We start from the raw sequence: 72089 nt of genomic DNA, 5'->3' as shown, positions 1-72089 counted from the left end.
TTGTGTTTTTTGTGTTTCTTTTTATGTTTGAGCCAAGCAAAACCTTTATGACTAGTCTTGGTAATGGTTGTTTGATCCTGCTGGAAAAAGACAAAAACTTTTTTCTCACGAGATGATTTTTCATTTTTATTCAGAAAGAGCTTTTGAGTTAATTATTTTTTCTTCTGGTTGATATGCCTTTTTCCTAGGCAGTCGTAATTTTTCATATTTTTTTAGGTACCAGAAGTATACGAAGTATACAGATTGCTACACACTGGTCTGTTTTTGACAGATTCTGTTTTTGTTGAGTTGGCTGCTTGTTTTGATGAAACTATGCTTAGTATCGGGGGCTACTAGCCATGGAAAAGTGAGAATACAGTAGCCCAACACCAATATAGATAGAATTCAAGTTTGCTACAGTACCAAAAGAAGTGGTAGTTTGTTTTCTTGTGCTAATGTATCACGAGATTCTGTTTAAGTTTTGTGTTGTGAAGTTTTCAAGTTTTGGGTGATGTTCTCATGGACAAAGAGATAAGGAGTGGAAAGAGCTCAAGCTTGGGGATGCCCAAGGCATCCCAAGCCAAATTCAAGGACACCAAAAAGCCTAAGCTTGGGGATGCCCCGGGAAGGCATCCCCTCTTTCGTCTTCAATCCATCGGTAACATTACATGGAGCTATATTTTTATTCACCACATGATATGTTTTTTGCTTGGAGAGTCGTGTATCTAAGGTGTCTTTTCTTTTTGTTGTGTCACAATCATCCTTGCCGCACACCTTTTTGAGAGAGAGAGACATGCAGTCATCGTGATTTTCCTAGAATGCTCATAGTGCTTCACTTATATCTTTTGAGGTAGATACTTTTGCTCTATGTGCTTCACTTATACCTTTTAGAGCACGACGGTGCGTGACTTGGTAGTTGGCTTATGCTAGGAAAGTAGTCCCAAAGGTGATAGGTACCCAAAGAGAATGCAAAAACCTCCATCTTCATGTGCATTGAGTAGAAAGAGAAGTCTTGATTCCTCTCAATTAGTTTTGAGACGTGGATTTGGTAATATTAAGAGCTATATTAGTAGGGTGTTGTGAATCTAGAAATACTTGTGTTGAAGTTACTGATTCCCTTAGCATGCACATATGGTGAACCTCTATGTTAGGAAGTCGGAGCATAATTGATCTATTGATTGTCATCCTTTGTGTTGAGGTCCGGATCGCGCGATGGTTAACACCAACCAACCCTTCCCCTAGGAGTATGCGTTTAACACTTTGTTTCGATTACTAATAAAAACTTTCGCAACAAGTATGTGAGTTCTTCATGACTAATGTGATTCCATGGTATAGATGCACTTTCACCTTCCACCATTGCTAGCCTATCTAGTGCCGCGCAATTCTCGCCGGTACACAAACCCATCATATGCCTTCCTCAAAACAGCCACCATACCTACGCACTATGGCATTTTCATAGCCATTATGAGATATATTGCCATGCAACTCCCACCGTTCCGTCTCATGACTTGTGCCTTCACTCTCATATTGCCATTGCATGATCGTAAGATAGCTAGCGAGATGTTCCAATGGCATACGCCATGCCAGATTGTTGCACATCCCGGTACAGTGCCAGAGGCATTTCCTATAGAGCCATCATCGTTCTAAGCTTTGAGTTGTGAGTAAATAAAAGATTGATGGTCATAATTATTAGAGCATCGTCCCATGTGAGGAAATAAAAAAAAGAGGCCAAAGAGCCCAAATAAAAAAAAAGAGAAAAGAGAAAAAAGAGGCCCAAGTGCCCAAATAAAAAAAAGAGAAAGAGAGAAAAAGAGAGAAGGGACAATGCTACTATCTTTTTCCACACTTGTGCTTCATAATAGCACCATGTTCTTCAGGATTGAGAGCTTCTTGCTTTGTCACTACCATATGCTAGTGGGAATCTTCAGTATATAACTTGGCTTGTATATTCCAATGATGGGCTTCCTCAAAATTTCCCTAGGTCTTCGTGAGCAAGCAAGTTGGATGCACACCCACTAGTTCTCCTTTTGAGCTTTCACATACTTATAGCTCTAGTGCATCTCTTGTATGGCAATCCCTACTCATTCACATTGACATCTATTAATGGGCATCTCCATAGCCTTTTGATACGCCGAGTCAATGTGACCATCTCCTCCTTTTTGTCTCACAACCACCACCGCACTCTATTCCACATATAGTGTTATATCCATGGCTCGCGCTCATGTATTGCGTGATAGTTATAAAAAGTTTGAGAATGTAAGAGTGCGAAAACAATTACTTGGCCAATACCGGGGTTGTGCATGATTTACATTAGTTGTGTGAGGATGATGGAGCATAGCCACACCATATGATTTTGTAGGGATAACTTTCCTTGGCCTTGTTATTTTGAAAATTCATGATTACCTTGCTAGTTTGCTTGAAGTATTACTGTTTTCATGACAATAGCAAACTATTGTTTCAAATCTTATGGATCTGAACATTCAAGTCATGTGAAAGAAGTGGCAAAGGATAACTATTCTAGGTAGCATTCCACATCAAATATTCATTCTTTATCACTTCCCTACTCGAGGACGAGCAGGAGTTAAGCTTGGGGATGCTTGATACGTCTCCAACGTATCAATAATTTTTGATGGTTTCATGCTATTATCTTGTCAAACTTTGGATGTTTTGCATGCCTTTTATATATTTTTTGGGACTAACTTATTAACTCAGTGCCAAGTGCCACTTCCTGTTTTTTCCTTGTTTTTGACCCCTTTCAGAGGAGGATTTTGAAAGGAGTCCAAAACGGAATGAAACTGCCAAAAAGATTTTTTGCGGAACAGAAAAAGATCGGAGATCCGGAGAATCAGGGCAGGTGGCCACCAGGGACCCACAAGCCCTCATGGCGCAGCCAGGGGGGCTGCGGACCCCTGGCTTGTGGGCTCCCTGAGGCCCCTTTGCCCTAGGTTTTGCGCCTATATATCCCCAAAAATTCCACAAAAATTAGGAGATCATCGAAATTACTTTTCCGCCGCCGCAAGATTCTGTCTCCGCAAGATCCCATCTGGGGATTCGGATATGGAGGGCTTCTTCATCAACACCGTGACCTCTACGATGATGCGTGAGTAGTTCACCATAGACGTACGGGTCCATAACTAGTAACTAGATGACTTCTTCTCTCTCTTGGAGCTTCAATACAAAGTTCTCCATGATCTTCATGGAGATATATCCGATGTAATATTCTTTTGCGGTGTGTTTGTCGAGATCCGATGAATTGTGGATTTATGATCAGATTATCTATGAATCTTATTTGAGTTTCTTCTGATCTCTCTTATGCACGATTTCATATCCTTGTAATTCTCTTTGAGTTGTGTGTTTTGTTTGGCCAACTAGAACTATGATTCTTGCAATGGGAGAAGTGCTTGGTTTTGGGTTCATACCGTGTGGTGACCTCACCCAGTGACAGAAGGGGTACCGAGGCACGCATCGTGTCGTTGCCATCAAGGGTAAAAAGATGGGCTTTTCATCATTGGTTTGAGATTATCCCTCTACATCATGTCATCTTTCTTAAGGCGTTACTCTGTTCGTCATGAACTCAATCCACTAGATGAATGCTAGATAGCGGTCGATGTCTGGAGTAATAGTAGTAGATGCAGAAAGTATCTGTCTACTTGTCTCGGACGTGATGCCTATATGTATGATCATTGCCTTAGATATCGTCATGACTTTGCGCGGTTCTATCAATTGCTCGACAGTAATTTGTTCACCCACCGTGATATTTGCTATTTTGAGAGAAGCCTCTAGTGAACACTATGGCCCTAGAGTCTACTCCACAACATATTTTCAGCCTTACACTTTTTACTTCGTTGCACTTTCCGCCTTGAGATGTCACTTTGCAAACAATCTTGAAGGGATTGACAACCCCTTTGAAGCGTTGGGTGCAAGCTCGTTTGTGTTTGTGCAGGTACTCTGGACTTGACGAGACCCTCCTACTGGATCGATACCTTGGTTCTCAAATTGAGGGAAATACTTACTGCTCCTTTGCTGCATCACCCTTTCCTCTTCAAGGGAAAAACCAACGCAAGCAAGTCTCCGTCAACGTGTCAATTTCTGGCGCTGTTGTTTGAGAAGTAGCATCTAGTTGCGGAGCGCCAGAGGTTGGCCACGGGTTGGCGCCCACTCGATTTCACCACCAAGGAAGTCAGAGGCGAGGCCGAGGCCGTCCACGCAGAGGGACGGTGGGAGGCTGCCGATGCAAAGGCTGCATGTGTGAGCGACCTTGCTGAGTAGGAAGCACTCTCCAAGCGCTATGAAGAGACAGAGGCTGGCTTGAAGGTGCTTCGGGGGGCCACCATGGCCTGCGAGGCGAAGCTCACCGATCACAACTCTGAGCTAGGTAGGGCGGCAGCCGAGCAGGTTGCGGAGCGCGGGTGCTTGGAGGTGCTTCAGCGCAAGGTAAGTGGTTGGGAGGCGAAATTATAAGCCCCTATCTTTCTTTGTGTCCAACTGAAACTTTGATATCATGAGTACCACGTGAGTTGTAACAATTGTGGAAAACAAAAGAGATGATTGAGTATGAGGATTTGCCTTGCAAGCTCTTATTTGACTCTTTCCGATGTTATGATAAATTGCAATTGCTTCAATGACTATGGACTGTTGTTGGCTACTTCTCGGTAAGGTTTTTGTTTCATACTTTGCTTTGTGAAGGAATTGTTTCTTTCCCATAAGAATCTCTATGATGTATTGTTGTTCTATGTGCGATCATGATGCCCTCATATCCTTATTATGTTTTATCGACACCTTCATCCCTAAAGATGTGGACATGTTTTGGGTCTTGGTTTTCGCTTGAGGACAAGCGAGATCTAAGCTTGGGGGAGTTGATACGTCCATTTTGCATCATGCTTTCATGTTGATATTTATCGCTTTATGGACTGTTATTATACTTTGTGGAACCTTACTTATGCATGTTCTCTCTTATTTTGCAAGGTTTATTTGAAGAGGGAGAATACCGGCAGCTGGAATTCTGGACTGGAAAAGGAGCAAGTCTGAGTCCTCTATTCTGCACAACTCCAAATGCCCTGAAAATCAACGTGGATTTTTTTTGGAATTTATAAAAAATACTAGGCGAAAGAAGTGTCAAAGGGGAGCAACTAGGGGCCCACAAGCCTGTTTGCCGTGGCCTACCCCCTGGCCGCGGCAACAGGGCTTGTGGGCACCCTGGTGGCCCACTGGCCCACCTCTTTTGCTATATGAAGGGTTTCGTCCAGAAAAAAATCAGGGTGGAGCTTTTTCGTGGATTCTCCGCCGCCATGAGGCGGAACTTGAGCAGATCCAATCTAGAGCTTTGGTAGGACGATCCTGCCGGGGAAACTTCCCTCCCGGAGGGGGAAATCGTCGCCATCGTCATCACCAACACTCCTCTCATCGGAGGGGAGGCATCTCTATCAACATCTTTATCAGCACCATCTCCTCTCCAAACCCTAGTTCATCTCTTGTAACCAATCTCCGTCTCGCGACTCCGATTGGTACTTGTAAGGTTGCTAGTAGTGTTGATTACTCTTTGTAGTTGATACTAGTTGGATTACTTGGTGGAAGAGTTTATGTTCAGATCCTTGATGCTATTCATTACACCTCTAATCATGATTATGATTATGCTTTGTGAGTAGTTACTTTTGTTCCTGAGGACATGGAATAAGTCATGCTAATAATAGTCATGTGAATTTGGTATTCGTTCGGTATTTTGATATGTTGTATGTTGTTTTTCCTCTAGTGATGTTATGTGAACGTCGACTACATAACACTTCACCATATTTGGGCCTAGAGGAAGGCATTGGGGAGTAGTAAGAAGATGATGGGTTGCTGGAGTGACAAAAGCTTAAACCCCAGTCTATCCGTTGCTTCGTAAGGGGCTTATTTGGATCCACTACTTTAATGCTATGGTTAGACGTTGTCTTAATTATTCTTTCGTAGTTGTGGATGCTTGCAAGAGGGGTTAATCATAAGTGGGATGCTTGTCCAAGTAAGGGAAGTACCCAAGCGCCAGTCCACCCACATATGAAACTATCAAAGTAACGAACGTGAATCATATGAACATGATGAAACTAGCATGACAGAAATTCCCGTGTGTCCTCGGGAGCGTTTTTCCTCTTATAAGACTTTGTTCAGGCTTGTACCTTCCTACAAAAGGGATTGGGCCACTTGCTGCACCGTTGCTACTACTTGTTACTTGTTACTTTTCGCTTGCTACGTTTCACCTCACTACACCATCACTTGTTACCGCTACTTTCAGTGCCTGCAGTTATTACCTTGCTGAAAACCGTTTATCAGAGCCTTCTCCTCCTCGTTGGGTTCGACACTATTACTTATCGAAAGGACTACGATTGATCCCCTATACTTGTGGGTCATCGGTACTCAGACCCCCCCCCCCCTTGACGCGCAGGCAACTCCCTCTCTGTGATGAAGGCCTTGAACTCTGCATCGGCATGGCCCAACCCTGCGCGTATCTCAACTGAAACTAGAAAACCAGGGGGTGAGAGGCTGCAGGGCCAGTGAAGGTCCTAAGTCGTGACACTCAGGCACCCCCCCTATATGCGCAAGCGGCTCTCATACAGGCGAGTTGGTCAGAGCTCCGTGCGCCCACTAGCTTGCGCTTGGGTGTCGCGCGGGAACTAGATGGCAAGCACTTCAAGAGGTGACGTGCATGGGGGTGAGCCCACGAGACAGAGCTCGATCGTTTGAATTTTTTGGCGCTACAGGGATAAACCCAAGCACACACACCATGTCCTAGCCCTCCCCCGTGCAAGGTACAAGGGGAAGCTCGTGAGCGTGGAGCTCCAAGGATCCTCCCCAGCGTGATGCATGGGGCTTCCACTTGGGCATGGGCATACTCGTGGTTCGGCAGTAATTCCACCATCACGGACCATGGGGACTTCCACTTGGGCGTGGACGGGGGCCTGCACCACGGCCACGACGCGGCTCATCATGAGGTTACGCTTAGGAAGCCCCTAGGGTGTGTACAACCCCAACACTCATTATTACGTGAGAGGGTCATGGGCGGCGATTTACTAAGGTGTCAGATACCCCAAGCACAAGGCTCAAGATCTCCTAGCCTCGGCCTTCAAGTGGGTTGTGCCTCATTCTTTGCGCATCAGCACACACACCGAACCTGCAACACGAAGGGGGACGATACGCGTCGGGTGACTGTCGTGAGGCCACTGCACGAAGATATTAGGCACCGAGGAGCCCAGAAGGTGACGTATATAGGCATAAGCCCTTCATTCACAGCTCGCTCACTAGGATATAGCGACACTACATGGATGAAACTGAGCACAGACACCGTGCCGGGTTCCTTCAGGGAGTGATCAAGTGAAAATCATTCGTCGCATAGTGCCCGAGGCAAAGAAGCGCCAAACCAGCAGTGATGCATTTCAAGCGAACAACATAAGATTTGAAGGGAAATAACAAAGTTTTACCACACAACCAAAAAAGCAAGAACTTCACGACGGCAGGCCCTCATGCCGGAGGGTAGTATAGCTTGAAGGGCGCCCTCGATCTCGGATGAAATGGAACCTCACCGGGCGACCGCATTGTCGTGGGAGCTCCGGGTCGCTGGATGAAGCACGTCGCGACGGTCGATCTTTTCATGAGTGTGCTACCTCCTGGAGCCCTAGGCACTCGTGGGCCCCTCACACCATGCGAGGCGCCTAACCGATCCACGCCAGCCATTAGAACGCAGCCACGGCGTTCTCCAGGACAAAAGGCATACGAGCGCGGCCAGCACGGGTGCCTCGGGCCAGCCCCGCTCGCTTAGGCCAGAAGTAACTCCGAGAAGCGGGCCCGTTGAGGCCCGCGATGTCAATGCACATGTGTGTTGTCATGGCCCCTCGGGAGTGATGAGCCTCCCAAGGTAGCGCTCCGTGCGGTGCCCATCGTGCATGGCACGCGCCTCGCGCAGCTTGTCGATCTCCTGGGCGATGAACTCCTGAGCCCCCAGCGCCTGATGTTGTACTCCTTGCTCATGAGGGTGCGTGTTGATGTTCTCCTTCAAGTGGTGCCCAAGCACCTCTCTTGGTTTAGCAGTGAGATCGGATTCCTTCGAGTTGGAAGCCCTTGAGCCTGACCCAAATTAGGCACCGGGCATACCTTCCAATGCTGAAAGACAAAAAGCACCTACGGCACGCACGGGCCTTGTGACCTTGGCCTCGGCCTCTGGATCCTTTGCCCTGGCAGAGATAAAGGCGGACAGCGACTGCCTCTTCCTCGGAGGTGCGGCCTTGCGAGCCACATCTCCTTCGGCATCATCTGAGCGCTCTGCGGAAGCGGCCCTATAAGCGCGCTCTAGGGAGCAGACCGCTTCCCTCTCATCACACGCGGCGGTGCTGATGCCACTACAGCCCGACATCTTGAGGATGTTGTAGCCGTGGTGGATCGCGGCCATGAACTTGGCTAGCATGGGGTAGCCCCGGATGGCCTTGTATGGAATCCCAATGTGCACCATGTCAAAGTGGATGTGTTCGGTGTGATAGTTATCCTGCATGCCAAAGGTGATCGGAAAGCAGACCTGCCCCAGCAGGATGGTGCAACCATTTGTCACCCCCGAGAATGGCCTTGTCAGCATCAACTGGTCGTAGGGCACCAGGAGCGTGTCGAAGGTCCTGACAGAGAGCATGTTGAGGCTCGTGCCTCCGTCGATGACGGTCTTGGTGAATGCCACGTTGTTGGTGGTGGGAGTGCACATCATGGGAAGTGTGCATGTGATGAATTCAGACTTGAGAATGTCCTTGGTATCAAAGGTGATGGCATATTGAGACCACTTGAGGGGCTTCGCAGCCCGTGGCTTTGGGAGGATGGCATTCACCTCTTGGGAGAGTTGCGTGAACTCGCAATTCGATGTGGGGGTATGGGCCCCATGAAGGATGCAGCCACTGCGCTAGGCTCCTGGTAGGCCCTGACCTCCCAGTCGTGTTGGTTGACCTCATTCCTCCTTGGAGGCGGCGGAGGCGGTGTAGGGAGCTGTGCGTTGTCTCGAGGGTGCACATCGCAAGGCTGGTCATGCCAACTGTTGTCATGAGGCTGCTCGTACCAGCCCCGATGGGTGTTGCCGTTGCGGTTGTCCCATCTACCGCAGCCACGACTGCTGCCACGACAAGCGCTGCAGTTGTTGTGCTCTGGGCGCCGGGCAACTCGCTCGTCCCGAAGGACCCTGAGCTCGTGGGAGTCTTTGGTGTTGTGGTTGTGCACGTCGTGGTAGATGCACAACGGGGGCACTCCTCGGACATGGTCCACTCACGACCGCACTACTCCTCTGGTTCACCTGCGAGCATGCCGGCTCCCTTGCGCTTGACCTCCTTAGTCTTGGCCTTCGAATCCTCGGGTGCGTCGTCAGGGTTGTCGCTGGCGAACAAGCGGCCTTCTTCAGCCTTGGCGCACTTGTCAGCCAAGTTGAACAACTCCATGGCCATGCTCAGGGTGTCATTGACAGTGAGGTTCTCGCACATCTTGAGGTCCTTGAAGCGGTTGGTGTCGGCGTTCTGGGAATGGGGGTACCCAGACCTGCCTGCATGCAGGCCAGGGTTGTACCACTTCATCGACCAAAACCAACAGGCCCGGCACCCCTCAAGGCAAGGCCCTCGCGAGGGGCCAAGCCTCGCGAGGAAGAGCAGCTTCAAGAGCCGCAAGGGGACTCCTCAAGACCCGTCCGGAGCGGCGGATATTACGAGGCAAGGCCCGGCCTCAGGAGTCAAGGATGACGTGTAGGAAGGACAAGCGAGCAGCAAGCAGCAGGGCAGAGCAGTTTCCCCTTTAGTGCAAAGGTGGCAAGGACGTACCGGGGTTCCCAAGGCATCTTTCAAAGGTTTCCCTTCTGGTGTAACAAAGCCGTCACCGACCGCCAGCAGGATGGGCGTCATCCCTGGACCCGACCCTGCTGCGCTCACAGTCACTTTGCAGGTGAAGACAACCTTTGGGCAGGGGGAGCATGTTCCCCTGTTCCCCTTCAAAATTGGCCATTGTGGGATCTCTTCCTGCCGAAACAATAAGGGAAGAGGACCCGGGCCGCCACTATATATATAGGATAGGATACTTCGTAGAGGAGGACCCGATTCATTGATTGGCCCACCGACACCACACATAGGCCACCTAGCCTCTGGAGGCCCTCGAACACTATACTAGTTCATCCACCAACCTCCACGAGAGACAATCCACCAAAGCAGGAGTAGGGTATTATGCTTCCCAGCGGCCCAAACCTGGGTAAACTGCCGTGTTTTGTGTCTTCCTCACCACCGTGGGAGTTCTTTGCTATCCTTGATGAGTAGCGAGTTAGGTGGGGAGAGCGTACGAGAGATCTTCGTACGCGCCCCTGAATTTGAACCTTAAGGGTTTTGCGGAGCCCGAAATCCGACATTTGGCGTGCCAGGTAGGGGGCGTGTCAAGGTTTCCTCCAAGCTCCGCTTTCACCAAGCCTCGCTGCTCCGATGGCTGACGCTCGTCGGGCTCGCGCCGAGCTCCGCGCCACCCGCGTTGCTTAGACGACGCTCGTGGGTCCCTTCGGCACGCAACGGTCTGCATTACCGGTGGTGAACACCGCCACGGGCCCAGACACCTAGGAATAGCAAGGATCCTCCCTGCGAGCTACCGAGCAGGCCGACGGCCGAATCGCCACTCCGTCACTCGTCCAAGCTTCCGGGTCGGCCTCACGCGCCCGGCCGGAGATACCGCATGGCTGACGCGCGCTTGCCATGGCCACCGAGCTGCTCCATTACTGGGCCGCTCCTGACCGCCACAACGTCTGGCTCCAGCGCATCGAGGAGCTCATCGCCTCTGCCGATGATTCCGCTATGTTCTCCTGCTCGCTATGACCCTAAATGTCCCTCGTGAACGACGAGGAGCAAGACGCGCCAATCCCCCCCCCCCCCCCCGCGCGCGCGGCGTGGCGCGAACCCCGAGCCCTAGAAGGAAGCACGTCCCCGTGACCGGCCTCGCGAACCCAAGGCGGGGCCGGGAGATCAAACAAGCTTCCAGGTGGCTCCTCGGCCGCGCGCCAACGCGCGCCCGCTCCCGGCGCTACAAGTCCCGCGCCACGAGCGTGACCCGCTCGAAGCAGACCCAGTAGAGCACCACGACTAGGTTGCCCCCATGCCCGTTGCACCCGTCCGGTCGGTGGGGTGCCTCGCCATCGCCCCTGAGCTCTATCCAACCGCGTGGACCTGCAAGTTCAAGCCCGATCTACCCGCGTGCTACGACGGCACCCTGGACCCGGCCGAGTTCCTGCAACTCTACACGCCGAGCATCAGGGCGGCATGAGGAGGCGACAAGGTCATGGCGTGCTGGTTCCCCATGGCGCTCAAGAGCCATGCGCTCTCTTGGCTCCTCAACCTCCCAAAGGCATCCATCACCTCCTGGGATGGTCTGCGCGAACGCTTCATCACCAACTTCCAGGGCACCCGCAATTGCGCTCCCACCATGCACAACCTACGGCGCATCAAGCAGTAACAGAGGGAGACCATGCACAAGTTCATACAACGCTTCACGGTCATGCGCCTCAATATCCCCAAGGCGTCAGACAAGGCCGTCATCTCGGCCTTCTCTGACGGAGTCACCGACTTCAAAATGAAGGAGGAGCTCGCCATGAGTGATGAAATGAGCACTACACTGGAGATGGTCAACCTGGCAAACAAGTGCGCCACGACTGAAGAAGGTTGCATGTCACTCCTTGGGCTTCAGGCGACCAAACTAGAAGAGAAGAAGGCCATGGCCAAGGAGGCGAAGCGCAAGGCTTCTGTGGTGCTCGCAGTCGAGCCTGAGACAAAGTACGGCCGAGGAGGAGAGCATCCGTTAGGAGGGTGACAATGTGCATCTTCCATGGCACCAGCGGCCATGATACCTCCGAGTGCCAAGAGCTCCAACTGGCTCGTGTCGAGCACTTCAGCAGGCGCCCTAGACGGGGAGATAGAGGCCCCGCGTGCGGCAGTGGTCGCAGTGAGGACCGTTGGGACGACCGGAGCCGCGTCAGGGGTGGCGTGAACAGCCTCATGAAGATAGCTGGCGCGACCAGCCTTAGGAGGACCGCTGGCATGGCCAGGCTCACGAGGATCGTTGGCGTGATGATCCTCGGGAGGGGCAAAGACATGGTCAGCCTCATGAGGTTTGCCCTCGTGAGGCCGGGCTGCCTCCGCTACCTTCACCACCGAGAAGGAGGGATGAAGACAGGCAGGACGATGGGGCTGAGGGCTTCCAGGAGGTTAGGGCGGTGGCCTCCATCCTGGGCGGCGCCTAGACCCCGGCCTCCAACCGCGCCTTCGAGCAGTTCGCATGGGAGGCGAACGCTGCTCTCCCAAAGCCTGAAGTGATGCGCCCCCTCAACTGGTCCAGACCACCATCACCTTCGACCCAAGTGATCAGCTCAGGTGCTCGTTCATGGCCGACAAGCTCCCCATGGTGTGCACCTCGACCATCAGCAACATCCTCGTCACCAAGACCCTCATCGATAGTGGAGCAGGGCTCAACGTCCTCTCAGTGGAGACCTTTGAGAGACTCCAGCTGTCGTACGAACAACTCATGCCGACCAAGCCCTTCTCAGGAGTTACGGAGGGGTCCACCGTGCCCATTGGGCAGGTGCATATGCCAGTCACCTTCGGCGAGCGCAAGAACCACCGCACTGAGATCATCGACTTCGACATCACGCACATCCACCTGCCATATAACGCGATCCTTCGGTACCCGGCCCTCGCCAAGTTCATGGCAGTGACCCACCATGGCTACAACGTCCTCAAGATGCTAGGGAGCGGCGGCATCATCACCATCGCCTGCGACGAGAAGGATGAAGTTTGTACACTCGAGCGCACCTACCGTGCAGCGACGGCAGAACACTCAGACGACGAAGAAGACGAGCTACCTCGCGAGGACACGCGCAAGAAGAAGAAGCAGCTCCTCCCCATGGAGCACCCCGGGGCTTCGGGCTCTGGGCCCGGGGACGGGGTCGTGCCTCCCATCACACAGGTAGGCACGCTCGGCGCCCCCTTGAGTTAGGGCTGGGGGGCTCCCACCAGGGAGGTCGTCGCCCTGACCAGTGAGGTGAGGGTGGCGCTCGAGCAAAACCTAAGGGCGCACTCCGGCGCGCATGAGTACGTCATCACAGCAATCCAAGAACTTCGAGAGGCCCAGAATCTGCGAGGCGGGGACTGCCCTGCATAACCAATCGCATTCGCCGTCGTCGGCACAATTGATCAGCCCCGCATCTGCATCAGCACTCTTGCAATTGACACAGCCACGACAGAAGGCCCCTTCTGGCCCACGCGAGCTGACCATCGGTGGGTATGCCCAGGCGTCGGCGCTCTCATGCCCTTCGGGCTGGGGAACTCCATTGCTACCTACCAGAGGCTCCAGTGGGTCAGTCTCATGCCTTGCCTGCTGGCACATGGTGAGGAAGAGGAGGAGATGCTCGGGCCAAGAGAAGGTCCCGAGCCTTGGGAGAGGGTGGACCCGTGAGGGTCGCGATCATGGAAGCAGGAGATCGGGCGAAGGCGGCGCCCTCGGCACTTCAGCGGCATTGCCGCCAGGTGACTTTTGGTTGGCTGCTGTCAGGTAACTTTTTGTCTCACTCCGTACGAGGGCGCCCACAGGGCCGCGTGGCCTCCAGGAGTTCAGGGCATTCCCCATCCCCCACTTTCATTTAAGTTGTTTCTGTCACAGCCATTTCGAACCCTAACATTCTACCTTGCTTGCGTCTTTGGGCGGTCGACCCCCGCTTGGGGGCTCCGATCGAAGCTTATCCTTGCACACCTCCTAAGGCGGCACACACCCTGTCTCACTCCCGAAGAAAAAGAAGTCAGCAAGGTTTACCAAGGACCCAGAGAAGCTCCGGCCCCAATGCCTCGGGGTTAGGGACATTCGCAAGGCCAAAGCGTCCTTGCAACCTCCCACATACATCCCCCACCGTGACACTCTCACGTAATAACGAGCCGAGGCTGTATACGCCCAGGGCCCCCCGAGGACACGGAGGGGTCCATCCCACGCCTAGTGGAAGCCCTATGCTCCGCGCTCAGGAGAAGCTGAGGCCCCAATGCCTCGGAGCTAGGGATATTTGCGAGGCCAAAGCGTCATCGCGAGCTCCGAGATACACCCTGATACGTCTCCATCGTATCTACTTTTCCAAACTCTTTTGCCCTTGTGTTGGACTCTAATTTGCATGATTTGAATGGAACTAACCCGGAGTGATGCTGTTTTCAGCAGAATTGCCATGGTGTTGTTTTTGTGCAGAAATGAAAGTTCTCGGAACGTCCTGAAAATTTACGTAGAATATTTCTGGAAAATATGAAAAATACCTGCGCAAAGATCCACCGGAGGGGACGGGCCAGTGGGCCACAAGCCATGTCACCGCGGCCTCCCCCCTGGCCGTGGCAACCAAGCTTGTGGGGCCCACGTGGCAAGGCCGCCCCCAAACTCAGCTCTATTTATTCCCTTCGGACCTGAAAAAATCAAGAGAGAAGATTTCATCGCGTTTCACGATCTAGAGGCGCCGCCACATCCCGTTCTTCATCTGGAGGGCAGATCGGGAGTCCGTTTTGGGCTCCGGATCAAGGAGATCGTCGCCATCGTCATCATCAACCTTCTTCCCTCTCCAATTCCGTGAAGCTCCTCATCATTCATGAGTAATCTATTCGTAGGCTCGCTGGGCAGTGATGAGTAGGATGAGATCTATCATGTAATCGAGTTAGTCTTGACGGGGATTGATCCCTAGTATCCACTATGTTCTGAGATTGATGTTGCCACTACTTTGCCATGCTTAATGCTTGTCACTAGGGCCCGAGTGCCATGATTTCAGATCCGAAATTACTATGTTGTCACCAATATATGTGTGTTTTAGATCCGATCTTGCAAGTTGTAGTTACCTACTATGTGTTATGATCCGGCAACCCCGGAGTGACAATAACCGGAACCACTCCCGGTGATGACCATAGTTTGAGGAGTTCATGTCTTCACCAAGTGCTAATGCGTTGGTCCGGTTCTTTATTAAAAGGAGAACCTTAATATCTCGTAGTATCCATTTGGACCCCGCTGCCACGGGAGGGATGGACAATAGATGTCATGCAAGTTCTTTTCCCTAAGCACGTATGACTACACACGGAATGCACGCCTACATCACATCGACGAACGGGAGCAAACCACATATCTCTCCGTGTTATAACTATTGCATGATGAATGTCATCCAACAAATCACCGATCCATTGCCTATGAGTTTGTCCCACTGCTGTTGTTACTTGCTTTGCTCTGCTGCTGTTACTACTGTTGTTGCTACTGTTACTTGCTGCTACTGTTACTCGCTACTACTGCTACTTGCTACTGCTGTCACTACTGCTGTTCCTTGCCACTACTGTTACTCGTTATACTGCTCCTACCCGCTACAATACTTTTTCTGGCACTGTTGACAGGAAAGAATATTTCCCGTCCACGGGCAACTTACTGGCGCCATTTATACAACAGTTAGGAATAATCTGCCGTCAACAGATCGTTTCTGGCACCGTTGTTATCATACTACTTTGCTACTGATACTTTGCTTGCAGAAACTAATCTTTCAGGTGTGGTTGAATATGACACATTCAGCTGTTAATACTTGAGAATATTCTTTCACTTCCCGTCACGCGAACCAACAAATTTGGGTTGAATACTCTACCCTCGAAAACTGCCGCGATCCCACGCTCTGGTGGGCTATTGCAAGACAATTTCTAATTGTTGAGCAACTCGAAGTAGCTATTTTGTGGCTCCATTGCCGTGGAGGCATCAAGTCAGGAATAGTTGCACGTCAACACACCCCCATCGTGGCACTCTCACGTAATAACGAGCCGAGGCTGTATACGCTAAGGGCCCCCCCGAAGACGCGGAGGGGTCCATCCCACGCCTAGTGGCAGCCCTACGCTCCGCGCTGGGGAGAATATGGAGGCAATCAACTCAGTCCGCCAATGACTACGCCCGCAGCTGGCCAGGAAATCAACACAGTCCGCCAACGACTATGCCCACAGCTGGCCAGAAATCCAACCCAGTCCACCTGCGACTACGCCCACGCCTAGTGTGGGGGTCAGACAACTGGAGGTACGGAGCCGCTTGCACGTCAAGGGGGAACCCTAAGCATCGCGACTCAGGGGCCTAACTACGCCCGTAGCCCCTTCCCTCTTGGGTCGTCCAGGTTTCCGGTCGGTTCAACGGCTGTGGAGGTACGCGCGGGGCGGGCCCTGCCGATGCAGAGCCTAGTGCGCTCAACAAACCACTTAAAATCTCTTAGGGAGAATGCTGGAGTCACTCGTACGCCAAGGGGGACTCCTGAGCATCGCGACTCAGGAGCCTGAACTATGCTCATAGCCCTTACACCTTTGAGTCGTCCTGGTTTCCGGTCGGTTCAATCGCGGCGGAGGTACGCACGGGGCGGGCCCTGCCGACGCAGAGTGTCGAAGGTGTTCGGGAATCTCAAATTATCATTTTCTTAGGAGGGACATTGGAGTCACTCGTACGTCAAGGGGGGCTCCTGAGCATCGCGACTCATGAGCCTGAACTGTGCGCGTAGCCCCTTCCCCCTTTGGGTCGTCCTGGTTTCCGGTCGGTCCAATCGCGGCGGAGGTACGCGTGGGGCGGACCCTGCTGACGCACAGAGCTGAAGGTGTTCTGAAGTTTCAAAATCCTTGCTGCGCTCCCCTCATGAGGGCTGCTCGCACGTCAAGGGGGGACCCCTGAGCATCGCGACTCAGGGGACTAACTGTGCTCGTAGCCCCTCCCTCTCTGGGTCGTCCTCGTTTCCAGTCGGTTCACTCACAGTGGAGGTATGCGCGGGGCGGGCCCTGACGACGTAGAGTATCACAGCAAACATGAAAGAAACATGGCGAAGAGACCATTCAAGCAGTCAGCCAGTTATTACAAGCCTCAACAAGTTCTTGAAAACGTAACAGTTTGACGCCTCCACGAGGCACGATGTGCATTGCAGGGAAAAACTAGGGAGAAGAAATCAGGAGGATCCGCCGCTGCAGGCCGCTCCATCTTCAAGGGGCTTGTCGTCGATGTTAGAAGTGTTGCCCTCCCCATCGTCGGCTTCAGCAGGACTCAGAGGTGAAGGGGCTGCGATGCGGGCGAACCTCTTCACCAACGCCTCCACGAGGCACTTCACCGCCTCCGCAGTGCTATAACGGACCTCAGTGGGGACCGGCAGGATCACGGAGCCGAAGTCAAACCCCGATTCGCGAAGATGGAGGTGACTGAAGACGTGTGTCGTGGCCTCGAAGAAGAGGTCGCGGCATTCGCTGTCCAAGATCTTGTCCACCAAGACGACGGCGTCCTCCAACACTTCGGCAAGCTCCACCGCGAGGACGGCGATGCCGCTCTCTGGGGTGGCCAAAGGCTTGCCGAACACATCCCGGCAGAGGGCTCAGAGCGCAGTGCGGAGCCTGAGCTCAACGTCTGGGAAACCGACCAGCTCCGCAGCCTTCTTCTTCTCGGCCGCGGCAAGGGATTCCTCCTTGGCATCGAGAAGGGTCTTCCTCGAGGCGATCTCCTTCTCCCTCTCGTCCAAGCACGCATGCTTTGGCCTAGGCGATTTTCCCCCTGGGACAACTCCGCTTGCCAAGCGGCGAGCTTTCCCTCGCGGGCCGCGAGCCCCTCCTCCCGCAGGCGAAGCTACTCCGTTAGCTTGGCTTGTTCCGCTTGGAAGGCCTTCAGGCGAGCCTCCGCCCATTCGCAGCGCTTGGCAGCTGTTGCGGCTCCCTCCAGCGCCTCCTCGCACGCAACCCGAGCGGCCTTGGCCTCCTTCTCGCCCTTCTCCATCGCGACCACGACCTCGCTCAAGGTGGTGAAGGTGTTGTTCAGGACGCCTTGGGTGTATATGGAAGTCTTCAGGATCTCCTCCTGAGGAGCCCCTAGTACTGTCGCGGGCGGTGCCGCCAGGGAGGCATCGTCACGAAGGACAAGGGGCTCTGGAGGCTGCTCGGAGATTACAAGCATTGGCGCATCGGTAGATCGAGGGGTCTCAAGAGCCTGCCCCTCACGCAACGGCGCCACCGTGACCGCCTCAGTACGCTTCCGGGGCTCGACGACCAAGGCCAGAGAGGTCGCCCCGCTAGGCCCCCCTTCTTCATCGGCAGGCTGCGACGTGTTGGGCGGAGCCGGCAGTGCATCAGGGGTCTCCTTCGGCTTGACGCCCACCTTCTTCTTCTTTGCCCCCGGCAAAACAATGTCCCTGGACATCAAGCGAAAAGAGGATCAGCCATGCACAGAAGAAGAGCGCGTGGAGCGTGCCAAGACAAGTCACTTACTCTCCGACATCGCGCCATCTCTTCCTCCGCTCAGCCCTGGCAACGGCAGGGGCGACAGGGCCCCCCATGAAGGGGGCGATCTCAGCGCCTTAGATCCCCCGCCGACACAGGCGGGACGCGCCAAGGATGGCTTGGCCCGTGCCTCTAGGGGCGAGCACACACGCAGACCGCGTGTCGCGTGGGGCCAACGCGGGTCCCCTGGAGGTCCTGGTCGGGCGCGAGGAGATCACCACGGAGGCCTCTCCTGTAGCATCATCATCTTTGAGCTCGCGCAGAAGAATGGCCTGCGATGGGGGAGGTATGTTCACCAGGCAATCTTCGATGGTCTTCTCCAAGTCCTCCCTGCCGGACGGGCCATCCGACGATACCTCCACTAGACCGGAGCCCTCGGACAGGAAGAGCCCCCGCTCATCGAAGACAGGCACCGCGGTGATCTGATCGGCCCGGTCATCGCAACGGTACAGCGGACCCACAACCTCGGGCAGGTCTCCAGGGTCACCGCCAAGCAAGATCGACATGGCCCTGTTCAGCTCCTCCGTGGGAAGGTCCTAGGACCAGAGCCTGAGCTCATCGTCACCGGCCCGATAGTCCCGCGGGGTCCTCGAGTGGGCCTGAAGGGGCGCCAGGCGCTGCGCCAGGAATTCCTTCACTATCATTCCTCCAGTCAGCCACCTGGCGCTGATGTCGCGGGAGAAGCGCTCCAGGATGGGCACGGTCGGAGGGTTGGAGATCTTCGTCGAGCTCCACGTAGAAGTCTTCTCCGGCAGCCCCTTCGGCTCCTCCATCCGAGGGTTGGCGTCTGTGAGACCCATGAGAACCTGGTGTCAGCTATGCTAATGCACAAAAGTCCTTCCAATGGCGCTAGAAACAGGTGTGTCGACGGCCCCAGGAATCCTTCAGCTGCGGCTACGCCTTAAGGGACTTCCTAGGCAAGTATGCAAAGGATTTCCCCCGTGGCCTTGGAGCCTTGCGTTAGTGTTCCCTTGAAGCGGAAAGGGTGATGTAGCACAGTGACGGTAAGTATTTCCCTCAGTTTGAGAACCAAGGTATCAATCCGGTGGAGGAGTATCACAAGATCCTGCACAAACACAAAAGCTTGCTCCCAACACTATGAAGGGGTTGTCAATCCCTTATATATTGTTTGCCAAGTGAGAACTGAAAACAACAAAGTAACAAAGCAAAGTAAAAGCGGAAGTGTAATCGATGGATGTGAATAGACCCGGGGGCTGTAGTGTTTACTAGTGGCTTCTCTCATGAAAGCAAGTAGACGGTGGGTGAACAAATTACTGTCGAGCAATTGATAGAACCGCGCAAAGTCGTGACGATATCTATGCAATGATTATATCTATAGGCATCATGTCCAAAACAAGTAGACCGATACTTTCTGCATCTACTACTATTACTCCACACGTCGACCGCTATCCAGCATGCATCTAGTGTATTAAGTCCATAAGAATAGAGTAACGCCTTAAGCAAGATGACATGATGTAGAGGGATAATCTCAAACCAATGATAAAAACCCCATCTTTTTACCCTTGATGGCAACTACTTGATGTGTGCCCTGTTGCCCCTACTGTCACTGGGAAAGGTCAACACATGGTAGAACCCAAAACCAAGCACTTCTCCCATTGCAAGAATTATAGATCTAGATGGCCAAACAAAACCCAAGACTCGCAGAGACTTACAAGGTTATCAAATCATGCATATAAGAAATCTGCAAACACTCAAATATATATCATAGATAATCTGATCACAAATCCACAATTCATCGGATCTCGACAAACACACCGCCAAAGAAGATTACATCGGATAGGTCTTTATGAAGATCATGGAGAACTTTGCATTGAAGATCCAAGAGAGAGAAGAAGCCATCTAGCTACTAACTACGGACCCGTAGGTCTGAGGTGAACTACTCACGAGTCATTGGAGGGGCGATGATGATGAAGAAGAAGCCCTCCAACTCCAAAGTCCCCTCCGGCAGGGCGCCGGGAAGGGTCTCCAGATGAGATCTCGCGGAAACGGAAGCTTGCGGCGGCGGAAAAGTATTTTCGAGGCTCCCCTAATTTTTGGCGGAATATTTGGGAATTTATAGGCCAAAGATCTAGGTCAGGGGGAGTCCAAGGAGGCCACAAGCCTGCCCACCGCCGCCTCCCCCTGGTGGCGGAGTGGGGGCTTGTGGGCTCCCTGGAGCCCACTTGACCTGGCCCAAAGGCCCCCTGATCTTCTTCCATTCAGGAAAAAATCATTTCGGCGTTTTTCTTCCGTTTGGACTCCGTTCCAAAATCATATCTGAAAGGAGTCAAAAACACGAAAAAAACAGGAACTGGCACTTGGCACTGAATTAAAAAGTTAGTCCCAAAAAAGATATAAAAGGTACATAAAACAACCGAAGAAGGCAAGATAACAGCGTGAAACCATAAAAAATTATAGATACGTTTGAGACGTATCAAGCATCCCCAAGCTTAACTCCTGCTCGTCCTCGAGTAGGGAAGTGATAAAGAATGAATTTTTGATGCTTTCATGCTACCTAGCATAGGTGTCCTTTGTAATTCCTCTTATGTGACGTGAATGTTCAGATCCATTAGATTCAAAACAATAGTTTGCTATTGATGTAATAAAAATTCCAGCAATAATAATTCAAGCAATAGATCGAAACAATAATAATTGAAGCAAACTAGCAAGGTAATCATGAACTTTCAAAATAACAAGGCCAAAAGAAAGTTATCCCTACAAAAGCATATATTTTGGCTATGCTCTATCGTCATTGCACAACGAATTTAAATCATGCACAACCCCGGTATTGGCCAAGTAATTGTTTCACACCTTTACTTTCTCAAACCTTTTCAACTCTCACGGAATACATGAGCGTGAGCCATGGTTATAGCACTATAGATGGTGTGGAATGTAGTGGAGGTTGCAAGACAAAAAGGGAGAAGATAGTCACATTAACTAGGCATATCAATGAGATGTGGAGATGCTCATCAATAGATATCAATGTGAATGAGTAGGGATTGCCATACAAATGATGCACTAGAGCTACGAGTAAGTGAAAGCTCTTAAAGAAAACTAGTGGGTGTGCATCCAACTTGCTTGCTCACGAATACCTAAGGCAATTTTGAGGAAGCCTATCATTGGAATATACAAGCCAAGTTATATAATGAAAATTTCCCACTAGATATATGGTGGTGACAAAACGAGAGACTCTCAATCATGAAGATCATGGTGCTTAATATGCACAAGTGTGGAAAAAGTGTAGCATTGTCCCTTCTCTCTTTTTCTCTTTTTTTTGTGGGCTCTTTGGCCTCTTTTTTATTTTGGTGGGCTTCTTTGGCCTCTTTTATTTCCTCACATGGGACAATGCTCCATTAATGATGATCATCACAACTCAAAACTAATTGAGATGAATCAAACTTCTCTAACTATTCAATGCACATGAAGGTGGAAGTTTTCGTATCCCTTTGGATAACTACCCCTTTTGAGACTACTTTCAAAGCATAGATCAACTACCAAGCCACGCACCGCCGTGCTCTAAAATATATAAGTGAAGCACATGTGAGCTGAATTGTCTACCAAAAGATATAAGTGAAGCTCGACAAAATCACTGTGTGTGCATGTCTCTCTCTCTAGGTGTGCATCAAGGATGATTGTGACACAACAAAAATAAAAGACTCCTACGATACAAGACGCTCCAAGCAAAACACATAACATATGTGGTGAATAAAAATATAGCCCCAAGTAACGTTACTGATGGATTGAAGACGAGAGAGGGGATGCCTTCCCGGGGCATCCCCAAGCTTAGGCTTTTACGGCATCCTTGAATATCTTGGGGTGCTTTGGGAATCCCCAAGCTTGAGCTCTTGCCACTCTTTATCTCTTTGTCCATAAGAACTTCACCCAAAACTGGAAAACTTCACAATACGAAACTTAAACATAAACTCGTGATAACATTAGTACAAGAAAGCAAACCACCACATCCTTAGGTACTGTAGCAAACTTAAATTCTACTTGTGTTGATGTTGGGTTACTGTACTTTCAATCTTCCATGGCTAATACCCCCCGATACTATCCATAGTTTCATCAAAATAAGAAACCAACACAACAAAAACAGAATCTGTTAATGGCAGACCAGTCTGTAGCAATCTTTATATTTTGTATACCTCTGGTACTTCAAAACATCTGACAAATTACTACAGTCTGAAGAATTTGCGTAGAAATCTGCATCAAAAAGAATCAACTCAAAAGCTCTTACAGAAAAAAAAATGAAAATTCGTTCCGTGAGCAGAAAGTTTCTGTCTTTTCCAGCATGACTAAACGATCATCCCCAAGACTAATCATAACGGTTTTGCTTGGCACAAACGCAAAAAAAACACAAAAAACACAATCATAAAAGAATTATGAAAGTGTGGAAACACAAAACAGAAATAAAAATGATAGATTCGTTGGGTTGCCTCGCAACAAGCGGTTTTGTTTAACGCCCTTAGCTAGGCGAAAGGTGATGAAATCACGTATAGTCATCTTTGGTGCTCAAACCATAGGTAGCCCTCATCATAGATTCATAAGGAAATCTTATTTTCTTTCTAGGAAAGTGCTCCATGCCCTTCTTTAAAGAAAATTTAAATCTAATATTCCCTTCCTTCATATCGATGATAGCACCAATAGTCCTTAGGAAAGGTCTACCAAGAATAATGGAACATGAAGGATTGCAATCTATGTCAAGTACAATGAAATCCACGGGTACATAGTTCTTATTTGCAACAATAAGAACATCATCGATCCTCCCCATGGGTTTCTAGACAGTAGAATCCGCAAGATGCAAATTAAGAGAACACTCTTCAATCTCATGAAAACCAAGAATATCACATAAAGACTTTGGAATCGCGGAAACACTAGCACCCAAATCACACAAAGCATTGCACTCATAGTTTTTTATCTTGATTTTGATAGTAGGTTACCACTCATCATGAAGTTTTATAGTTATAGAGACTTCTAGTTTGAGCTTCTCTTGAAGAGATTTCATCATAGCATCTACAATATACGCGGTAAAGGCTTTACTTTGGCTATAAGCATTTGGAGAGTTTGCAATGGATTGCATCAAAGAAATAAATTAAAACAAGGAGCAATTATCATAATTGCATTCCTTGAAATCCAAAGTGGGAGTTTCATTACTACCCAAAATTTTGACTTCTTCTACTCCACTCGCCACACCTTTATCATCAAAAGTGGATTCATATCCAGCCCCTCCATAAGTAGGTTTGACACGCGAAAACAAAGATTCAAGAGGAGACACACCAAGCACTTTAAGATCTTCGTGATTTGCATCACTAGAACGCACCCTTTTAAACCATTCATGTCTAGCGCGAATTTGGGCGGTTCTTTCTTTGCTCTCATTCATGGAGATACGCGTAGATTTCAAAGTTTCATCCAAGTTGACCTTAGGAGGAGCGCATCTAACTTTCAAAGCATCAATATCACAAGACATCCTATCAACGCTCTTAGCCAAATCGTCTATTTTGAGTAGTTTTTCCTCTATGGACACATTGAAAATCTTTTGAGAGTTGATGAACTCTTTGATATTACTCTCTAGATCAGAAGGTAATTTGTTGTGATTTCCATAAGTGTTGCCGTAGGAATTGCCATAATTGTTAGAGGAGTTACTAGGAAAAGGCCTAGGAACATAGTTTCCCCTAAAAGCATTATTGTTGCCAAAATTGTTCCTACCAACAAAATTCACGTCCAAACTAACGTTGCTACTCTCAATCAAACAGGATAGTGGCATGTCATTAGGATCTACAGTAGCGTTTCTGCTAGCAACCAAATTCTTCAACTCGTCCATCTTAGCACTAAGCGAGTTAATCTCTTCTATAGCGTGCACCTTTTTGCTAGCAGGCGACCTTTCAGTGTGCCACTGATAGTAATTGGTCATGATATTGTCTAGGAGTTTTGTAGCGTCGCCTAACGTGATTTCCATGAACGTTCCACCTGAGGCGGAGTCCAAGATATTGCGAGAAGCGAAACTCAAGCCAGCGTAAAAGATTTGTATAATCATCCACAAACTCAAGCCATGAGCGGGACAATTTCTAATCATAAGCATCATCCTCTCCCAAGATTGTGCAACGTGTTCATGATCAAGTTTTTGAAATTCATGATATCGTTACGTAAGGAGATGATCTTAGCCGGCGGAAAATACTTGGATATGTAAGCATCTTTGCACTTATCCCAAGAATCGATACTATTTTTAGGCAAAGAAGAAAACCAAGTTTTCGCGCGATCTCGCAACGAGAAAGGAAAAAGTTTCAACTTAATCACGTCATTATACACATCTCTTTTCTTTTGCATATCACAAAGCTCGATGAAGGTATTGAGATGGGATGCGGCATCTTCACTAGGAAGGCCAGAGAATTGCTCTTTCATAACAAGATTCAGCAAAGCTGCGTTGATTTCATACGATTTCGCACTAGTGGCAGGAGCAATCGGAGTCTCTACTATTAAAGCAGGATGTGCCGTCGTGATGGTTCACCCAGCGATGGTTCGACCTCACCCCCCGTTCTATCTTCCATGCGACTATAAGAAACCCCACGTCCCACGACCGAGCGCACAGAGAAAAAACGGCCCGTTCTCCACCCCTCCACGACCTACCTCCCCACGTCTCATCCCGCGGCTGTCGCTGCTCTGCTCTCCCCCGGCTCCCAAATGGCTGCCGCCGCCTCCTTCCTCGCCGCGCCCTCCCCGCTCACCCGCCCACCGCGCCCGCTCCCGCGCCATTCCCTGCGCAGCCACCTCACACGCGCCGCGGCCGCCCCCCTCGCGCCCCCGCCTCACCGAGCCCACGGTCGCGGCCGCGCCATTCCCTCCGCCACCTCGCACGCGTCGCGGGCGCCAGGCCGCTGGCCGGCCCCCTCGCGCCCCCCGCCTCGCCGAGCCCACGGAGGCCGCTCCGGGACTGCGTGGCGCGTGCGTGCGTGCCCCGGGGTTGGATGAGAAGGGCGAGGGCGGAGGCGGCCGAGGAGGGTGCGGAAGGCGTACAGGGACTCCCTCAATTTGCTCGAAGCTAACATCCAGCACACCAACACCCTGTAAGCACCCCCCCCCCCGATTCTGAGGCCTCGCCCCCGAATTTCGCTCACAAATTTACCCGCTCGCCTCTTTGCCGGTGGGAAGGATCGGTTCATGGCTTCCCGTGGGATGCCCGCCGTGGCCGAGCAATGCGGCCTGGGAGAGAGATCGGTCGACCAACCGACCGATCGGTGGGTGGGTGGGTGAACCACGCGTCGGCGCCTCCGGTTACTCGAGTGGGTGGGATTCATGACGGGGCCGACGGCCTCCCCGAGGACTTCGACTGGAGGGACCACGGCGCCGTCGGCCCCGTCAAGAACTAGGTTTCCCGCGATTCTTTGGCCATTTTATTTATCTTCCGATCTGGCCTCCGCCCCTAACCTTGTTGATTTTGCAGGGCTCGTGCGGGTCGTTCTGGTCGTTCAGTGCCTCCGGGGCATTGGAGGGGGCAAACTATCTGGCCTCATGCAAGATGGAGGTGCTCTCCGAGCAGCAGCTGGTCGACTGCGACCACGAGGTGAGGCTCTTTTCTATTCTTTTCTGTGATTGGTTGATTGTTTGCGAAATAGGTTGGATTTTTGTGGCACACCACTATGTATTGTCTGTTGGTGTAGACCTTTTCTGTGTTGTTGATTTCTGATTGGGCAACGCACCAAATAAAGGGAGTCTAGGTGAATTCTGAGAGGGGAATTGGGATCGGTATCCCTGGCAAACTTTACAAGGGAAATTTGTTGAGATGATAAGGGTGGAAACATCCTGTGAGATATCACTAATTAATAGTCAACAAAAGCGTTAGACTTCTTTATGAAAATAACCAAAATAACCAACATAGTAATCACCTCAAACTTACCGTGGAGAACCTTTTGATGGTGGTGGGTGGGTTAGCTTAAAGCTTTCCTTTTATTGAGATGATAGCTTCAAGCCTAGAATAAAGATGAAGATAAAAATGTTTGGTGGGTGGTTGGCTTGTTGCATGCCATAAATTAGGATTATGGGTAGGTTGAGACAGACCTATCATCGGTCAGTGACCCAGTATTCAGTATTCAGTATTCACCAAGGCGCCTTGCACTTATTCACTGATTCGGTGGGTGACCTGTGAGGGTGCACCACTTTGATCTCTATGGATTATCCAGATTACTGTCTATCCACAATAGGCATAGCCGCTGAATTTTTGCGTGTAATGAACTAAGTTGTTTGGTGATTTCTATATTGTCAACTCATGGAACTGAATGCCACTTAACTTGATATTCTCATCCGTAACTGAATGGGAAAGATGCAGACTGTTATCTGGGTACGTCTTATATTGCTGTCACCAAACCAATAAGGGAAGTGACAAATGTGAATTGCATAGCATGTGTCCTTTGGTAGTACCCAATGTTTGGTCCATGACTCCAAATCGTAAAATATATATTTTACATGGGAATTTAGTATGAGTAATACTCCTACATGGTATAAGATTACGTGACTCATACTGGTACCTGTAAGGGGACATCAACGGTAGCTCCATCTTACTCTTATATCCAGTGCGAGGCATAACTTATGTTGAAGGGCCTTTTTACTCATGCTGTCTTGTTGTTTAATTAGTTTTATTTGAATGGCAGTACATGTTTCTTTGTATTTATCTCAGTTTACCAATCTTCTCCAGTCAAGAACCACTGGCATTACATGAAACTGTTGTGTAGAAAAATAATTAATTTGATGCCGTGCTGTTTTTCCCTTTTCATTGAACAATTCTTTCTGCAATGCGAATGCAAGGAACATTCCGTACGTAGTAAAACAATTATATTACCTTCTATTGCCTGGTTACCTGGGTGCCTCAACTTAATATGCTGCAATCAAATTGTGCAATTTTCCAGTGCGGCCCATCAGAGCCTGATTCATGCGATGCTGGATGCAACGGTGGGTTGATGGCTTCAGCCTTCAGCTATCTGTTGAAATCTGGTGGCCTTGAGAGAGAAAAGGATTACCCTTACACCGGGAAGGACGGTACCTGCAAATTTGACAAGTCCAAGATTGATGCTTCAGTTCAGAACTACAGCGTTGTCGCTGTTGATGAAGAACAGATTGCTGCTAACCTTGTGAAATATGGACCTTTGGCAAGTAAGTATAATTGTCTCACGCAGAGTTTATAAGTCAGGTTTGTGGTTCTAAGCACATGGAACAATCAATCCATACATTACAAATCTCTAACACATATTTTTCCTCATGTGCAGTCGGTATCAACGCCGCATACATGCAGACATACATTGGCGGAGTGTCATGCCCATACATCTGCGGAAGGCACCTCGACCACGGCGTTCTTCTCGTCGGCTACGGGGCGTCCGGCTTCGCGCCTTCCCGCTTCAAGGAGAAGCCATACTGGATCGTCAAGAACTCGTGGGGCGAGAACTGGGGGGACCAGGGGTACTACAAGATCTGCAGGGGCTCTAACGTGCGCAACAAGTGCGGCGTCGACTCCATGGTCTCCACGGTGTCCGCCACACACTCCTTGAAGGAGGAGCAGGCTCTGGTCTGATCTGTTCTGATCTGATCGGCGGCCCTCGTGGAGTCGATCTTGGTTTCTATGTATCGCTAGAATGAAACCTTAATACGTAGTAATTGGCTAGGCTCCATCGTCGTTGTGGTATCAGCAGCGAAGATGCGAAGCCGCAACAGAATGCTTGTTGTATAACTTATGCATTTGCTCCATTTGCTACGCCCATGCATGTGATGTTTGCCACACGCTATTTTGATGTGGCTAAAGAACTTTTGAATAATTCTGTACATAATATGTATTGCTTCCATCACAGTGGTGTTTGTCTCTGTTGTGGCTTTGCTTGTGAGGTGCAATATTTGTTTCTGTTTGTAGGCTGAAACTCTCGCTTTCTCACAGGCCTCGGTTAACTGCATCGGCCCTCCTGTTCTATAGAGATCCAGCCAAAGTTTCCTGGAAAGTTCCAATGCAGTTCTGCTTAATCCAAGTCAGAAGCCAAAAATAGCATTAAAAAACAAAACAAACACAGAAGCCAAAACGAACTATTAGAATAGACTAGAGACAACAATCGAAAAATATGTAGAGTGAATCAGTAGTTCTTATTGATGATTGGCAACCGTCTCGGTCAGGAAAAACATGGATTAATAGAATTAATTAAATTCTAACACTTTTCTTAATTCAACCTTTGTTGTGGCTTTGCTTGTGAGGTGCAGTATTTGTTTCTGCTTGTGGGCACGGCAAGGGAAGCGTGCTATGTGTTGATTTGTTCAGATAAAATTGAGTCTTGCTACACAGACGATGGATATTTGTACGACAGCATCATCAGCCGTTCGATGAATCCCACCGACGAGTGAGATCACGTCGTACGAGAATCGTATACACTATTCTACGTACGCTGGAACTCTCACTTTCTCACGGGGCTCAGTTAACTGCACTGGGTCCAGTGCAGTTCTCTTGTGCTTAAGCCAAATCAGAAGCCAAAACTAACAACATGGAGGCCAACCAAAGCCGTAATAACCAACAAGACACCGAACACACACACACATGCGTGAATTGATAAAAAAACAGAATCATGCCTCAACCGAGATTATTGAGCCTTCAAAAGCTTCTCCATTAACCAGCATTTTTGAAATAGTCGTCATCATATGTTTTTCTATCCACCTTTTTATGGTGCTTATGGACGGGCAGTAATCTTGATAATGTTTCAAGAGAGTACTCTGTGATAAACTTTCTAAGGTCTGGCTCTCTGTTCCTCCAGATTGCATTCTGGACATTATTTCAGACGAGGTGACTGTTTATGTTTAATAAATAAAGAAGCAACATTTATCTTAAAAATAGATAGAATACTATACTTTTGTTACACTGACTAATTTCAGGTGGTTAGAGCTTTAAACGAGTTAATGGGAAACGGATTACGCAAAAACTCCTTATCCTAACAACCCAATCCTAACCGTATACGATATTACTCATCTAGCTAGCCTTCAAAGCGTGTGTGTATATAAGAGAGACACAATCTACCATCGGGATTTTTTGCTTACCTCGACGATCGAACTTCACCGAGGTACCAATCCAACAGAGTTGCCGATGCAGGAGGCGGAGGGAGAGAGGGGAGCCGACCCTCAAAAGGTAAGATCCATTCCTCCGTTGGATTGGTCGATCTCCGCCGCATGGCTTGCTGCACGGTGTCCTCGCGGTGCACGACGCGCGTGAGTCGCTGGGCATTCCCATCAGAATACGCCGACTGCGCGTCAGTCGCCGGGCGTTGCCAACAGAATACGCCGACCGGCTTGGCGACGCAAAACGGGGGGCGCGTGGCGGGGGACGCGGGGCAGAGGGCGCCGCGTGTGGATGCCGCCGGCCAGGGACGATTCTAGGGGGGACAAGGGGCGGCTAGACCCCCCTAACAAATTGATTTTTCTACTATAATAATGGTTGTTGTAGCTAATTTTTTTTACTTCATATAAACTTTGCCCCCTCCATGAACAAACCTGCCCCCTATGCTTGCATGTTGGCTTCGTCCCTGCCGCCGGCCGCGAGCTCGTCCGCGACAGCGCTGGCCCCCGGATCTCGCACAACAACATGGATTGGTGGGGTTGGGTGCGAGGCTGGCGACGGCGCAGCCACGCGGTAGGGAGAGACGGGGGTTGCGAAGTTGCTCCGGGAGCCCTGCAAATCGTCGTGCGCCATGGCGCGCCAGCGGCAGCACAAAGGTCCTGGCGAGTGGCTAACACGGGAGGGGAAGGGGATGGGGATGTGAGGACGCGGAGGAGATCGGGTTGGTCACGAGGAGGTGAAGGGGCGAAGTTGCTCCGGGAGCTCTGCGGCTCGTCGCAAGCTGTGCGCCATGGCGCGCCGGCGACAGCACAAAGGTGCTGGTGAGTGGCTAACAATGGATGGGAAGGGGATGAGGAAGTGAGGATATCGGGTCAGGCCTGGTCCTGGGGCAGGGCGAACGGGCCGGCCGCCCCGGGCCCCTCAAACCGGAAGGGCCCCTCCGAGGTATGTACATGCACTACAATTCTTTATTTGCAACACGCACTACAATTTTTAATTATGAAGGCTCATGCGTTAAATAAAAGCTAGAACGAGGCCAGGCTCAAGGCTCGTATATATAGATGATGGAGCGTACTTTACCTAAAAAAAAAAAGATGATGGAGCATACACACTAGGACGCATCGCTGATTTGCTGCCAAAGAAAGGAGGCATCGCTGCGTCGTTAATTCAATTTTGACCGGAGCGCAGGGCGCCAGCGCTGCCAGGTAGATACATCTGCCTATTCATCTTTTTCTTTACTGATTACAGAGAAGGTATGTTCTAGCAGATTATTTTTTTCAAAATATTTGATGAAGACTTTTTTTAATTGATGTATTATCTCTGTGCTAATTTCCAAAACTAATTGTGCTTTTCAGTTTTCGTACTGTCATGACATCTAAAAAGTACGCACTCAGAAGAAACTGTTGGAGGCGATTGATATTTACTATCATCGCTGATTTTGCATCTCGGAGAAATTTTTAAGGTGCAAATATTATCTGATATATGCATATCAATTTTGGATGCACTTAGTTTTTTGCCCTAAAAATTTACATCTACATTCGTTGATTATTATTTAGACATTTTAAAAAAGGCTTCGGATTTTAGTTTCGCCCCGTGCCCCTAAAGACCGGCCCTGTATCAGGTTGGTGAAGGGGATAGCATTCGCGTGAGAAGATAAAGGTGCTGGTGAGTGAGAGTAGAGTGAGATTAGATATTAGGTAAAGGTGCTGCTGTATAGTGTAGACCGGGCCACTGTGATGACTGTCGTATACTCCATGTATATTAGATTAGATAGTATATTATACATGTATATACTCCATGTATATTATATACGTAGTATAGTATACGTACCATATTAAGCCAGGTATTTAGACAGTACTCGCTTCGGTCTTTTTTACTCCGTGTATTAGATTTCAATCAAGTCAATCTTTACACAGTTTAATCAAATTTATATTAGTTATCAATCTTTTTATTCTTTTATTTTGCAAGTTACATATGAATTATGATATTGTTATCCGAAAAAAATTGATACTATATCTCACGTTTACAGATTGTTTCAGTCGTAGATATGAATATTGTTAACCATCAAAATGAACCTACCAAAAAGAGCCCGAAGGTGATAGATATGGATATTGTGGATCGTGGAAAAGAACCGTCCGATACGATCCCGGCGGATATGCCGTTGGAGGAGACCAAAAGCTCAGCAAGTACTATACAACCTACAGATGCGAAGATAGATATATCCAATTCAAGTCATACCAAACCAAAAAAAGCAAATATAAATATTACACCACAAGGAACTTACTTTTACATTGATTATCATCCTTTTCATTCTATTTGTCTTTTTTATGATCTACTAATTTGGTTTCATGTCATTCCATGATAGATTATATTTGCACCGCGCATGATATTTCAGTTATTAAATCAATCATGCCCTTACATTCAAATACTAAGTTGATGCACATCAACGATGCATTATTATCAAATTCTGAGATGAGATGCCTTACGCACGATGATGTAAGTCAAACCGCACAAACTCTTTTAAACTAACAAAAATTTATTCTATTTTCGCACGGTAAGTGTATTAACATTTAAATGTATTCTATTTTTGAAACTATAGGTAATAAATGCATACATATATTGCACTAGTGCTCAGGAACACCTACAAGATAGAGTGGGTGGAAAGGTACACATTGCAAGCACGTCTGTGTCTTCCCCGCTAAAGAAAGATGAGATAGACCCCGCAACACATCGTCACATTGTAAAACGAGTAAATACTTTTCTGGAGCATGACATGGTCAGTCTTAACTCACTACACTTACATATAATGATGCAACACGTTTTTACGTGAGAGTAGTTACGTGTCATATTATATAATATTTATTGATTTAGGTATTCCTTCCGATTAACATTACAAAATACCACTGGTATCTATCGGTTCTCAATGCGAAGAAACGAAAGATACATGTATTGGACTCACTTGGAATTGGCATGAACCGAAGTGACCTCACTATGACGGTAAATGTCTACTTCATGTGTTTCTTTCCCTAGACATTACATTTCATTTGCCTAATACGTGGTGACTTTTTTCCATTTAATAGATACAAGGACTTGACAAACATATAAAAATCGCATGTGATATGCCGGAGTTTAAGAGAGGTGATAGGTGGCAGGACCTCGATATTATGAAATGGACAGTCATAGAACAGGTCCAAAAGCCACTCCAAACAAATGGGTATGATGAACACATCTCATATTTGAACTGAATTATAGCGAAATTTATGATAGATAGAATAATAAGTCTTGTGAATAATAAATTTTGTACAAAAATATGGTCTTATTTTATAGCCAAAAAAATGAGGTAATAGATACATTTGACGATGCATTGAGACATGTACAATGAACATTATTACTTGTTTAAATACTTTATTTATATTTTAGATGAAAGCCTAAAGGAATATTTCAATATTGCAGCACGTCATGTGGATTGTTTATGTTAAATTTTATGGAGTATTGGACAGGAGAACTTTTGTCAGATCAATTCACTCATGTATCTCTCTTTTCTAAATATCATATTTCATCTCAAATGCATGTGCTTTTTTAACGAATTATTTTTAATTGCTATATGCAGAAGGACATGAAATAATTTCGACGAAAATTAGCTGTCATACTATTGGAGACAGAACTTAATAAGTTAAAAGGAAGTCCAATATACTATGAGCCTCACAATGAAGAAAAAGTATCTGATTCTGATGTTGAGCTCCTGGATGATCGAAAACGTAAGCAGCAAGATTCACCTGATGGAGCCGAAGACAAAATCCCCCTTCCGATCCCAATCATGGGCGTAGACCCGCATGATTTAGTTGACAAAATATGCAATGACATCATGTCTATTAATGATGTTGATTCGTTGGAGTAAGCAGCATGTCTATAAAATATAAAAGTTTGAATATTAACTATTGCAATGTTACAATTATTAACTGTTACCTACAGGAATGAGTGGGTGCGAAGCTCTAATCCCCATCCGGTAGACCCGGGGATTGCAATAGTGGCTTCTCTCATGAAAGCAAGTAGACGGTGGGTGAACAAATTACTGTCGAGCAATTGATAGAACCGCACAAAGTCGTGACGATATATATGCAATGATTATATCTATAGGCATCATGTCCAAAACAAGTAGGCCGATACTTTCTGCATCTACTACTATTACTCCACACGTCGACCACTATCCAGCATGCATCTAGTGTATTAAGTCCATAAGAATAGAGTAACGCCTTAAGCAAGATGACATGATGTAGAGGGATAATCTCAAACCAATGATAAAAACCCCATCTTTTTACCCTTGATGGCAACTACTTGATGTGTGCCTTGTTGCCCCTACTGTCACTGGGAAAGGTCAGCACATGGTAGAACCCAAAACCAAGCACTTCTCCCATTGCAAGAATCATAGATCTAGTTGGCCAAACAAAACCCAAGACTCGGAGAGACTTACAAGGATATCAAATCATGTATATAAGGATGTGTTTGGTTGGAGGGATAGGCTAGGGTGGTTGTGGGTATCCCCAACCAGGTGGCTGGGGATAGCCCTTTTTTGTTTGGTTGGAAGGGTAGGGTTATCCCTTTTTTTGTTTGGTTGGGAGGATGGAATCCTGCCGCGTCGGCCTCCTCCTGCGCCACCCACGCCGGCCGCACCAGCAGCCACCCGCGCCGGCCGCGCCGGCCGCCTCCACCCGCGCCGGCCACCTCCCCCCACGCCGGCCGCCTCCCCCCGCGTCGGCCGCTCCTCCCACGTCAGCCGCCTCCTCCCGTGCCGGCCGCGCCGGCCGCCCTGCCGCGTCGGCCGCCCCTGGGTGGTTGCCACCGCCCACCCGTTTTTGGCGGTTGGCCACATCCCTTTTTTTGGAGAATATTCCCAGCATGTGGTTGACTCTATCCCTCCTCGCCCCAGATCCAAACGCATGGCAACCACAGAAAAAAGTGGTTATCCTGTCCCTGGGAGGATATCCCTCCAACCAAACACACCCTAAGAAATCAGCAAAGACTCAAATATATATCATAGATAATCTGATCACAAATCCACAATTCATCGGATCTCGACAAACACACCGCCAAAGAAGATTACATCAGATAGGTCTCGATGAAGATCATGGAGAACTTTGCATTGAAGATCCAAGAGAGAGAACAAGCCATCTAGCTACTAACTACGGACCCATAGGTCTGAGGTGAACTACTCACGAGTCATTGGAGGGGCGATGATGATGAAGAAGAAGCCCTCCAACTCCAAAGTACCCTCCGGCAGGGCGCCGGGAAGGGTCTCCAGATGAGATCTCGCGGAAATGGAAGCTTGCGGCGGCGGAAAAGTATTTTCGAGGCTTCCCTGATTTTTGGCGGAATATTTGGAAATTTATAGGCCAAAGATCTAGGTCAGGGGGCGGCCAGGGAGGCCACAAGCCTGCCCACCGCCGCCTCCCCCCTGGTGGCGGAGTGGGGGCTTGTGGGCTCCCTGGAGCCCACCTGGCCTGGCCCAAAGGCCCCCTGATCTTCTTCCATTCGGGAAAAAATCATTCAGGGTTTTTCTTCCGTTTGGACTCCGTTCCAATATCAGATCTGAAAAGAGTCAAAAACACGAAAAAAACAGGAACTGACACTTGGCACTGAATTAATAGGTTAGTCCCAAAAAAGATATAAAAGTTACATAAAACAACCAAAGAAGACAAGATAACAGTGTGAAACCATCAAAAATTAAAGATACGTTTGAGACGTATCAGAACCCAACGTTGCCTGAAGTTTTCCACCTTCTTCCCGGTCTTCAGGAGCAAATTGCCGCTCTGGGCCGCTATGAAGGAAACGCACGCCGAAAAATGGGCGCTGTCGTGCAGCCGCGGTCTGAAGAAATGACGGAAGAGGGCTACTGAAGGTCGCATACCCACGAAGGACTCGCAGTTGAAAGCAAAGATGGACAAAAACAAGATGGAGTTGGGCTGGAGATGAAGAGCATGTATCCCGTAGTGATTCAGGATGACGGTGAAGAATGAGGAGAAAGGCGGCACCAGCCCGACAAAGACACTTTGGAGGAAAAGGGGTATACCACCTTCGACGCGAGTCGCTTCTCTATGGTGCTAGGCCAGATCAGGGTCCGCCCGTGCTCATTGGGCTCGGCCGCAGTCCATGGAAGCACGAGGGCGAGATCCACATCCTTGGAGAGGGCACACTCCAGGAGCGGAGGAGCCGGGGCAGGACCTTGCGCCTCTGCCTTCTGCTTGCCGGCAAGGGAGCGGCGCTGGATTTGGGAGACACCGGTTATAGTTGGAGACCAAGGAGGAACATCAAGGGAGGGAGAAGGGAAAGCAATAATAGACCAATGCATCGAGTCAGGTCCCTAATAACTCGAGTGAAGACAGAAGGCAAGGAGAACCAGACATTAGCCGCGTGCGCGTGCCAGACCTGGCACACACGCGTTGAAGGCCCGCGGCCCTTCAGGCCGCCATCAAGGCTTCGCGAAAAGCCAGCCAGGCGTGCCTTGGGCCTAGGGGCTACTGTCGGTGTTTTCGGAATGGGGGTACCCAGACTTGCGTGCCTTGGGCCTAGGGGTTGCTGTCGGTGTTTTCGGAATGGGGGTACCGAGACTTGCCTGCCTGCGGGCCAGGGCTGGCCCATTTCAACGACCAAAACCAACGGGGATGGCACCCCTCAAGGAAAGGCCCTCGCAAGGGGCCAAGCCTCGCGACGAGGAGAAGCTTCAAGACCCGCAGGGGGGCTCCTCAAGACCCCTCCGGAGCGGATATTTCGAGGTGAGGTCGTGCCTCAGGAGTCAAGGATGACATGTAGGAAGGACAGGCGAGCAACATGCAGCAGGGCGGAGAAGTTTCCCCTTTAATACAAAGGCGGCAAGGACGTACCGGGGTTCCCAAGGCATCTTCCAAAGGTTGCCCTTCTAGTGTAACAAAGCCGTCGCCAACCGCCAGCAGGACGGGTGTCATCCCTGGACCCGACCCTGCTGCGCTGATAGTCACTTTGCAGGCGAAGACCACCTTTGGGCAGGGGTAGCATGTTCCCTTGTTCCCCTTCAAAATTGGCCATTATGGGATCTCTTCCCGCCAAAACAATAAGGGAAGAGGACCCGGGCCGCCACTATATATAGAGGATAGGATACTTCATAGAGGAGGACCCGATTCATTCATTGGCCCACCGTCACCACACATAGGCTACCCAGCCTCTGGAGGCCCTCAAACAATGTACTAAGTCATCCACCAACCTCCACAAGAGGCAATCCGCCAAAGCATGAGTAGGGTATTACGCTTCCCAGCGGCCCGAACCTGGGTAAACTGCCATGTTCTGTGTCTTCCTCACCATTGAGTGAGTTCTTTGCCATCCCCGACAAGTAGCAAGTTAGGTGGGGCGAGCCTATGACAGATCTTCGTACGCACCCCGAAATCCAAGAGTTGGTGAACGCAATGATGACCGCATCCTCGGTGACGCGCAGGATCTTGTTGCGCACCTGGCTGAACCTCTGGATGTACTAGCGGAGGGTCATGTCAGGGCGCTGCTTCACGTTGCGCAAGTTGTTGACGGAGAGGGGGCGAACATGCGTGCCCTTGAAGTTTGCGACGAACAACTCGCAAAGGTCGCTCCATGAAGAGACCAAGCCCTCAGGCACGTTTAAGAGCCAGAACCATGTGCCGTCCTTCACTGCCATCGGGAGCTAGTTTTACATGACCTTGTCATTGTCGCCCGCCGCTTCGACGCTCATGACATAGAGCTGGAGGAACTGTATAGGGTCGAGGGAGCCGTCGTAGCGCGGGGGCACGTCGGACTTGAACTTAGCCGGCCACGCCACCCTGCACAATTTGAGGGTGAAGGCCCGACAACCCACGATGCTCGCATGGCCACCATGCGCGAGAGTGTCCCAGTTCTGGTGCCTGGTCGCTGTAAAGTCCTAGACGACCCTGTCGAGGCACTGGCGCTGCTGCTCGAGGACCGCACGTGCATCTTGCAGCGCCTCGCACTGGACGATCTGACAGCTGTCTCTATCTTCTTGGGCGCGCAGTGGCGGTTCGCGAGGCGGGTTCCCCAAGAGCACGACACAACTGGGCTTGGCCTAGTGCCGTGCACGAATGAGAAGGCGCCCGGGCTTCTATGGCGGCGATCACGAGCTGGTTGATGCGGGCCAGCCATGCGTTATAGCCGGCATCCATCGAACGGTAGTGGAGCAGTTCGTCGACCATGAGCAGTGCCGCCTGCGTGTTCACCCACTCGAGACGGGCATGGGAGGACCAGGCTATGGCGGTGCGCCTTCCCTCTGTAGAGAAGGGTGTATGGACGACACTTGCTACTCACGGGCTGCAGGGTCGGTGACCACGGCCTCGACCATGGCGGAGTGACGGTGGATGCCAAGGCATGCGGGTGCAGTCATCACGACCCACATAGCCCTGTGCTCAGCACGCACATGGCGAGCATCGACCATGGGTCGGTGAAGCTGGGAGTAAAACTGGAGCTGAAGAGCGGCTGCGCACCCCTACCTCGCACGCCAAATGTCGGAGTCGGGGCTCCGTACACCCAAGGAAAGGTTCAAACTCCAGGGTGAGCTCGCTCTCCTACCCTGTTCTACCTCTCGACTTCACGGCGACTCTCCGATGGCACGAGCTAAGGGAAGCAAACATGGCAGTTTACCCAGGTTCGGGCCACCTTGTGGTTTTAAACCCTACTCCTGCTTGGATAGATTTCTTGAGGTGGAAGACGAGTACAAAGGCAGGTTCTTGCCCTAGTTCCACACATACAGCCAATGATCCCCATCTACGGAGGCCAGGCCTCTCTTTTATACTGGCCTTGATCCTCTTCCCGGAATACACAATTGGCGGGAAGGGCAGCCAGAACGGTCATTTTGAAAGGGGACCGGACTTCCTCCCGCCCTAACAAAGGTGGTCTTCGCCTGTAAAAGCCCTTCTTCGTGACGTGCTGGTGGGCTCGGGGGTGACCTTCGTCCTACCGAGCCCCCAGCCTTAGTCCTCTTGCATCAATTGGGAAACCTTTGGGGGGCTGCTTTGGGAACCCGCAACTGGCTTGGCTCCCTTAATACCGAAGAGGTCTTTCCACAACTCAAGATAAGCCTCTCTAGATGAATGCTTCTCTTCATATCTTGAGTTGGAGCTTCTCTCTTTGCCTTTACTCTTGTAGAACTTGTTGAATTTCTTGACCATGAGGCTTATCTCTTCATTGGTGACAAGGTTGTCATTTGATGTAGCGGGGGCATCGCTTTGTAAGCACAACTTGACTTGTTGTGCAACTCTTCTTTGTCCTTGAGTGACATTTCATGAGCTACAATCCTTTGAATGACTTCCGTTGGTTTGAGATCTTTGTAGTTTGGCATCATTTGGATGAATGTGCACACAGTGTCGTACATTCCATCCAAGGCTCTAAGTATCTTCTTCATGATGAATTTGTCTGTCATCTCTTCTCTTCCTAAGCCGTCAATCTCATTTCTGATGAGAGAAATCCTAGAGTACATCCAACTTCATCTTGAACTTGTCAAGATGACTTTCTAGTACATCCAACTTTGATTACCTAACAGATTCAGTACCTTCGTGCATATCAACCAAAGTGTCCCAAATTTCCTTAGTATTCTCAAGACGACTAATCTTGTTGAACTCTTCGGGGCATAGGAAGTTGAATATAATGTTGCATGCTTGAGCGTTGTATTGCAACATCTTCAAGTATTCCACTATCGCTTCGCGATATGATTCCCTTCCATCGCCAAAGGATTCACCTTGCAAACCAACATGAACAACAACCCAAACGGCGGGGTTATGACCAAGAATATGCATTTTTCATCTTGTGCTTCCAACTAGCAAACTTTGTACCATCAAAATATGGACCTCTACGGTGGTAATTTCCCTCACTATAGGCCATACTCTCGTAGGTTGTGAAACCAATGCAATGGAGACCAAAGCTCTCATGTCACTCATAGGATCCGAAGTATGTCTAGAGGGGGGTGATTACACTACTTGACCGAATAAAAATTAGACTTTCCCAATTTTAGTTGTGGGCAAGTTTTAGCAACTGTTGTAAGTCAAGCACACCCTACACATGCAAGTACAAGTGTATAGCAACGTAAAGTAATCACATGCACATGTAAATAGAGGGTAGGGATAGGAAGATCAAACACAAAGGTTGACACAGTGATTGTTGGCGTGGTTCCAATAGGTGATGCTATCATACGTCCACATTGATGGAGACTTCAACCCAAGGAGGGTTACGGCCGCGCGAGTCCATGTAGGGCTCAACCCATGAAGGGTCCACGGAGAACCAACCTTGTCTATTCCATCATGGCTTACATCCACTTTGGCGCCCCTTTTGATCGTACTCTAATCATACATGCAAATGCATACCACCAAGATTAGGGACTCACGGGAAGATATCGCAACACAATTTTAGATACAAATTAAAGCCATATAACCTTCATATTACAAGCCAGGGTCCTCGAGAGCTTGAATACATAAGCTCGAATACACATGAGTCAGCAGAAGCAAAGAATATCTGAGTACATGCGTAAGTAAACAAGCTTTGCCTTAAGGAAGCAATCACAAACATACATTGGATCAAAAAGGCAAAACCTCCTACATGGGATCCTTCTAACTACTTAGCAGCCTCCACGTAGTACTAAGCTCCTTTGCGGTAGTAGTAGTCGTCGACGGGATCAACTAGTTCCTCTGCTCCATCATATGGTCATGACAATCGTATCAAGAGGAAAAAGGGGAGCAAAGCAATGGTGAGTACTTATCCAAAGTAATCGCAATACTGACATTAGAACTATGCTAATTATAAATTAGTATCAAAGGAATGGGGCTATATCTTTGGACTGCATTGCAGAAATGAGAGAATAGAGGAGGAAGACCTAGTCCTATCGAAGACTACCATCTTCATGTTCTTGTAGAATTAGAAGAGTGTTGATAGGTAACACCTATGTAATAATTAGATTGCAGGAAAATTATTAAATACGCCCCGAGATCCTTCCATGACTCCCTGCGACAAAGAAATCTCGAATCTAACATTTCAATTTAATTCACACTTCTAGTTGTATAAGACCGGGATACAACTCTAAGCATTCGTTACCGTGGACACGACTATTCGAATAGATATACTTCCCAGCAGAGGTGCACAAACTTACCCAACACGCTCGATCAACTCCGGTCTGACACACTTTCCTCAGTCATGCTCGGCCTCAGCCGATCAACATGACGTAGTCCTACATAGGCTTAACAGAGAGGACACACGCCGGTCTACATCCTAATCACAAAGGGGTCATGGGCCATCTCCCTTCACAATCTTGTGTGTCGCAAGGACGGCCGGTGTCAGTCCTAGCATCTATTTATACAAAGAAGGTGTTTACACGGGCCACCCGGGCGCGTGCCTCTCAACTATAATATCTGAAAAGCTTTTGGGCGAATATATGACACATACTGCCCATACTTATTCTCGTGTGGTGGTTAGTGCGAAATAGGCCATATGTGTTCTCAGATCACATATCCAAACCCATTAATGTTTTGTTAACTTCGGCGATGATCAATGATCCACAATATGTGGTCCGGTCACCCCGTCTCGAGAACTTATGGCAAGGGCCAAGAATGCCCGGCCACGCCTCATCAAAATCACGCGGGAATCCACCTGTTGCACACATCTCATCATGTTCCAGTAATAAAGTTAAAGTAACTGTGCATCTATAACATAAGAGGAATCTGAGGTATCACCTTGGACGGATTCCAAACGATTGAACCGTCAAGGTGACCAGGGAGGAATCACCCTTGATGGTTCACGCTTGACGGGTGGCACGACAGAGTCGTTATCGGTAGTGGTGAAGGAGGAACCACCCTCCGTAATCCACCTCCAATTAACTACACTACAGAGTTAACAACATGAGTGCATTATGAGGTATCACCCTCGGTACTCGATAGTATCTCAGCCAGAGTCGTACAACCAAGGGCTATGAGGTGATGTCACGGGTCATGGCTTGTTGGTCGGATGATTGAGTCTTCGAGTCTCTGACTCTTCTAGTCATCAAGTCTTCGATGATGAAGCAAGGACAACTAGGAATAAGTGGGGTCACTGTGCATGACTAATCAACCTATATTAAGCATTTAACATGCAGTCGGGTACAAAAGAAGTTTAACAAAAACAAACTATGCATCAGAATAGGAGCTATCGACAACATTAACAAAATCTAATTCAAGCATGAGGGAGAAATAATGGGTGATATCGGAATGTTCAAGGGGGTTTTCTTGCCTTGTTGTTGTGTTGCAAATGGTTGAACGTCACGGGGGTACTCGTACCTAGCAGCATGTTAGTCTCGATGTCTATCGGAGAGAAGAGGGGGAGGAAACAACAAATATAAATCAAACAAATGCATCATGATGCATGACATGACAACATGCAGTGCTAGGGGTGATCTAACGCAGTACTACACGTTACACACGTAACGAGAAAATATCTGAGGATATTTTCCGGGTGTTTGGATTTTATCGCACACATGATCCTAAGGCGAACTGTCCATGTCCATCATCCTAGGAGCATGTGACACATGAATGGACACCATATTCGGATTCGTGGGAATTTTTTGAGAAACTTTCATGTATAAAACATTTCCATCCGAGGTATGAATTTTTTTAATTAATTTTCAAAGATTTAATCAGATCGTGAAATAAACATATTTATCTTAATTAGTAAACACAATTATTGCATCAGCATGACATCATGATGACATGAGCAGTCAACAGTTAGTTTGACTAGTCAAACTGATAGTTCGGCCCCGCGTGTTAAATTGGTTTAAAATGGGATATTTAGCAGCGGGGACTCACATGTTAGTGTCTCATTAAGTACAAATTAATCATTTTAATTAAATCCAATCGTGCAATCAGTGCTAATGACCCTAGGCCCACGTGTCAGTGGCGCAGGGGGTATGGCCCACTAGTGAGTGACTTGGCAGTGCACAGCCAGCCAGTTGACCACGGTCAACTAGTCAACTAGGGCCCGTGGCCCACAGGCCTGTGTCACTCGGAGGTGGCCCCGACCTAGCCAGGTCAGCGGTAGCCATCACTTCGTCATCGGCGATGTCCATACGCGGCAGCGGGCTCGGGCGCCGCTCGGAAAATGTCTACAGGTCATCATTTCATGCATGGAGACACGCACTCGAACGTGCGCAACATCGCTAGTCATTTGGCACCACGGGGCGCGGCTGATTTGGTCGCAATCATCGTCGAAGTCTATGTCTGCGGTGACACGACCTCGGTCAATGACGGAATCGGGGCTACGGCGCGCTAGCGATCAAACTGGAGGCTAAGGAGGGCCTATGTGTCGCGATGGAACCAATGAGAACGAGCCCACGACCATTTGGTCATCAGGGGCTCGCCGGTGTCGAGCTCGAGTGGAGCCGAGCTTTTACACCGGTGAAATCGACCCATACGAGCCGAGATTGGAAGAGTTAATGAAGGGGAAAGGGGAGCTCATCGCAGTCCTACGGGTGAGCAAGGTGGGCTCGGGAGGCCTAGAGCAGACAGGAGGACGGAGGCGATCTCCAGTGTTCGAGGAACAAGATAATGACGTTGGTGATGATGTTGCGCTCTTCGGCTCTCGTTCGTCAGTGTAGTTGATGCAGTCAAGTACGACGGAGCCCGTGGAGACGATGGCACGTCAAGAGGAGCTTGGGAGCCGTGCTCGCGTGCGGGGACGGCCCTGGGCCAGGGCAGCAGGGGCGACGGCCTGGGGCCCAACCAAACTAGGGGCCCCGACCCAACATATAAAACCAACCATAAATTTCTACGGGCCCAATATTGATGCAAACATAAACGACTTGAGAGACCCATATAAGAGGCACACATGGCTGCATTTGCTGCGGATTCCCGTCACTGATCGTACATGCAGCTCGACACTTATTTGCGCGATGCCGTGAAGTTTTTTTATCGCCTTTCAATTTCTTCGATCCAATCTAGCAACTCATACATACACGTGTGATCAAAGGCCCCTGGATGATTCATTTGACCTCATTTTTGTCGGAGGACGGAGCAGATCAATATGGAGTTAATATGGCATATCGCTACAGTTGTTGCCCTCAATCTCAATGTTTTAACCTCAGTCTCAACCTGGTGAACTGCAATTAATCTTTATTCTTGTAAAAGTAACACTTACAGCCTTGCAAGAGATAGTTGGTCGTCCGGTCATGTAGTGTGAATTTGGATATATAGTTGGAGATTGTTGCTGCTAATTTACTCCAGTATTCAGTGTTGCCTCAGAAACACTTGTTTAGTTCCGAAAAAGAGAGTAAATGAGCAGATCAATTAACTATCATTAATCTTTATACTATTATTGATGATTTTTGCATCACAAAATGCATGAAAAATCATTGTGATATATTTGATCTAAAGCATGAATGGATTTTGTTTGTCAAATATTCTTTCCATTTAGGGGGTCAAATTTACTAGGAAAATTTATTGTTGTTTATGATGGCTTCACAATATAAAAAGCTAACACTATTGGGCCCATTTATGGATTTTGCCCTAGGGCCTCTGAAACTTCAGGGCCGGCCCTGGTTACGTGGTGGTCATGGCGACGGCAGCTCGGATCCAGGCGGGGAGGAAGAAGGCGAGCAAGGGACAGGGGGAAGTGAGGGGGGAAATGAGCTAGGGTTAGCAAGGAGGCTCGGGGGTGACCTTAGTGGATGGCCGCCGCATGGCCATCGGAGGCCACAGACGCGCACTCTACGTCCACCACGTCGGGCATGAGCAGTAGGAAGGGGACGACCCTCTCCTCGGCTCGACCTACACTGTGCACTTGCGGCCTAGCACACAAGTAGTTAGGTATGTTTTTCATTTCCTTTTGCTATTCTGTTTTATTTCAATCTGTTTTGATTTATTTGCAGCACCATTTAGCTTTTAAAAATATGTGACTTAGTCCATTATTTACTTTGCAATACTCAACACTGCCACAAAAAGTTTGAGGACCATTTTAAAATGTTTGAAATTTACATAATTCAAAAGGCAATTAATTTAATCATATTGGCCTTTGTAATGTTGTTTTCAGGCAATAAAATACCTCATAAAAAGTTGGTTTCAATTTATAAATACCAGGGGAATATTTGTAACCCCAACATAATTTTTGTTTTTAGGTTTGCAAAAATATTTAAACCACTTACTAAAAGAATTTGGAATTTCATAAGGAATTTGAATTGAGATATGATTCAAATGTGATCAATCAATGTTTAGCAAAATGGATTGGCTTAATCTTGTCATCACTGTAGCTTGATCACGTAGGTTATTGTAGCTTATAATCCAAGGGTGTTAGAACTGTCCCCCAATAAAAAGAAATTCTCCTCCCGAGAATTAAGAGGTAGAGGTAAGGAGAAAAGTGTGGTTACGAAATTCTAACGAATCTTCTCGATCTTGTTTGCTCTTCCCGAAGAAATTGATCCCTTTCGTTGATGTCTTCAGTTCTCTCTCTCGGGTCATCCTAATGAAGTCTTCATCCTTCCTCCAGAATCTTCGTTATCCTACGAATGCGATAAGAGGAAAAACTCTAGAAAAACGTAGCCACACAAAGTTGGGCATCTGAAGGAGAACTCGGGGAAGAAGGCATGAATTATTTCTCGAGTTGTAACCCAGGGAATCCACTGAGAGAAATAAGGATGGTACGAAAGTTTCAAAAGGGTAGGCAATCATTCGATGAATGATTAGAAGGTGAAAGGGGGGTTCAGAGCAACAAAAATAAATATTGTGTCTGATACTAGAATAGATCATCCCTTGGACGTTGGCTCGGGAATTACATATGAAGCCAAGTGCAAAAGCTACCCTGGAGTCAAATATGTGCATGAGAGTCAGGTTTCGATCGTGTGGAATTGTGGGTTATGGGCCCACCATGTGGGTCAATAGTAAGCAAAGCGGTGACATCTTGCACGGTCTTGGTAGCAAGACATGTGTAACGTCCAAGATGCGTCACTATCCATATTTGGGGATGAAGCCTTAATATGGATAGAGGTGCATCTTGGCGTTTTACACGTACAGAAATCATTACACACACATTTATGAAGAGATGAGTATATGGATTGGCTTACACTCTCCACATGCTGAATTGCAAGTCATGCCACATTATTTCAATCATCCATAAGATAGGGTCCAGCTACGGACGAAAACAAACGATAAAATAGCAATGAGTCTATATCGCTAGCCCAGGAGACGACTAAGGTCCTCTACTCGTCGGGGTACCTCGTGTACATGCGCATGCTCTCCTGATCGAACTCCCACTAGAGCTCTGAAGCTTCAAATGTCTATGGATCTGCGGTACATGAACATGTGATGTTGTAGTAATCTCTGAGCCACGGGGACTCATCAATCTTGCGACCATGATATGAGGACTAATTAAGTTATTGGGTGTGGAAAGGTTAAATGGTAAGGCTGCAGTAGCACTAAGCATTATTTGGTGGATAACTTACCAGAACATAATTTAAATTGAGTGGTCTACGCATAAATAGGCGTGACCTACTAATGATCAAGAAGTGATCATGAACACCTACTTACGTCCCCACCGTGTCCGCGGTCGGAGTAGAAGCTCGCGAACAAAGACAGTCACGGTTACGTACATACTTGGCATGTTTTAGTTTAGTATACTTCAAATTTTCTATAACCAGATGCTAAACAAATTTCCAAGTTGCCACTTAACCATGGACACGACTTTCCGAAAGATATTAGCCCTGCAGGGGTGCTCCAACTATCACAAGCTGCTCTGGAGAGAAAACCTCAACCTCGAGATAGCCCGAAGTATCACAGATATACCAATGCACAAGACATTCGCAAAGTGTAAAACAATTCCAGCAAGACCGCCCGACAGGCCAAATCCCAATAGGAGTCGCGCGTATCTCTTTCTCACGGCACTACCGGAAGGGAAAGCCTACGAGTAAAACCAATCTGCCCGTTTGGACCAACACTCGTGAGGAGCACTGGCCTGGGTTATTGATTAATTATCCACGGGGTAGCTATTCCCTATGAATTTTTATTAAGTTGTTTAGCAAATTTTACACCAATGTTGGGCCTTTCCAGAAGAATCTTAACTCAAAAGAATTATCAAGGGGGTCCCCATAACAACCCCAAGTGTGTTAGGAGCGCTCAATATGGAACATAGCACCGGTAACCGGAACTAGGGCGGCAAAACCGGAACAAAACACTGAGCAAAAGGCCTAACCTTCCACCTTCACTAGGTATATATGTGCATTAAATTTATAGCAATAATAAGATGATATTCCAAATATCCATGTCAACACATGGATCAACCTGCACCTGCAACTACCAACGCTATAAGAAGGTTCAGCAAGCGCTAACTTAGCCAATCAATGTTTCACATGGATGTGGAAGTCTTAGGGGCTTTTCATGGTTGTTTTTGGAGGTTTTATTTTTCAGGTGGTAGGCAGCGATAAATAGTGGTGGAAATGAGACAACTAAGCATAACAAAATTAGAAATGATTTAAAGGTCACGATCATCTTGATTGACACTTCTTCCGAGGGATAAAATCCTTGCTCTTCACGAACGTTCTCAATGGAATCCTCGTGCTCGTTCTCGGCACCAAATGCTACCCAGAAGAAATTACAAAATTCAATGAACGCACATCCGTGGCATGATGCTCAAACTTATGATGCATGAATATGATGTGAATGAAGCATGGCAATGTTACGCTAGTCATCTATCTCATGCAATTATTTGGTTATTACCATTCTGTACAAAACCTCAAGATTAATTATTTGGGCATGCATGAACATGGCAAAAATAAATGCTCATTATAAAACAATACAAAGGCATATAAAGGATGTTGCAAATCGAATTACGGATCTCTCGAAACTCTCACTAAGAGGTGCGGAAGGCAACGATGGTAGAACAATATTTAAGAGAGTCTATGGGAAATTCCTTGGCATTCCAAGTATTCCACTCAATTGAGCATGAAATTCGATGTGAAATAGACCTCAATTTCATGCAGAATAGAGGAGCAGAACTCACGCAAAGCACAAAATAATTCAACAGCAATCTGCCCAAAAACAACAACATGCCACTTTGTTCATAAGAAAACTAACATCTACAACCACCCATCAAGTTCAACCAAGACACGAATATGAAGCTATAAAATAGTACAATAACCCCTAACTAACAACAACATCGATTTGTTGATGGACCAATGTCAATCAAGCTCATAACATGGCAAAAACTATAACAGATTAGGACTTCAAGAAAATATCAGTTTTACACTAACAGTTTTAACATGATGGCATGTTGGCAGCAATAAAAGCTATACTCTACAGAAACTGTCATGGATGAAACTTAATAGGGTGATAGAGGACAACAAACACTACAATTTAACCATGAGCCAATAGTGCATAGAAACAATGCTAGCATCGTCTAAACATGGCATGATGAAATAAGCAGATTCTCAGACTCGGTCAAATTTCACAAGGTGAATTCATAGCAGTTTATATCAACATGGCATGTTTGACAAGAATAGTAGCTAAGATGCAAAACCTATTTTGCAAAGTAATGGCACCATTTGACAGAGGGCAACATGCTCTTTAAATCACACTAAAGTACCAACACAAAAACTTGTAGATGCATGGCAATCATCATGGCATCATTGCAACTTGAATAGTTTTCAGACTTAGTCATATTTCAACACACCCTAAAAAACTAATATTGAGATTACATGTTCATAGCAAGAATCTCCCCACAAATACACAAAGTTTTCATGGCAAGTAAAAATATCAGGACCTAGTACTCCCTAAACAATACAACTTTCATGTAGACAAGTTTGACAAAGGGTGCAAGAATTGCTCCACACAAAAAATGACAAAATGACATCTTAGCACAAAATATCATTCACACAAACTTTCTCAAAAGACAAAACTAATACCACCATTGGATTTCTTGGATTTGTTTACCCCAAATTCATATGTCACTACTCATCAACCCATGCACTTGGACGGGCTAGCACTTCTAATAGTATAAATTTTCAGCAATGATATCAAGTTGTTGATATAGTTATTATTATTACACATGCATGTCTATATTAGTTAGACACATGATCCCATGAAGTTATATTGCTTCGACTATTTTGTAGTTAGCTTGTTTGTGTCCAGTTAGGTCACAATTGTACACATATTAGACTTATGTGATAGGGAACCACCTTAGATTTTATGTAAAACATATGGAAGCACCGATGTGCTACGTTATGAAGGTTATGTAAGTATATATGTGTTGTGTTGGTAGAAAACATGGTTGCAGATGCAAAAGTTCTTGGGAAATGTTTCCCTTCGGCGCGCCGGAGGAAGCAACGCGCCGGTCGCTCGCTCCACACGCAACTCACGCGCGACCCGCACGTATGGCCATGGAACATTTTCCCCTGTGGTGATCGTTTAAATTTGCTACAACCGGTGTCCAAATTTACTACATTTGTCCACTAAAAAAGTTGCATATACGTTTGGTTGCAACCTCAGTTCGTCGGATTTTTTGCTACAACCGTGTTAATTTTTGCTACAACCAGTATCATTTTTTGCTCCAACCGTTCACTAAAAAAGTTGCATACACGTTCGTCAGAGTTACAACCCGAGTTCACCAGATTGTTTTGCTACAACCCTTATTTTGTTTTGCTACCACACATCATCAACTTCTTTTTTGTTACGACCACGTTGATATTTTTTTTGCTACAACTATATTTTTGTTGCAACCGTGGAAGAAAATTGCTGCATCGTGGGAAATTTGTTGCATCGAGAAATTTTGCTGCATGAAGATCTAATGGTACGGCCCGCGTGCAGCTGGCAGATCAGGCGGCCTGCACGCGGTCGACTGAAAGTTTTGACCGGCGCGCCGGCGTAGAGCACTGCCCAAAGTTCTTGCTTGTATCATGGGTTGACATCATGTGCTATAACAACATTGGTCCTACAACAACTGTTGTGTGGACCTTGACCCCACGCGTCATTTGTTATTCATGACATGTTTGTTTCTAAAAGGCATATAATCAGTTTACATATTATCGTATATATCTTGCTTTCTCACCATACCTAGAAAATACACCATGTTCCTTTTGCCACATAACCAAAAATATATATAAATAGTCTATTTCTACACACAAAATTGGACACACGCATGCATGGTTTTCTATCAACATACATCATGTTATAGCAAATGTTATATGTATACAAAAATGATATTGTTATATATTCTCATTACTATAAGAAACATAGACTATTCAAATTGTAAGTTCTTAGGTCAACGAAAAAATTCATGTATATTTACTTTTATAATTAACTTGGATGATCATATTTAATATTATCTATTCATCCTGTACATATCTACTTCCTCTATTCCTAAATATTTGTAGTTAGGGAGAACTAGTCTAGTTGTCCCCAACTACAAGTGTTTAGGTACAGGGAGAGTATATCGCATACATAATCATGTTCTTCTATGAGATCTTTCTGGCGCATCCAGATTTTTTTGGTACTACAGTAATTTATAATTTTTCTCTTTATCGGAAACATGATTTTTTGAGATTCATCATGAATCGAACAGGCTGGAAATCAAGCATCACATTAAACAAATTTTACCATGGGTTTGCTTGCATGTGGAGTTGAAGAACCAATTGCGAACTCAACAACATCAGAGAGTTAAATCACTATGATTACCATCAGCTGAAGGTTCTCCATTGGGTAGTGTACGAGTTACTATAACAACACGATCAACTTTAGACCACCATAGGTACACCTCATCCCATGCCACGCTGATCTTTCTTTTGTAATATTGCACTCTACGAAACTTGAGGCCAATGAGAATTGTTGCAGGATGGACTCAATAGATTGCTGTTTTTTTTTGCATTAGAAGCATTGATACCTCGAAGTTGGAGGTGGGTGGAGGGAGATGGGGTCATGCTGACAATTTGGAAGATCGATCGTCCCTTGCAATCGATAATCATCCCTTGCAACACGTGGCTTCCGTCTTATTTATGGTTTGCCGATGGCCATGTAGGTGGGGAGGGCGTACTTGATGATGATGGCACATAGATCATTCTTTGAGAAAAAAGGTCTCCACGGGCTATAGCTTGGAGTGAATGAATGAAGAAGAGTTGAAGTCATCGGCCACTGCCAGTAGTTGAGGGAGATATTTTTCATATCCTTTTCAGGGAGATATGTTATTCGTTTTTTAATAGATAGAAAATTTTATTGGTAGACATTCACGGGTCATCAAATCCAGGGTTGTTTTGTTTTTTTACATCTTAACACTTGAGTTTTCATGGAACGATGGAAGACGTGTCATACCTTTTTTTAAGCAAAACGTCTATGTTATACAGGTTTACCTTTTTATTCGACCGTAAAGTCTACAATCCAATAGAGTAACTAATTTTGATGAGGTGAATTATTAGGCTTGAAAGCAGCTTCTAAATATATATAAAATAATCTAAGCTTGTGTTGGTTTGTCACGGTTGGTAGACATTAGGTACAACTACTACAGTGTTAGCAATATCATTTAATAATATATATTTCTTAATGTTCGTCCACTAACATTGAAAAGGCATATTATACTTAATTGAGAATCTACCTATCTTATATCAACTTAAGCAATTGAGGTGGTGTTTCTTTTCGAATGACTAGACTTTTTTTTAATCTCAGGGATTAAAGAAAAAAGTCCCTTCAATAGAGTTTTTTTTAGTCCCTTATAAGGAAAAGTTCCTCATGTTTCTTTACCTAGGGACCAAAATGGACCTTTTAGTCTAGTCCCTGGGTAAAGAAACAACACCTTAGTATATCAAAATACATGAAAAGAAAAATTAATATAAATTTTTAATGGATGTGGTTGCGAATTTAAATAACTTAAAAATACATTATAATATTTAAAAAATAACTTTTCGTTCGTAAAAATACATTATATATATAGAATGGGTCTATTTTAATAACAATCTTATTGTGCTAACACTCAGCCCGACCATCCCCCATCCCACATGCGCCAGCACCCCGCCGAACAGAAAAAAAAGAAGGAAAAAAACCACCCAAGCCCCACGCACCCCAACTCACCCCAACCTCCACACCTTATCATCTATCCTCCCACCCATCCTGAGGCACTACCCATCACCTCCACGTTCTTCCTCACCGACAGCCCCCTCACCCCGCCTCCTCCCACCCTACAACCGCTGTCGACCTGACCTGTGTCGTACCTTCCTTCTCCCCCGCCTTCCTCCTCCCCTGCCTTCCAGCTCCACCGCCTTCCCACCGGATCAAGGGTGCACCAGCGGGAGCTCTACTGTCACCCACATCCCCATGGCGCCTCTCCCCGACCCTCCGCACCAACTCCACCCCTCTCCGCTCAGGGCAGCTCTCCCCGCAGGGGGTGGGGGCTTCATCTTCCTACCAAACCTCCCCCAGGTGCTCGGAGGGATCCGGTTGTGTGCCATCCACCTCTGCATCACACTGCGCCACGCTACCTAGCCTCAGCCGCGACATTCGGCGGCGAAGACCCAATCAATGGTGGTGTGAGGCGGATTTTGACTAGGCGACGGTTGTCCATGCTCCTACCCTCGGTGTCGGCTGCATCCATCCACCCCCCATGTTGGATCGAAGCATCCCTCCCTGCAAGCCATAGCCCCGATGGTCGGCGAACAGATCAAGCAACCCCACGACGGCATCGACCCAGATCAAGCCACCGCGCGACCGCTAACGTCCAGATCGAGCGAGGGGTCAGCAATAACTACTCCCCCACGAGCGCCCTCGATGGATCTGCGCATTGGCTCAAGCTCCTAGGTTGTGTGGGTCGGTCAACGGCGGCGGAGTGGAGTCCATGAGCTTCAGATCATTGTTGACGACCTTTCCACCACGAGATACTCTCTACTCCATCATGGACTGCACTAGGGTCTTGGCACCCACTAAAGGATGCGGTGCAGCAAAGGTTTTTGGGTGCTCATGCAGTTCGGGTAGAGCATCGATGCAATTTTTAGGGTGTTTTCGTGCAGTTCGGGCAAAGCATCCAAGCAATTTATTTGGTCTTTTCATGCAGCTCGGCAACGTGTCACTATGCAGCTCCAACGGTTTACCTTGTGGGTGTGAGCAGTCCAAAGTTGGTCATCTCCGGTGTCGTGATTTGGTCGCTGTCGACCGTCCTACCATTGGAAGTGCATTCCAGTATAATGTACGTTATTTTGTGGTTTTCTTTAATGTTTGATACTCGAGAGGGTGCTTCAAAGCATGCAGTAGATCATTGTGTTTGTTTTGTTTACAAAAAATCAGAGCTTTCATTTATTTGTTGAACATGAAACAATAGATTTATGTGCATTCTTGTTTCTATGTGCCATTGTGAAGACGACAAGGTGCGCCAAAATGTAATTTGCATCACATCTACACATAAACACCTGAAAATTGATTCTAAATTATCAACAAAATATATACAAGATTTGCAACATTTTTACCATAGTGTATTGCTTGAATTTGCTTGAAAACTATTGTTGTATGAGAATTCAGCAAACAAGAGGCAGTCTTCCCACTTCATGTCAAAAGAGATAACACATGCAATGCCAAAAGAGATTACACAGGCTATGAGCATGTCTCCAAGAATTTGATTGACTCTCTCCACTTGACCACTTGTCTAAGGATGGAAGGTTGTACTTAAATGGACCTTGGTGCCCATTAAAGTTTGTAAGGAATCCCAGAACATGGAAGTAAAGATGCTTCGTTGATCTGAAGAAACAAGCTTAGGACCACCGTGCAAAGGAATTATCTTTGAAGTGTACAACTTTGCTAGCTGAGCTATCGAGGTAGATTCTTTGACCGGAAGGAAGTGGGCAAATTTAGTAAGCTTTTTGATGACCACAAAGATGGCATCATTGCCCCTCTTAGACATAGGAAACCAGTGAAAAAAATCCATATCCACATGATCGAATTTCCACTCGGGTATAGGCAAAGTATGAAGAAGACCTGCTGGACGTAGATGTTCCGCCTTCACTCTGCGACACACATCACACTCGTTCACAAACTAAGAAATCTCATGTTTCATGCGAGTCCACCAAAAGGTTTGCTTAAGATCTTGATACATCTTAGAACTGACTCGATGTATTGAGAGGAGAGAATTGTGGGCTTCATCCATGATAACTTTTGTGAGCTCTTCTTTTGAAACCACAAGTCGATCCTCGAAGAACAAATTGTCTTTGTCATCAACACGGAAGCACTTATACTTTGGAATGCTCTTTGCCAAGCATATCTTCACTTTCTTCACCATAGCATCAAGACGTTGAGCTTGGCGGACCTGGTCTTCCAAGGTAGGAGAAATCTGGAGGTTGGCAAGAAATCCTTGAGGAACTACTTGATGGTTGAGCGTCCTGAAAGACTCACAAAGATTAGGCTAGAATGTCTTGAGAATGAGATTAGTGCAGTTAGCCTTCCTCCTCAAAGAATCTGTAATCACATTTGCTTTGCTTGAAGACCGCCTCTCATTTCAGGCCAGCCATTCACCACTTTGCGTGTACTTGCTTGAAAACTATTGTTGTAGGAAAACTCAGCAAACGAGAGGTAGGCTTCCCACTTCATGCCGAAGGAGATAACACTGGCTCTGAGCATGTCTTCAAGAATTTGATTGACTCTCTCCACTTGACCACTTGTCTAAGGATGGAAGATTGTACTGAAACAGACCTTGGTGCCCATTGCAGTTTGGAAGGAATCCCAGAACTTGGAAGTAAAGATGCTTCCTGGATCTAAAGAAATAAGCTTAGGAACAACATGCAAAGATACTATCCTTGAAGTGTACAACTCTGCTAGCTCAGCTGTCGAGATAGATTCTTTGACCGGAACGAAGTGGGAAACTCTAGTCAGCTTGTCAATGACCACAAAGATGGCATCGTTGCCCCTCTTGGACTTAAGGAATCCTAGTGAAAAAAATCCATATCCAGATGATCGAATTTCCACTCGGGTATAGACAAAGTATGAAGAAGACCCGCGGGATGTAGATATTCCGCCTTCACTCTGCGACACACATCACACTCGTTCACAAACTGAGCAATCTCACGTTTCATGCAAGTTCACCAGAAGGTTTGCTTAAGATCTCGATACATCTTAGAACTGCCTCGATGTATTGAGAGGAGAGACTTGTGAGCTTCATCCATGATAACTTTTTTGAGCTCTCCTTTTGGAACCACAAGTTAATCCTCGAAGAACAAAGTGTCTTTGTCATTAACATGGAATCACTTATACTTTGGAATGCTCTTTGCCAAGCCTATCTTTACTTCCTTCACCATATCCTCAAGAAGTTGAACTTGGAGGACTTGGTCTTCCAAGGTAGGAGAAATCTGGAGGTTTGCAAGAAATCCTTGTGGAACTACTTGAAGGTTGAGCTTCCTCAAAGACTGACAAAGATTACGCTGGAACGACTTGAGAATGAGATTATTGCAGTAAGCCTTCCTACTCAAACCATTTGTAATCACATTTGCTTTGCCTGGAGTGTGGTGAATGCTTGCATTGTAATCTTGGATCATCTTCACCCAATGAGTTTGAAGAATATTGATATTTAGTTGAGTGATGAAAGAACAATTGCTCACTAAGGTGGTTTTGATAATTGATCACAACATATGCATCATTAGACTAATGATCTTATCCAAGTATATTTGAAAAAAGCTCAAAGATGCCTTGGCTAAAGGATTGTGAGGAGAAACCCCTTGATGAAGGAAGGAATAGGATTGGCTCAAGCTTCAAGGAAGAAGACTTTAATTTTTACATTTGTGAGAAATCACTTTTAGTCCATAGGAAAGCCAATACTATTAAAACGCGGTGCGGTATTATGATGAATTGGTTGCTCAAGTGCTTTGAGGTAGCCACCAAAAATATTCACTCATTCTACCACAAAATATCTCTGTACAAAGCCAAACCAGCAAAATCGTTGCCACCAACTTTTTCCACTCGGCCCTACCGATTTTCCACCAAATAAATACATTGCCAAACCCACATCTCTTGGTACCACCAACTTCCATATCGGTGCCACCGAGATTTCGTGACCAAATTTTTGTTGAGCAAATTCCAGGAATCGGAATTTTCGAGAATGGAATCTATCTCAGCGAGATTTGGAAACTGGTCTAGGTCATCATATCAAAACCACCGAGATTTATATATCGGTCTCACCGAGAATTCAAAAGTTGTCACATTTAGTGCAACTCGGTACCACCAAGATTCTTTTCAGTGTTACCGAGTTGGGTAATAATGTTGTAACAGTTAGTTTTTTGGGGATGCCTATATATACCCCATCCACCTCCTCTCATTCGTAGAGGAAGCAATCAGAACACACTTACACTTGCGAGATCCATTTTTCTTAGATAGATCCACCTACTCATATGTTGAGATCAAGAGATTCCGATACAACCATTTGAAACTTGATCTCTAGCCTTCCCAAGTTGCTTTACACAAAATCAATCTCTCCTACCCATGCCAAATATGTGAGAGAGTGATTTAGTGTTTAGGAGACTATCTTTTCAAGCACAAGAGCAAGGAGTTCATCGTTCTACCACATATATTACCTTTTGGATGGTGGTGCCTCGTAGATTGGTTAGGTGTCGCTCGGGAGCCTCCTACTTCGTGTTGTGAAGTTGAACCAAGAAGTTTGTAAGGGCAAGGAGATCGCCTACTTCATGAAGATCTACCATGAGAGATACTACTACTGTGTTTACGTAAGCCATGGTGGAATAGACAAGGCCGCTTCTTCGTGGACCCATTGTGGGCGGATCCCTCCATGGACTATCACAGCTGTTACCCTCCGTGGGTTGAACTCTCCACTAACATGGACGTACGATAGCACCATAGCACCACCTATCGGAACCACGCCAAAAATCGTTGTGTCAACCTTTGCGTTTGTTAGACCATATTATCTGTATGTGGTTTTGGTAATTGATGACAATCCCTATGGACTAATGGTTGCCTTAAGTTATATTTGTAGGATTTGTCCATGGACACTTCTTGAAGTCCATCTTTAATATTCAAGGAGTTTATATGATGACCAAGGTGGCATCCAAGGTTTTATCCAAAGATTGGCCATAAAGACTAAATGTTGGTCAAGACTGAGCCAAAGAGTGGATCAAGTTGATCAACACACAAAGCGTACAAGATGTACTGAAAGGGATCAAGTGATCTCTTGGTATGGTAAGCGTTGTCCATTACGTTTTGTGTACTAACCCATAGTCTTCGTGAGAGTTCTATGTGGAGTTAGGTGTGTTTCCATGGGTTTGCGTCAAGAGGAAGATCTCATTCGACCCATGAAGGATGACATCAATGGTGATCGTCATCAAGATTACGGTGTGCAAGTTCAAGTTGAGTATCACGAAGATATCATGCTTGAAGCTTGCCATTCATTGTGGTGGAAATGGACTTGTGAAGATGTGCTGAAGAGTGGCTCACCCATAGTGGAGTATAAGGGAGCAATTTACTAGTCTTCATCAAGCCAACACAATCAAGAAAGGTGGCCCATCTTGAGCAAGTCAAGATCCTTATATTCTATCTCAAATGGACTATGTGCAAGGTATAGGTTTGCCCTTGATAGGTTTTTCTATTTTAGGATACATTTCTATACTGTCAAGGGGGGCTCTCAAGTGAGTAGCTTGATCATATTAGTCGTTGAGAGCTCAAACCATTTGCATCCTTGCATCATCTTTCATCGTTCTTGTTTGGTGGTTCTCTTTGTGAGTACTACAACTTATGGTCATCTTTATGACAAGCTCGAGTTCATCGAAAACGGAGTTTGTGTGCATCTTCTATGATGTTTTCGTTGTTGGAGTTTTTGCCGGTTCTTCATTCATAGAGGTTTCACATCTCTATATCATTGGCATTTTTCGTAACTGCCTCTTCTTAATCCAACAAGCTCGAGTTTGCTCAATTCGGAGCTCATTTGGAGAAGTTATGGTAGTTCTGGTATTTCCTGTTTTCTTCTAGCAGTTGTACCGATGCCCCGAGCGGTTGTACCGCCCGCACCCTGGATGGTTGAACCTGCCAAGCACTGGTCCACAACCGGACTCCATTCTTTTTTACTGTGGTGCTTGGGTGGTGGTGGCCCGGTTGTACCGCTATATTAGTATAGCCGGTACTACCGGTGTTCTTAGCGGTTGGACTGCTTGGGACTTAGCCGTGCCCAGCAGTCGTGGCAGGTGGAATCGCATGCCAACCTTCTGTTTTGGTCTGGTTGTTGGGCGGTGGCTGGGCGGTTGTACCGTTAAAATAGGCAGCCCGGTTGAATCGCCCTGGCAACCGGTTCAACCACTTCCGTGTTAAAACGGCTGTAACGGTCAGATTCGTGGGGACCTATTTAAGGGGGTATTCTTCCCCAATGGTTCCCCATCCTTCTAGCTCTTGTTTGCCCCACATTTTTGACCTTCTTAGAGCTTGCTAACTCTCAATCCCTCCAATGATTCTTGCTATTTCTTGAGGGAAAAGGGAGAGGAGATCTTGATCCACATCTCCATCAATTACTTTCTCATCTATGTGAGGGGAACCCCTTGGATCTTGATCTTGGAGTTCTTTGTGAGCTCCTTGTTCTTCCTCTGACATTCCTCGATAACTTTTGGTGTTGTGGAGGGAATTGAGTGTGAGGGACTTGACCACTTTGTGTGTTCTTTCCATTGCATTAGTTGTATCGGTTTGAGTTCTCTATGGTGATATGTGGAAGTGAGAAGTTGAGAAGCTTATTACCCTTGGGTGCTTGGTACCCATAAAGATTGTTCTTCGTGGATGCTTTGGCATCCTAGAAGGTTGGTGGTGTCTTGGAGCTCAATCATTGTGGTGTAAAGCTCCGTGCAAGCGTCGAGGTCTCCAAATAAGTTGTGGAGATTTCCTAAGCATTTGAGTTCATCATGGAGCCACAGTCCATTGTGGTGAAGCTTCATGGTGTTGTTGGGAGCCTCCAATTAAGTTGCGGAGATTTCCCCAACCTTGTTTGTACTGGTTCGGTGACCGCCCTCAAGGGTCCCTTAGTGGAATCACAACATCTTGCATTGTGCGAGGGCGTGAGGAGATAATAGTGGCCTTAGGGGCATCTTGGGGAGCATTGTGCCTCCACACCACTCCAAACAGAGATTAGCATCCGCAAGGGTGTGAAGTTTGGGATACATCATCGTCTCTGCATGCCTTGGTTATTTCTTACCTGAGCCCTTTACTTATCCACTTTATTTTGTGATAGCCTTATGGTTTCTTGTTATATATCTTGCTATCACTTAGTTGTTTATCTTTCTTAGCATAAGTGGTTGGTGCACATCGGTGAGCCTAGTTGTTTTAGGTTTTGTGCTTGACAAATTAAACGTTGGTTTTATTCCGCATTTGTTCAAGCCTAAACAGTAATTATTTTAAAGCGCCTATTCAACCCCCACTCTAGGCGGCATCCACGTCCTTTCAGCGTCTTATCTTCCTACATTACCCTCTACATTATGTTTGCTTGTCTTTACTTTCTGCTGCTACACTCTTAGATATGCATGTGTAGGGTGAACTTGACTAGTCATAATTGCTAAACTGGCCCACAACTAAAATTGGGAAAAGACTAAGTTTCTATCTTGTCAAGTAGTCTAATCACCCTCCCTCTAGACATACTTTGAATCCTACAAGTGGTATCAGAGCTTTGGTCTCCATTGCATTGGTTTCATGACCTATGAGAGTATGACATCTAGTGAGGGAAATTATCACCATAGAGATCCATATTTCGATGGTACAAATTTGCTAGTTGGAAGCATAAGATGTAAATGCATATTCTTGGTCATCCTATTGTTTGGGTTGTTGTTCGTGTTGGTGTGCAGGATGATTTCTTATGGGAAGGAAGAGAACCTGATCGTGATGCGACAACTGATGAATTAAAGATGATGCAATACAATGCTCAAGCCTGCGATATCCAGTTCAACTGCCCGAGTCTCGAAGAATTCAACAATATCATTCGCCTTGAGAATTCAAAGGAAATTTGGGATACTTTGATTGATATGCAAGAAGGTACTAATTCTGTCACGGAATTTAAGTTGGATGTTCTTTAAAGTCAGCTTGACAAGTTCAAGATGATGGATGATGAAGGAGTCATTGAGATTTACTCTAGGCTAGCTCTCATCACAAATGAGATTGCCGGCTTAGGAAGCGAACAGATGACCGACAAATTCATCATCAAGAAGATACTTAGAGCCTTGGATGGAAGATACGACACCGTGTGCACATTAATCCAAATGACACTAGTAGAAGAAAGGCTACCAAGCGCTGGTTTTACCCTTACTAGTAGCGCTGGTGCCAGCGCTACTGCAATCGTGCTACAACTAATCTATTAACAGTAGCGCTGAAATTAGAAGCGCTACTGCAATCGCGCTATAACTAATCTATTAGCAGTAGCGCTGAAATTAGAAGCGCTACGGGTATACACATTAGCAGTAGCTCTTTTATAAATAAAGCGCTACTGCTAATCCATCGCTACTTCTAATACTCCTGCTTTTAATATTTAATTCGCATTGTATTTATGTCCCTCCTACGTATTTGTGCATGCTCTATACAGTGGTTTCATCATATCATAATAAAGATGCATAATTTGTATCACATCTACACATAAAGTAGTCCCTTCATTTATACCATCATCATCATCATCATCATCATCATTATCCAACACATATATCATCAAATCTCGAAAATATGTGTTGTCACCTGTGCGCCAATGTTTTTAACATAGCAAAAGCTAGGCATCACTTAATCCACATGTCAAAATGCTACCAACACCATAGATAAAAAAATCACAAAACTCTAGGATTTTTCTTTGAAGATTTAACAGAAAACTTAAGCTAAGGAGACAATCATCTCTCATGCTTATGTTCTAAATTCTCATTAACAAATTTGAACCTCCAGTCTACAAACGTAAAAAAACAGACAATTGTATAAGCTACAAACATAATCATAAAATACTATTGTATAAATTACAACCATGAGCATCAACAAAATCTACTCTATAAACTACAACCATAAGCATCAACAAATCTGATACGGTTTCATTTATCTACAATAAACTACCACATATGCCACGTTTGTCGTGGGCATAGTTGGGCGGCCGTGGGCATAGTTGGAGGCATGCTAGGGTTCGCGAGCGAGGGCTCCGGTGGGGAGGTGGGGAGGGCTCCCGTGGGGAGGCGGGTTGGGCTCCGGTGGGGAGGGCTCCGGGGGGGAGGTGGGGAGGGCTCCGGTGGGCGGGGAGCGGGGGGCTTACGGGCCGAGGTGGGGAGGGCTCCGGTGGGCGAGGAGCGGGAGGGTTCTGTCGCGGAGCGAGGGGCTTATCGGGGTGGGGAGGGCTCCGGCGGGCGTGGAGGGCTCCGGAGGCGGCGGCAGGGGAGGGCTCCGACGGCGGCTGCGGTGACAGGGGGAGTGGAGCGCGCGTGGGAGAGGGGGAGGGGGAAGGAGTGGAGGGACAGGGGGAGTTAGGGGATTTTGGAACGGTTTAAAATAAAGTTAGCAGCAACGTTGGATTGGTGCCAGCGCTACTGCTGAGTTAGGAGTAGCGCTGGTGCTAACCCAGCGCTACTGCTAAATGACCTAGGTTATCTAGTAGTAGCGCTAGTTTGGTTCCAGCGCTACTGCTAACTTATCAGTAGCGCTGGTGCCAAACGAGCGCTACTCATAACTTTATTTTCTTTATTGCTTTTCTTTACTAATTTATTTTAGTTATTTTTCTTTATTATTTTATTTTTATTACCTTTCTTTCCTTTTTATTATTTTCCTTTCCTTTTCTTTTTCTTTTTCTTTTTCTTTTGTATTGCTTTCTCTCTTTTTGTTTCTTTTTGTTTTTCTTCCTCTGGCCATTAGGTAGGGTGTGTGTGGGGGTGATAGGTAGAAGAAACAGAGAAGAAGGGCAAGAATGGTGGAGAAGTAACAATGGAGGAGGAAAGGAGGGCAAAGGGGGAGGAAGGGGGAGAAGGTGTGTGTGTGTGGGTGTAAATGAAGGTGCCCCGTTTAGAAGTAGCGCTAGTTCCAAGGACACGCTACTACTATTGCACTTAGCAGTAGCGTGTTTTACAAGCCAGCGCTACTACTACAAAATACTGTGGGTTGCCTCATTGGGCCCATTTAGCAGTAGCGCTGCTTCCAAGGAAGCGCTACTCCTATGGAACTTAGAGTAGCGCTTTTTACAGTCCAACGCTACTACTACAGATACTGTGGGTGGCCTCGTTGGGCCCCGTTTAGTAGTAGCGCTGGAACTGCAAATAACGCTACTGCTACGGTACTTAGCAGTAGCGCGTTCAATTTCCAGCGCTACTGCTAAGTAGCAGCAGCGCGTGCTATTTTCCAGGCTATAAGGTTTTTCCTACTAGTGTGATGCCAAACTACAAGGATCTCAAGCCAACTGAAGTCATTGGAAGGATCGTTGCTCATGAAATGTTACTCAAGGATAAAGATGAGTTGCATAACAAGTCAAGCGGTGCTTACAAATCTTCAAATGATACTCCTGCTACTTCAAATGAAAACCTTGTACCCAATGAAGAGACCAGCCTCATGGTTAGAAAATTCAACAAGTTCTACAAGAGTAGAGGCAAAGAGAGAAGCTCAAGCACAAGATATGATGAGAAGCGTTTGTCTAGTCGTGACCGGAACAACTACAACTGTGGAAAGCCCAGACACTATTCCAATGACTGCTCAGCTCCCCATAAAAGAAGAGAATAGTCACCTAGAAGACTAAGTTCAAGAGATGAGTCACCTCACAGAGAGATAAGGAGTGGAGAAGATCATTATGAACAAAGACACTCCCGGAGAGGCAAGGAATCGAAGAATAAGGACAAGTACACCAAGAGCAGCTCAAGAAGAAGACATCAAGCTCACGTTGGTGAATGGCTTTCCGGCTTCGAGTTTGATAACCAACCCGAGAGAAGATACCACTCCAACTCCGGCTATAATTAAGATGAAGGTGTTGCCGGTCTTGCACTCATTTCCCCCGACTCGTGTGACTTATTTGACTCACCAAATGAAGGGATTGGAAACTGCTTCAAGGCAAAAGTCCCCAAGGTATCACACCCCGAGTACCTTGACTTTGATAGTGATGAGGATGACTTCTTAGGAGAAGATGACTTGCTCTTTGATAAGACAAGTGAAAACATTGAAATTGAACTCCAAAATAATCATACTAGTCAAGAGAAATCAAATGATGATGATAAGAAAGAGGTTGAACGACTAACCAAAGAATTAAACACTCTTAAGATAGCTCATGAAACTAGTCTAGAAGATCGTAGACAGTTTGCAAGAACTCATGAGAAGCTATGCTTGGAGAAGCTAAATTTAGACCAAGAGCATGAGTTGCTAAAAGGAATCTATGATGGTCTCTGAAAGAAGAGTTCTTCTTATCTAGCCAAATGACTACTCTTGTCTACTTTTGTTCCAAAAGTAAAACCTAAGAACACTAGTAACAAAGGAAAGAAAGTTTCTTCATCTAGTAACAAGAATGCTAAAGCTAGATCAAATGATGTTGTTGCTAGTAGCTCTCTTAATTCCACTAATGGTTCTCTTAGCCAAGTTACACTTGATAAAGAAAACGATTTATTTCAAGGGATTATAGAGAGAGATGTCTTCAAGAGTCTTGCCAGAAGTAACCAATTTGAGGAAATTGTGCGCAAGAAAGGAGGACATAGGAAGAAGGAAGGTGTTGGTCACTTCAATGCCAATGGAGATGAATGGAAAGAAGGTCCATATCCCATTCCAATGTTTGTTCCTCAAGAGGAGAAGTATGATCCTACTCTTCCCAAGGGAACAAGCTCTCAAGATGACCTTCCACCACAAAACCACATGGGCAAGGGAAAGATTCAAGAGGAGATTGATTCATTTGAGGAAGAACCCCAAGCCAAGGTTGAGTGGTTCCCAAGGACACTACTAGCACTCTCTTTTCTGGTGCTACCACACCTCAAAGCATCCCCATCAAGTTGATGTGGGTCCCCAAGAGGAAGAATTAATGAGTTCTTGAGGGGTAACTCCACCAATAAAATTCACTCTTATTCATTTTGGAAACAACTATATGCAATCAACTCCAACCATATGCACTAGTTCAAGGAGTCACACATTCCCTCAAAGGTAAGCAAGGGACAAAGGTAATTACTTCTTCTTTGGACATCATCTCACATGCACTTCATTCCATGTCCATAGATATTCTTGCATATGTTCCTTGTGCTTTGGGACTAACCCATGTAGGTGACAAGAGTAAGAAACAACAAGGATTGCTCCCAACTCAACATGATCTTCATCAACAATGAGCATCCACCACTACTACACCTACTTGAAATCTTCTATGACAAAACCCATGGCCAGTCTATCCCTCTTAGGGGGGATGTCACATCAAGGGGAGATTTACTCTAAGACTTGAGTATAAGCATCTCCTAAAGATGTGAACACATTATTGCTATATGTAAAAGTGGTAACCCCACTTGTGCTTAAATGATGAGTATGGCCTATGATCAAGTATTCTTACTTGGATCCTATGTCAATATACTCATATATAGATGACTTCGTCATCGCCAAAGTGCTTGATAGACGCTATAATTTTTGTGCATGTTCACCATGTTTTATTTGACATCTTACTGTGTGAGCATGTTGGTATGCATATTTTGCCCACTCGAGGATTTCCAATTGTTGTTATTTGGCTTTATATTTTATTTGGCCAATTGGATATACAAGAATCTCTAAGTACCTCCCTCTAGCTATCTATGCTTTCTCGTCTCAAATTATTTTCATGCTACATCACAAAATTTCAGGAAGCACTTTAGGGACACCCTGTGTATGGAGCACTCGGAGATCCGTCTTGACAAGGGCTGAATTCCTAAACCTCCCAAAGTGCATCTCAGTGTGACCAACCTCAAAATCTCAGTCCCACTAAAGCCTAGGGTTGATCGTGTTTTCTTATCTCGGTACCACCGTGTTGACATTTTCGGCCTCACCGAGTTTCACTGTGTGCTGACAGCTAAGGAACTCGGTGGCACCAAAAATTCCCTCTTGGTGTCACCGACATCTAGGATGTATATATATCCTGCAGACTGGATGGTTGAAAAGGTCTTCAAACGCGCCTCCTACACCTCCTTGATGTCGTGCCCAAGTCCTCTAGACATCGCCTTGAATCTCTCACGTGCCCTCGCCACCTGAGTCTTCTCCGTCGACGGGAATATTCACCATCGTCGCCACCGTAGCGGATCCATCTCCAAGCTAGGGTATGGATCCTGCCCATTTTGTGCTCCAAATTATGATTCTTGCGCAAATAGGTTGTGATGAAATCTCTCCACTTCTGCAATCATCCCAACAAGAACAAAAACCTCGTAAATTAGAGAACAATGGAATCTTAGGGTCATCCATCCGCAAGATTGAATCTCGGTGTCACCAATTCAGAAAAGTCGGTCTTACCGGTTTTGTTTTAGGGCTACTAAGAACGGTCTCGGTGAAACTGAGTTCTCCTTTTCGGGGAAACCGAAAAAGGTGTTTGTCGCACCCTATGTTTTGACTCTCTTGACTAAATTATCTTATCTCAAAAATTAGGACCAATTGAAAAATTTATGACTGATTGTGATGCTTGATGTGATTGTTGCTTGCTTGCTTGTTTGCCTTCGCTTAAATCCCAATGTTCCTGCTACTCTCGAGACTCACCTCCTTGACCCCAACCCTTGCCTAATGATCATGCCATGTGTATAGGAACATAAACTAATTTTTACCAAATACTATTTTGACCAAAAATCTTTTATTTAATTTAAGCTTTCAAAAACCCTGAGTTGAATTTGCACTACAAGTCCTCAAATTAGGGAAGTTGTTTTGCACCAAACATTTTATTTAAATCCCATTATCAAAATGTCTTCCCAAAATCACAAGATTGTTATTTTACAAGTTATTTCTATTGCTTTCAAAATATTTGAGAAAATTTAGGGAAACTCAGTGGACAAATATATTGCATATATAAGAGTTTTAACACATGGTCATGTTCAAAATTTTGGGCAAACCCATTCGAAACCCCTTCTGCCCATTTCATGATTTTGGAATATTTCTATAAGAAATATTCTCAAAAAATCTTAGTAAAATTCTAGCATGTCACACATGATGTATGTGATGATCTTGCCAAGTTTCATCTCAATCCAAGTTGATTTGGTTCAGCTAAATATTCCAAAACCCTATGTGTCTAGATTCAAATTTGAGAACCTCTACATTGCCAAGTGTCTCCAATTGTGCTCAAATTTGTTGGGCATGTTCTGATACTCCAATAATGGATCCACACCAAGTGGTGCATCAAGGGGAATAGAAGAACTTGTCACAAACCCCTCAAAACCATCTCTACTGAATTCTAGGCATGGGAATCTTTACATTGTGAATTTTCTCCAATTGGTCCCAAAATTTTTGGGCATGCTCTAATACTCAAATATTGCCACCACACCAAGTGGTGATTTTTGCGAAAAAAATTGCATGTGTTTATCTTCGCAAAGTCACTTCTGCCTATTTCTTGGTTTTTTCAAGTCTACACTAGAAACCTCCTCCAACAAATCCTCAATTTGGTGTACAAGCTTATTTTGGCCTATCATGTGATCGTGTTAAGTTTCGTAGAAATTTGAATCCATGTGGCAGCCCTAACATCCATCAAACACCTTGTGTCCATTTACCAAAGTTGTTGCTTTGGTCCCTTCCATTAAACTCCTTGAGCTCGATTTTTTACCACAACTCTCTCTAGTCCCCTTTTACCTCGAGTAACCTTGCCATGGCCTCTGGTCAATTATTGGAGGGTGACTCCATCTCCCCACGTCTCCTTCTTACCTTGGCAACACTATTTTTACCCCTCTTGCTATACTTCTGCTCAAGACAAAGCCCCACCTCTTTCCCGAGCACCTCTAATGTACTAATGCATCATTTCAAACCAAAGTATGGCATGCTCATGTGGGAAATATGAGCAGCCCTTCTGAAACTTGTTTTTGGCAGAAATTTGACCTTGAACTGCAATTGCTAGCTACGCACCTCTCCTTGATCTAAAACTTTGCAGTATTGTAGTCCTTCCATATCTAATCATACTGGACATGGTTTCATCCCAAGAATACCCCACAAAAACCAGTTTTGCTAGCCCCAAGTTTGCTGCTGCAAATTTAACATAGATAAAACCCAGCACAACCAGCTTCATATGAGGCCAAACTCCACCATTTGCCTTCTGCATGCCTTGGGTGACAGACGTCTTTGACTAGTCAGAATCCCACTGTGGGCATGAATGGTCGTGGTGACCACTCTAATGGCATGCAGAAATGGCGCGTTGCGCCTTGTCTTCTTCGTGAAGCTTGGGTCAGGCCTCAACCACGTGTCCCATTGCGCCAGGGAGTCCCTCCTGGCCTCGCACATCGCTCCCTCCCCCGTGCCCAGAGCACCGAGGTGCAACCGAGATCCCCTCTCTATTGCCCTCTCAATTTAAGACCCCCTCGGTGCCCCTTGCTCCCCTGGGTTCACTATCCTCTCCGTGGAACCCCCCAGAGCTCCCCACTCTCCCTCTCGTCCCTCCACCGTCGTCTAGGTCGAAGGGCGCCGTCGGCAACCCCTCCTCCACCAGCACTCCCTCGAGCCCTCCTCTCCTCAGAGGCGCACCATCCTCCCTGTGGCCCTTTTTCCCTTCTGGCGACCTCCACCCCTGCTAAGCGCAACCACCGAAGGTCGCCGCCATGCCCGCAGTTGGCCTTGCCTCTGCCATCCCCAGGGGCAAGGGAACACCCAGGTGGGTGCGGTGGGCCGCCCCGCGTCCGCCGGTGGCCGGAGCGCCATCACGGAGTGGCAGGAGGCGCTCGGTCCGGCACAGATGCGCCCCCAGTCAGGATCCTGTGCCTCTCCCTGCTCCGACAAGAGCTAGGAGGAGGACCTGGCGGCTGGGGGCCGTCGGTCAGTGGCTAGGACCCGGGGGCCCCTTTTTAATTGGCCGTGCCCCGGCCAGATGCCGCCTCCCCGCGCGGGAGACGTATTCAGTGGAATACGCCTTCGACGTCACTAGCTTCCGCGGGGCTAAGGCTGTTGGGCCGGCCCGAGGCGTATCTTGCGCCCTGGGCGACTATAGGCCCTCTGGTATATCTCCTTCTTACCTTTTTTCTTTTATTAGAAACTTCAAAAATCCATAAACAATTCATTTGAACTCCAAATTAGGTGATTCAAGTTTTTGTAGGTTTCTAAATTCAAGATCTATTCAAAAATGTAGGGACCAAATTCAAATATGATTTGATTTATTCAAAACTCACTTTGAAAAAATCCTAGAGGACTCAAATCAACTACAAAAGGAGTGATTCCAATTTCCAGAGACATATAAAATCATGCTCTAATTTTGTAGCCTTCGTCAAGATTTTTCTCTGCCATATTTCTGTTGCATAAATTAATTAACACATATTCCTATTTATTCCATATTGTATAACCCCTGGAATATTCATACCATCTCCCAATCCAATGAAACCACCTCCTAATATTTCTAAAATCATGCCCTATTAAATGAGTGCCTCCACTCATTGTTATCAGAATATTTTCTGTATACTTCTTGTGGGGCTAGGGATGCCTGTATTTCTACCATTCAAAATCTCTAGTGGTCCAAATCTCCTAGAATAAGCTTTAGGAATTCTTCTAATGACCAGAGGTGTCCAATAAAAATAAAACTCCTATTTATAGAACACTTTTGTTTCTGCTTGCTGTGTGGCTTACTCTGATTGTTTCCGACGATAGTTGGCGGAGTAGACGAAGTACCCAGATTTGGACCAGAAGACCTCAAAGACCCCCGAAGACTTATGTGAGCAAGGAAATCAGCCCTTTGACCATGTGTGAGAAAATATTTTTATGCATGCCATGTTGATTAGGATCATAGGATCATGATTAATCAATAAACCATCGGCATGGTGTTACCGATTGCCCCTCTGTAGCACCTGCATTTGGGCACGACCTTACCATCTGTGAGGGTCATGCTGATAAAAAGTTGACAAGTAGATAGTAGTGCTATGCAGAGGATGAGCATATGCATGGTGATGGTAACACAGAGGTCATTACAAAAGCTTTTTTGAAAACCCCGTCGGGTGCTACTAATGCTCGAGGGTGATGGTGTTGAGAAGGATGCCCACTTGAGAAACAAGTGGTGTACCAGGAAAGGTTTTGTTTGTGTTGTTTAGGAAATGGGATTAGATTTAAGATTTGCTGACCATCCCAACCTTACATGTGCGACCATGATACCTTAATATGGGAACAGGGCTTTGTTGATTACTTTGGTCGGTGTTAGCAAAGAGCCCGCATTACTAGTGACGGGAGTGATACGGTCACTCTCGGGACGGAGTTGTGCCAGGAAGGGCGACTATGCTGTTTTTACAGGTTTCGGGCACACCGTTGGTCCCTGCATGGATGACAGTGTCTAGGGTTGGTGCTCGTAAGATGTACATCATGTGGGCTGGGTACCAATCGAGTGGACTCTTTGTCTAGTGTCGCAAGGGGAAAGGCATTGTTCGGGTACTTACCTCAGGTATGTAATATACCGCGAGTCATGGATGACACGAAAGTTTCTCGGATCTCGTGGGCACAGCGGCAACATGGAGTGTAAAACTATTCGAATAGCCATGTCCACGGTCAAGGACAGTTGGGTAATGCTGCTTAAACAACGTCTAGTCGTTTCCGCATAAACTAAGTGTGTGTGTGTGTGTGTGTGTGTGTATGAGTAAGATGGTACTTGGTCAAGTTGGATGAATTGGCATGGAGGGTGAACATGGTATGTTCACTCCTCAGATGATATTGGTATCTGTAACCTGTTCACAACGTTACCGCTTACCTTATGATGCATATCCGTACAAGCATTTGATCATGTTACTACACTCAGGGAAAAACTCGCTTCCTCCTATGGTTGCATACTTATGATATATCATGTTTCATTATTGCCTTGTTCCACATCATGGGTTGCTTGCGAGTACATTCAAAGTACTCATTGGTTTGCCACTGGTTATTTTATTGACCAGGTAAGAGAGAACAAGAGATGGTGAAGAGTACCTTGGTGACGTTCCTGCGAGCTAGGACGTTTCCCAGTCAAAATGCGTGTAGGTTAAGGTTGATGGCATGTGTTCACACTTTCGACCAATATTTCCGCTAATGGTCAAGTTGGGTGTGTTGGCCTTCAAGCCCTATCTATGTAAGACTTGACTGCAATGGTCATTATTTGTATGAGACGGTATGTATGGATGTAAGACTGTTGTTATTCAGTTTTTGTGTGTTTACTAAGCATTGATCTCTGGGATCACTGAGCACATACATTCGGTGATCACGACTTATAAGTCGGGGTCCCCACAGAGTTGGTATCAGAGCCAGGTTAACTGTAGGAAGCCCTTAGTTAGCATGGACGTTAGTTAGGACAAAGTTGTTTTCCAGACCCTTCAAAAGTACTTGCAAAACCTGTATCTTTCTCACCTCTCCTAAATCTTCAAAGAAAGTAAGGGTTTACCTTAGCACTTCCACCCTTTTTCTCTTTACACTCCTCGTCTGCTTTTTCAAAACATGCAAATGGTCGCTGGCACCCTTATGCCCTCTGATCACCAGATTACTTAAAATCCTCGTGGGTAACTTGGAACGAAGCAATCTTTCCAAGCAATATGTGCAAGACCATGACATGCACATACAAGGATGCCAACGCTACGACTAGATGACACCAACAGAAGCTACCTCCATGAGGAACGAGGACATCGAGACCCAGAAGATGGTGACACCCTCGGCACTGTCCCAGAGTGTTGCAACCTTCACCTACGATAATCACGGCATAATATGTGCACGACCATGATATGCATCGCTAATAGAGCAACCCTGTTATTATCAATGTTGTGTCGACCACCACCGGTGGATGAGAACCTCACCATTTGGTCTGCCTCACCTGAGTGAGCAGGAAAGGGGTTCTCGTCATCCCCCGCCCTAGGTGTTGATATTTTGATCAACGCGACTGACACGTTGGAACTCTATCATGCCTTTTCGATGTCATTACATAAAATTTGTCCACTTGGAAATCTTGACGCCTCGGAAGACAAGAAGACAATGACAAGAATGCAAAGGCAACAGAAGACAGTGTCAACGACAACCATGAGGAACCACCTTCGTCGATAGCTCACGAGATGAGAAGACGTCAAGGACACTTTTCAGCTCAACCTGATTAGTCCAACAGACAAGAACGAGGGACACAGTGACACCACGAGAAGAACCAGAAGACCGAGCGAAGTCCTCTCCAAGATACGAAGCAAGCACGACTGTTCAGTCCGAGAACCCGTAGGGTAGGATGAGTCGTGAATCCCCTATGTGAAGTCGAGTCCGTGAAATGGTTCGAATGGAACCATGTTGTGTGATGCTTATTTTTGCTTGTTTGTTCTTTTGTATAAGTCGCGCTTTTGCCCCGGGCAACGAGTACGCAGCTATCTCACCTCCATCATCTTGATGTGTGTATTGGCTTTTTGGCACTTGTTTGATTTCACTGCACTATACCACCCCCTTAGGCACTTCCCTCTATGCCCCTATCCTCTCTCTCACCTTTCTCGACAACTAGAGACCAGCAAGACAAGATACACCAAGGATTCACCCCGACAAACGACTAGCACGGAAGACTCCGATTGCAACATACTCAACCAGACGCAACCCTGTAGTTATGCTTTCCCTCCAGATTGGAAACCCCTCCGTAGACCAACCTAAGCCTCACAAGCTTCCCCGTCTCAAACTTCGGGTCACGTGTTTAATACACGGATTTGCGAGAACACCCGTTGAGCTCCGATGGCCCCTCGTTAGCACTGGGTTCTTTATGGGACGAGTGATCACAGTGAACAAGTATCCGTCATTCTTAAGATAGCACCGAAACCCGGATACCATCGGAGGGATTGTTCTCGGATATATGATTTGTACACAATGGGTTATTGTGATGATTATACGTGTCTCGGGGATATAGCTAGACTATCTTGGTGGATCATAAGACCCTACTATGGTAGGTGAACTTGGTGGAGCAAGTTGATAAAGTAGTACTCATGGTTTGATGATCCTAGCATGATGACTAAGGGTAACAAGTAAGAGTCCTTGTTGGAGATGAGATTTGGATTTAGCAAGTGACCTCAATAGAGTATCAATGATAAAAGGGACCACATGGTTTGGAGTAAATTGGATTTAGTCCTATGATCTCGATCTTGATACCATGCTTCTCTGTGGATAACAAGTACGAGTACTTGGAATTGTCGAATTGATTTACGAACCTACATAAGCGTGGCCTTGGAGATTAGTAGACACTATATTGGGAGATGGTGGGTATAGTATGGCATAGTCCTTACTATGATATGTAGATTATGAAGACTCTAGGTGATCATGTAGAACCCCATCGATATTGGATTTGTAGGAGTGAGGGGCACAGTGGTGCTTGATGGATTGATGAACCCTTGATTGGATTCATAGGAAGCGAACAAGACCCTTGTTTAGTACACTACGTGTTTCCTTAAACATAGGCATGTAGCACCCTGTCCATTGGACGATTTAGATGAGCACTTGGATTTGTAGTGACTTAATTCAAGCTTAGCAGCTCGCACGCCATTCCGAGGTTCTTCTATAGGGGTACATGTGCAACTTAACTATAGCATACTTATGATGTTTTGGTTTAGTCCTTCTCTCAACCCTGGTGTTGACTAGCATGAGTGATGTCAAGTTGACTTACATGAGATGGTACCTTTGATGATATAGGGTGATTTTTATCTAGAAATGGAGGCTAGACTATTGGCATCTAAGGGATGTGCTTAGGGATAAGATGGTGCACCTTCACTCACA

The 72089-nt window shown here is 46.7% G+C and overlaps 1 long non-coding RNA gene and 1 pseudogene across 1 annotated transcript; both read left to right on the top strand.

Moving 5' to 3' along the window:
• Positions 1 to 24771: 24771 nt before the first annotated feature.
• LOC123408891 lies at positions 24772 to 27908 on the top strand (annotated as a pseudogene).
• Positions 27909 to 51306: 23398 nt separating this feature from the next.
• LOC123407609 lies at positions 51307 to 52646 on the top strand. The gene is made up of 2 exons (XR_006612643.1): positions 51307 to 52276; positions 52360 to 52646. It is a non-coding gene; the product is annotated as an uncharacterized LOC123407609 (long non-coding RNA).
• Positions 52647 to 72089: the final 19443 nt, after the last annotated feature.

Source organism: Hordeum vulgare, chromosome 7H, assembly GCF_904849725.1.
Source record: "Hordeum vulgare subsp. vulgare chromosome 7H, MorexV3_pseudomolecules_assembly, whole genome shotgun sequence".
NCBI classification, from domain to species: Eukaryota; Viridiplantae; Streptophyta; class Magnoliopsida; order Poales; family Poaceae; genus Hordeum; species Hordeum vulgare.
Note: the sequence above shows the minus strand (reverse complement) of the source record. Positions and strands in the feature narration are given on the sequence as shown.